The 60,948-nt window shown below is 42.8% G+C and overlaps 3 protein-coding genes across 5 annotated transcripts; 1 reads left to right on the plus strand and 2 right to left on the minus strand.

Moving 5' to 3' along the window:
- Positions 1–2,993: 2,993 nt before the first annotated feature.
- supt7l (SPT7 like, STAGA complex subunit gamma) lies at positions 2,994–12,347 on the minus strand. Of its 2 annotated transcripts, none has more exons than XM_004082802.5 (5): positions 12,115–12,347; positions 8,570–9,044; positions 8,154–8,478; positions 5,779–6,016; positions 2,994–3,432 (listed from the first exon to the last, which is right to left on the minus strand). In XM_004082802.5, exons 2-5 carry the CDS (start codon positions 8,998–9,000, stop codon positions 3,140–3,142), a joined length of 1,287 nt encoding a protein of 428 aa, XP_004082850.1. In that variant the 5' UTR covers positions 9,001–9,044; positions 12,115–12,347; the 3' UTR covers positions 2,994–3,139. The 2 variants fall into 2 exon arrangements, with proteins under 2 accessions (XP_004082850.1, XP_078796664.1); XM_078940538.1 differs by lacking the exon at positions 12,115–12,347 and adding an exon at positions 10,625–10,748.
- Positions 12,348–12,535: 188 nt separating this feature from the next.
- On the plus strand, positions 12,536–21,169 carry slc4a1ap (solute carrier family 4 member 1 adaptor protein). The gene is made up of 14 exons (XM_011490799.4): positions 12,536–13,360; positions 14,441–14,639; positions 14,722–14,850; positions 14,928–14,988; positions 15,053–15,192; positions 15,268–15,428; positions 17,145–17,214; positions 17,282–17,471; positions 17,582–17,678; positions 17,748–17,961; positions 18,153–18,239; positions 18,896–18,972; positions 19,055–19,151; positions 20,400–21,169. Exons 1-14 carry the CDS (start codon positions 12,572–12,574, stop codon positions 20,447–20,449), a joined length of 2,361 nt encoding a protein of 786 aa, XP_011489101.1. The 5' UTR covers positions 12,536–12,571; the 3' UTR covers positions 20,450–21,169.
- A 2,943-nt stretch (positions 21,170–24,112) lies between these two features.
- si:dkey-16j16.4 (uncharacterized) lies at positions 24,113–60,633 on the minus strand. Of its 2 annotated transcripts, XM_011490801.4 has the most exons (6): positions 60,091–60,632; positions 40,185–40,263; positions 39,862–40,030; positions 39,516–39,774; positions 33,436–33,489; positions 24,113–25,113 (listed from the first exon to the last, which is right to left on the minus strand). In XM_011490801.4, the coding sequence occupies exons 1-6, from the start codon at positions 60,157–60,159 to the stop codon at positions 24,988–24,990; spliced, it is 756 nt and encodes a 251-aa protein (XP_011489103.1). In that variant the 5' UTR covers positions 60,160–60,632; the 3' UTR covers positions 24,113–24,987. The 2 variants fall into 2 exon arrangements, with proteins under 2 accessions (XP_011489103.1, XP_011489102.1); XM_011490800.4 differs by having other exon boundaries at positions 39,516–40,030; positions 60,091–60,633.
- Positions 60,634–60,948: the final 315 nt, after the last annotated feature.

The raw sequence follows: 60,948 nt of genomic DNA on the forward strand, positions 1-60,948 counted from the left end.
AAGTTAACACCGTAAAGTATGTAGTGTAAAAGTGGAACATTCCCTCTCAGCACAGCTGGACAGATTTAGTTTCATGTTATATAAATTGCTTTGAAACTTGGCAGGTAATGAATCCTTTGTCAGTCCCTTTCTTTAGCTCCCACTCAGAGACACCTTATAAAAAAAAAACATCTTGACATTTTTGTAATTACACTTTTTCTTTGCAACTCAAAGCAACCTCGAGAGCTGTTTACAAACGGAGGGGGTGGGGGCACTCTGCTTCAGAATAGATGGAAAAACGTTCATTTTACTCTCACCGGTTACCACACTCACTCATGAATGTGCTTGTGTTACTTTTGGTATAATGTCAGTGGCTGTTGTTTCTATGAAAAGACCCCCAGACCATGTCTGCTGTTCCACTGCAAGGAGCACTGAAAGCAAATCCTAAAATCTGAGGGTGTATTCAGACTTCAAAAATCCTTTGGTCCAAACCAAATCCACCCAATCTGAACCTTGTGTTTGATCTGTAGTCAGGCAGCAGTGAAGTGGACCTTCCTGTTCGGACCAAAGCTTGTGAGCAAAAACCATGTGACTAAAGATCTCTTCACTGATTGGTCAGGAAGGAATGAGGGCGGGAAAAGCAACAAGAGGCAAAAATTATGGGCGTCTTCCACTTTGCAGTCTTTGTCGGCACAGTTCACTTATCTAAATTTTATACTTCACTGACCGATTTTGAGTCTTTTTATTACCGTCAGGCTCAACACTTTTTACTTGCTTCTTCTGTACGCTGGAGGCCTTCTGCAGGACGGTTACTGGAAAGAAGATAGGCTGAATAAGTGTTTGTTGTTTCTGACATAAACAGTCAGGACCATAAATATTTGGGCAGGGACACATTCTTTATAATTTAGTTTCTGTACATTACCAGTGGGAATTTGAACCCTTGTGCCATCTTAGATGACCCCACCCACGTTAATGAGCCTGCATTCATCCAATCACATTTGACTGAGTTGCTGTGTCTCATAGTTTTGGCGTTCTGGTACAATAAACGTTCAAATAAATAAACAGTTGGAGCCTTTTTTCTGTTTGATAATACGACAACCCTAGCTTTACATTTTTCTCATCTTTTGCTACATTCCTTATCTGTTTACATTATGTGACCATTGGCTACGGTGGCTGTTCTGGTTCAGTAGTTCCGCTCCGGGAACGGATTGCCTTTAGACTGAGGAATCTCAAAGAGAACCGAAGCTCAGTCCGATTGGAAACTAACCAAGACCACCCCCAAAGATGGGTCCATGAGCAGTTCCAGCAGACCAGGGTCCGCTAGGGCGTATTCAGACTATAAATTTGTTCCAGATTAGCACGAAGCGAAGTCTGGTTCACTTTACGCGAGCAAAAAATGTCCAGTCTGAATACAAATCTAGAAATCAAAGAGATTCTTACTCTTCGGTTACGAAACTCCTCATTTTTTTCTGTGCAGGAAACTGAAGGGAACGAACCAGCCTAATTTCATTATCTTACAGTCCTGTTTAGAATTTGTTTATTTATTATTATTATTTATTTATTATTATATGTATTTATTTGTTTAGAAGTTTTCTAATCACTCCTAACATTTTTTCTAATTTACATTTGGTGGAACATACAAAATGTCAGGAAAAACTATTTGTTTTCTTAGTGAAAGTGTTGTCTTCAGTCCAGTTCATTCCAAAGCAGCTCAACTGCAGGTCACTCCCCTTCAGGTAGTTCTATCATAGTCTTGATTTATGTTAACTGAACTGAGGGACTCCTCCCCTTCGCGTTCCAAACAGGAAGTACCTGCTGGTTCCAAAATTCCGTGGACTTCTATAGAGAAATAAACAGCTGTTACTCAGTGATTCGGTGGTCAGAAGAACCATTCTTGATACTTTTTTCTAAACATGTTCCTGATCATTCTAAGTTGTTTTTTTTCTTCCAAAGTCCAACTTATTTAAGTTATAAACTGACCAATCAGATGCCTCGATTACAAAAGTATGTGGTGCCCAGTGGACCCCATGTCCAAAGACTAACATGTTTGATTGACAGGTCACCCGCTTTCAGGTGGTAGGGGTGTGTCCTTCTTCCTTGACTGGAGAGAGCGGTTGCCACAGAAAAGATGACTCGGACCAATCACTGCTTACTGACATCATCTGGCTCCAACATGACGACATCTGGATCGCGAAAACTTGGCAACTGAATTGACTTCATATGGTTGGAGCCACGGACGTCCAGTTCTCCAATACCCTTTGTGCTATCTTGTGGGGTCCAGACGACCCCACTATCCACCGTGGTGGGTAGTGGGGTCGTCTGGACCCCACAAGATAGCACAAATGGATACAATTATTGGTGAGGATGTAGCACTCTCAAACCTGCACCCTTTAGTGCTGAAAACACTAAAACCATAAAAATCTTGTGAGACTATTTTTCTAGAAAAATTTGGTACATTCTTTCTAATCTAGATTGAGAATAACACTGTGGTATTGTGAGCCCCCCCAATCTGTGTGTTCCATTGGGAAGTCTTTATGAAAACAACATGCACCCCCCAACAGGTTCTGAGTGTAGTTATGCATTCATTTGCCCTTTCAGGTGGATTGATGTCGTCCTGGCCATGCAGACGGCAGCGGCGGCGGCGTGATTGCCTCTAGTGCTGCTCTGGCTAATTACTGAAGCAGCTGCTCATTTGCTGGAGCAGCTCCAGCCTGGCAGGTGTGGGGACGGTTCCTCTGTAGAGCAACACGCATGAGACTGAGGAGCACAGAGATGACGGAAATCTATCATGGAAAACATATTAAACTTTGTGATGAACCGTTTTTAATGATAATGAAGAAATGGATTTATGAGCAGCTACTGGATTATTAGCTTAGGAAAAAAATGAACTATGAGGATTTTTAAAGGATTTGTTTATGGACCTTTTGGCTTTCCTGTTTAATTTATTAGGCTAACGTTACCATGAGCTTTTTAAAATAAAAAACTAAATAAAAACCAACAGTGCTTTAACTTATTTTATTTTTTATTTTTAACAAATAAACACTGAATAGAAAACCTATCTGAGAGAAAATTCCTCCAAACCCCATTTTCCTGCCGTCTGTCAGTCCTGGCTGCTCTCATTCTTCTGTCTTTCAGTCGAGTCCTTGCGTCACTCCCAGCTTCACATCTTCTTGGCTCTTTTCTTGGGTCTCTGGTTGAAAACCGGCGAGGTTCCCATCAGGGAGTCGGGAGAGTGTGACCCGTAGCTGCCATCAGATGCTCCCCCCACTGGGGAGGAGGCCATCGCTCCTCCTGACTCACTCATGGTGGACATCGGCTCCCCTTCCTCAAACACGTCTCCGCCCAGGACGCCGTGGTGATGAGGGTGATGGTGACCGGGGCCGTGCACTTCCTCGTCCTGCGGCTCCATTTTCACGTGGGACCACAGGGGGGAGCTGCTGGCTGCACCCGCGCCTTCCAAGAGAGTGAGGGGGGGGTCGAGTTTGAGGGGCAAAAGCAGAAAATTAGAGTCGATCCAACTGTGGAGAAAGCAGCGCCTAACTACTGAATCCATTTAACTCAAACCTTCAATATACTAGTGAAACAAAAATGAAACTTTTAATATGAATAAATTAAAAACTAACTTTTATGACTGAAAAAAAAGAATGTTTGCTTTTCCGGAGTAAAGATCAATGTAATAATGAATTTTTATAATATGAGATCAGCTGAAACTATGGAAGGTGAACCAAAAAAAAAATCAAATTGATTTACTTTAACCATTTAAAACAAAAAACACTTAAGACACACCACTCACACTAATCAGCCAATCCCATGGCAGCAACTCTTAGACTGCATTTCCACTGCATGGTTCTCATGTGGCTCAGATCGATTATGACCGGTGAACGTGTGAGCAGGAAAAAAGCGAATGGATTACGATTTTCTCAGATCGTATTCAAGCCTCATTCATATGTGGAAACAAATCGGATACGTGCATTTGCGTGTGCCATGTAAGCAGACAAATCGGACATTCCCCAGTAAATGCGAGTCGTACGTCAGTGACGTCAACTCAGGACACCACCAACTGAGATCACATGACTTATTAAAGTGCTTTTGTGCGCTGATGTTGCTGTCAGCGTGTTACCTTTCAGCCTCAGGCTCCAGACCGTAGTCAGAAACCGCTGTTATTCCCGGTCTGGTCCCGGTCTGGTCCCGGTCGGGACGCAAACGGTAACTAATGAAGCTGGACATCGTTGCTCTGGAACAGGCTAGAAGCCGTTTATTTCTTTGCATTCCTCATTCAAAACTCAGAGAGAGCACAGAAGCCGGCCGAGGAGCCCTCCTCTCCTCTCCCGTGCATCACCTCTCATGCGCCAGCCTCATCCAGGAGCGCCCAAGGCCACGCCTCCTTCCGTCGCTGCGTTGCCTCCATGACAACCGCAGTCACAACAACTGATAGGGGGGGGGGGGGGGGGGGGGTTCGCCATCCTAAACGTTTGCCGTTTGGACCAACACACATCTTCTAAATGTGCTTTTATTACTGTCATGCTTATCATTAAGGCCCTGCTCGCACATCATTTTTTAAATCAGTGCGGTCAGTGCTCAATGCTGCTACGTTACGTAGTCCTCAGAACGTCTATGTTTGATGGTTTCAGCATTGTATAGTGTAAATGCAAAAATGGCATACGGGTCACTTTTAAAAGATGATGTAAGCGGGTCATCAAAAAAATCGGATATAGTCAGAAAATCGGATTTGGGCATCAAGACCTGCAGTGGAAATGCAGCCTTGGTCTGTGGAACGCTCTGCCTTCTCATGTCAGAACAGCGCCCTCTGTGGAGCGTTTTAAGTCCCGTCTAAAAAAAACATTTTTGTTCTCTGGCTTTTAACACATCAGTTGTCTGGTCCTTTGTGTTTTTATTTTATTTTTTTTATTCATTTTACTGTTACATTTTGCTTGTTTTTATCTTGTTTCATAATTTTTATTTAATTTTAGTGTCTGTACAGCACTTTAGAAACAGTTTCTTTGGGAAATGTGCTCTATAAATAAAGTGGAGTGGATAGGATCGGATAGACATGGTCCAGACGACCTGCTGCAGTTCAAACTGAGCATCAGTTGAGGTAGAAAAGTGACTGCTGGGATTTTCATCCACAACCATCTCTAGGGTCTAAACAGAGAATGGTCCAAAATAGAGAAAATATCCAGTGAGCAGCAGTGCTGTGGGCAGAAATGCTTTGTTGATGTCAGAGGAGAATGACCAGACTGGTTCCAGCTGATAGAAAGACAACAGGAACTGAAAGAACCACTGGTTCCAACCGAGGTCTGCAGAGGAGCATCTCTGAATCTGACACTCGTTAATCAATGCTGCGCCTGAAAACACGCGATGGTGTTGGTGGATCAGCTTCCAATAGTGACGGCTGACAGGGATACCTCCTTCCACCACATGCAGTGCAGACGTTCACAGTAACACGGGATGGTCCGCTGCACTGTCAGGGTTTATGACATGAATGATGACAGAAGATGTTTAACTGGGACGTGATGACAGAAGACTCTGATCCTGCTTATCCTGATGAAGCTGCTGGATGACAGAGCAGCTGCTGCCACATCCTAATTGTCCTCCAACTTGAACATTATCAACCACCAGCTGCAGTTCAGTTCAGCATCTCTCCATCTCTGACTGAGACGCCATTCCTCTACGTTTTTGTTTGTTTGGAGCAAAGCAGGAGAGACTTGACTCACCAGGACAGAAACGTGATAATGGAGCATCAAACACACAATTCCTTTCGTTTCAAGGGTTTCTCCTGCCTGCCTTTGTGCCACTCACCTGATGTACGGGGGGAGTGGTCAGCATCCAGGCCTGAAGCCAGCCGGTCGGTGTGGGCTCCAAGAACTCCCATGGGCAAGGCCTGGTCCCCAGAGGCCAGATCAGCTTCAGGCTCCTCGCTTTCAGGAAAGGGGATGTCACTCATGGGCTCTTCCTTGATATTCAGAGGCTTTGAGTCCTCTAGAGCTTTCTCTGGATTCACCAGCCGCTCGTATTCCTCTGACAGATCCTTACTGACCTGGAAGAAGAAAAACTGTTGGACGTGTTTTTCCGCTGCACTGAATGTAAGACAGGAACCTGGATCACAACCCAACAATAATTGATCATTTTTCTGCAAGTGTACCAATCCCCAGCTAAATGAGTCTGGAATGATTGATTGTGGAAGTGAAATGTTTTGCACTGTTTGTGTTTTCTCTTTTCTAAAATGCAGTCTTCCTCTATTCCATCCATTATTTACAGCTCATCTATGGCAGCAGTCTCAGAACTGAAGCCTGGTCATCCCGTGCAGCATCCTCTTCCAGGTTTTCAGGAAACCTAGACGCTCCCAGGCCAGCTCAGAGATATCATCCCCCCAACATGTCCTGGGTCCTCCTGATTAAACATGCAAGTAACGACACCTTCTGAAGGCACCCAGGGGAGCCAGACCACCACAGCTCCCTTTGTCCTGTCTCCAAAGGAGGCGCCAACAACCCTATGAAGGAAACTCTTTACTGCCATCCATCTCTGTGAATCCTCACTGTTTACATCCCAAAGCTCACTGCCTAATGTGAAGGTAAACGGAGAGCTTTGTCTTCCGACTCCTCTTCACCAAAAGCAGCCGGTGTGAAGTCTACATCACTGCAGATGCCGGACCAATTCCTCACTCAATCTCAAGCTGCGTTCTCAGGCGTTTAAACGACCACTTCTGCCTTCACGTTTAAAACTCTCACATGCAAGTTAGACTTGGTCAAACTTTGGTAGTACCACCATAGCATGAAAGCCCCTCCCTGCATGTCCAGTGTGAACACCCAGGGCGCTCGTCAAATGCCTGATGAGAAGGTAGCTTCACTTCAGACCCGCTCTGATGTTCTCATGACATTTGTCTGTTACTGGAGGACATGTACAAAGAAAATTAAGCTCCAGATTTCATTCTGAGTTTGTCTTTATTCACATTAGGCCTACACAATAAATCACGATATCTAGATGTGCAATATGCATATTGCAAAAGACGGCAAAAATTGCAATAAATGGTTTTTCACGAATCAAATATATGCCTTTACATCATTGACCAATCGGATGGACGCCATTATGTTGTTGACCAATGGGGCAGAGCTCTTTTATGTTAGATGTTGGCCTCCAATGTAGACTAAGGTTGACTCTTACTTGAATTAAACTGTTGCAGTGAAATGGAAATTATGTTTTTGGTTGTTTTGCTATTTTTTCATGTATTGCAAGTTATAGCGTCATCGCAATACTGATCACTAATATCGCAAATCGCGAGCTTCCCTCATATCGTGCAGCCATAAGTCCCATCTTTGTAAATCAAGAGCAGACGGAAAAGAATCTCATTAGTGTCACAGAAAAGAAGCTGCCCGTTCAGATGCCTCCACATGCAGAAAACAGATCCATGAATGTCTGAGTCAAAACTGCACGGCTCTGCTCCAACAATCCACCCACAAAAAAACTATGAGGCAAATTTCTAAAGAACCCCTGCTGCTCTGCAGAAACTATGTCCTAGAAAATGACACAGGTTTTTGTTTATTTTGGCTCAAAACAGCATAAACATAGTAAAAAAGACCACTGGAAACAATTTTACAATAGATCAAAACTAATTAGAGTGGGCTTTTCAACCTTTTTCTTACTTCTGAACAGACTTAAACCTTTCCAGCTGGGAAAGTGACTCCTTATTACTAAGCTAAAGGGGACCTTCAAGGCTTTGGAGGTGCTGGTTTCCATCCAAGCTGAGAAAATAACCCCCTGAATGATTACTTTACAGTGGTGGAGTCCAAATAATCCCCAGAACTACACTATGTCATCAGGCAACTAGCTGCTAGCAAAGTCTCCAAAGGCAATAAATGTCCACCCTGTGAACTGGACGTACCAGGATGCTGATGTGGCTCCAGGCTTGGGGGAGGGGCCTATGGGACAGCGCTTGCTAGACGGACCTTCACCTGAGGGCTCTGGTTAAACTAAGCCTGAATGAACTACATAGATCTGCACCTCTGAATCCCCTGGATGGACACACAGGAGGGTCCTGGACTTCAGGTACATTGGGGTCTGGCAGCTGGTAGAGACCTTGGCGTTCTGAGCTTTGCCTTCTAAAATTGTCTCAGTTATCTAATAAAGTTTCAGGAAAATTGAACCTCAACCAGAACTTTAGACAGTTTCAGACGTACCCGCAGCATGTAGCTGTGATAGTCCTTGATCCTCACTTGCCAGAAGCGCTGTAGGGCCAACATGCTGCCAATGCCCATCTCGTGGAAGACCTGTTCCACCACGTCTGCAAAAGGACTGGATCCCAGACGGGCCTCTCGATCTACTGCTGTCCTCAGCAGGAAGGTGAGGCGTAAATAGTGCTCATGAACCAAATCGGTTAGGGTCTCCAGCACGCTCTCCTGGGCCGACTCAAAGCCAGCGTGAGCCAGAACCGTGGCGACTGACTGATAGAGGAGCTGCCTGCAGGAGGGCCAACTCAGCTCTGTGACAGGTTCACCTTCACCCCTTTTCACAAAACAGACAGAAGTGGGGGGAAAAGGAGTTCAACTAAACATGCAAACCGATGTTGCAAATGAAGTTGTAAGAGCAAACTTACTTATAGAAGTTGCTCTCAGGATCACTATGGCGAAGCTGAAAGGGCTGACGGGGGGCTTTGCTATCTGCTGGCAACAAATCGTCTGGCATAACGGGTGGGGTTGGAGGGCGGAGCGGCAGATTGGCGTCAGCCTCTTCTAGCCGGTTGCAACCCTCAGACGGGGTGGAGCTCGGACCTTGAGCCTGGGCCGCTGCCAGAAGAGCGCGGAGGCGACGGATGTGCTGGCACAGCTGCACGGTGTGGATGGTGAGGCTGCACGGCTCGGAGGGGATGTCCAGCATGGTTGTGGGCCGGGGACGCTGGGCAGAGGGCTGGTGCAGGGGGGGGTCCTGCATTTCCACTGAGCGAAACTCTCGCTGCAGCAACTCAAAGGAGCTGCGGCTGGGGGGGGCCCCAGCGGGCCCAGGAATCTCACCCCAGTAATGCGTCATAAATACTGATGAGGGGCTCAGAATAGAATGATCAGGATCTAACGCTGCAACACAAAAAGTGGGGGGGCGTTAAGATAACTTAAAGCAAACTCCATGTTACCTTTCCCTACAGAAAATTTGAAGATATATGTACGTTTAATCAACCTGGCAACAGGATTGAGTTACAAGAAAATCAAACTTATTTGAGTAATCTTTTCGCAAACAGTAAATATGCTTTTTTGTATTATTACCTTCTTGCTAACTCATTTCAAACAGTTAAAATAAAACATCCAATCCTAATAATTAATGGAAAAAAACTTCATTCATAAAGAACGTATAAAATAAAGTGTGAATGTCATTAGGAAAGAAAGGAAAAAAACATATGCGAACTACATACAGCCACAGTGCAGGAGCATCACAAAACCAAATCAAAAGTTTACAATAAGCTACAGTGTTTTTATGAAAAAATTACATTTCTCCCAAAAATAAAATGATTCGTGTTATTAAAATAAAAATTCCGGTCCATGTTGTGAGATTATAACAGCCAAAAATGATGTCTTTCACTGAAAGGTGGATTATTTAAACAGTTTTATGACTAATATAATTTTAAAACAATAATCCCAAAATATGTTCGTATATTTACAATTCAGAAAAAAAAAGATGAATAGCCTGATCTTGTGAACTAATTATTAACTGACAACGTGTCCTGTGAAAAGACGACTTTTTGTTTTTTATTGTGTCTCGTTGCCCTGAACTTTTTGCTGGGCTGCACAGACCCAGATGACGGGTTAAGGTTAGGATTAGGGTTCAAGCTCAGGGCTCGACATAGCCATTTGTCCGCTGGCCCGGTGTGGGTACCGGATGTTCTCGGGTTGCCGGATGTTCTCGGGGTCCTTCGGGGTCCTTCGACCAATGATGACGTCACACTATTTGATTGGCTGTAAGTTGCCACGACCAATGAGTTAACGTCGCTAAGTTTTTTAAAAAACTTTATTGACAATTGCGGTATCATACATTAACAATGACATTAACGTTAACAACGAACAATTACGATGTAATCAATATTGCCTCGAAGATCAGTCACCATTGCCAAATATAAAATAATGACATAGAAAATAAAGAATAGAGGGGAAAAAAAGAAACAATGAACATAACACACAAATAAATAAAAACATAAGTAAAATAAAATAAAGGAACATAGAAATAAATCTAAGTAGTCTAATACTAGTTAAGTTAGGGGTACTCGTGAAGTTTGTATTTCTGAACAAAACTAAGCAATTTCAAGCCATTCTTCTTTTTCATATAATGAAGTGATTGAAAGCAAAAACAGAGCTCTTTATTAAATGTTATAAAAGTGATTTGGTCTTCAAAACTTGACCTCACCAAGATGGCGGTGCTCTCCTCCCATGAGGAACCACGTGATGTCTCCTCTAGTGATATAACTCATTTGAAGGACCCTGAAGGACCCCGAGAACATCCGGCAACCCGAGAACATCCGGTACCTACACCGGTCCTGTTTTTCGAGCAGTACGGACCACAAGACTTTATTTTTTATTTGTCCGCTCGGGCCACTAAAATATCTAACAATTAATACATTTTTCACCTTTTACAATAAAGTATATTTTGCGAAAACGTGTAGATTTACCTCGTCTTTATAATTCACTTTTTCTGCTAGTCCTGTGTTCAGACTTCAAGGGTTTCTATGGGAAACCTTTTATCACTCTTCTCCTCTCCCGCCTGCGCGCGCGGCTGTCACTGCCGAGCACCACGCGGCACGCGCTCACTGAATTTTTTTTTCAAACTTTATTGAATGTAACAATTCAATACTAAACAATGTTAAACAGCAACAACGAAGGAACAAGCCAGTGGGTTATTATTACATTTTAGGCAGATATATTTAAACTGACACACATATCAGCGCGCGCCCCCTGGTGGTTTTTCACCGCGATGATCATAAATCCAACACCGTCACTGAAGAGACACTGAAGCATGTCAGAGATGTGGAAGACATGGCAGGAATAGATAGGAATATGTTAGATGGAGTAATGGGTGGAATTAGTAGCAAGATATTTAATGAATGCATTGAAGATGAAACTGTATCCACTAAGCTTTAAGCTGAATGTCAAAGAATCAAAGACAACTCCAAATAGCTGAATCTCAGACTCAAATGGAGTATAAGGTCAAACTACTTAATTTTGTTTTTCTTTACAACACTGTAAGCAGTAAGTATTTCTAGTTAGCTGAATGATCTCAGTAATTTAATTGTATTTAATCTTTCAATTATTTAATTTAATTAGGTAACTAAAGTAACTAAAAAGTAAATGTAACTTTGCAACAGTAACAAAAAGCAGAACCTTAAGGCAGTCAGAGCAGGAAAGTAAATAAAACTTCTTAACTATTGATTAGGAACAAATGTGAAATAGCAGTGATTAGAAGCAGCATGAAAACTTCTTAACTAGTGTTACCTACTACACTGCAGTGCTCTCTTCAAAACATCTGAAACAGACTAGAGCAGATTTAAGTTTGATTTGCTCTGTTTTCAGTCATTGAAAAGTGTATAAATAAGTGCTAGATGTCACCAGAATGCACCAAATTGCAAATTGCACCATATTAAAATTTTCCGGGGGGGCATGCCCCCGGACCCCCCTAAAGTTGCAAGCACCTGCGGAGCGGCGGGTCTCGCTGTGCGCGGAGTCGGGCCAGTAATTTTCAAAAACTACTGGCCCTGTGGGCCAGTGCAAATTTCTGGGCTATGTCAACCCCTGAAACTCCAAATGAGTTTCTGAGTTTCTGCAGCTCACAGCTCCTGCAGGGGATGATCAAACCTGGAGAACATCTCACACAAGGACGGAGCGAGACAACTAATCAGACTTTACCTTTAAAAACAACAAAATGTAACCTTGGACGCACTTAAAATAGGCGCAGGCCTATGCCCAATTGTGCATAATGTGTGCATCTGCACATATTACGTGTGGCCAACATGAATTTCCATCACTTTTTGTGCTAGAAAAGTTTAAAAAATATTTGTTTTTAATATATGCCAAATAATATAGATGTTTTTAAAGGGCAAATATTTGTTCTTATTTAGTGGCGAATGCAATCAATATTTATCAAAAATGATAGAAAAACACTCACGAGAATCTTTCTCTACTTCTGGTGCTTCGCGAGTCAACAAACGACGACGTCACAAAATTGCTAGCAAAAGGACGGCAAAACAACAAACTCGCTATATAACTTCCCAGTGAGCACATTTAAATAGTAAAACAAACGTGTTGCTTCAGAAAAATGGCATTATATAGGTAATAATTCAGGAGAAGAATCAAATTCTTTGGTTTCCTGCATTTGAAGGAAGTGGGCTTTTCGTTGTTGTCCTTTGGGAGAAAAATCTCGTGTAACAAACAAAGACGATTATTTGTTCCGCTTTGAAATTTTGTTAGCCTCAATAAATGTGCGATTAAATAATCAACATTATTAAAAACATGTTTCATTTATTTTACTATTTTTTTAAGCTGTGGTTTAACATAATATTCCCAAATTAATATTTGAAAGGCTCAGAAAATCAGGGCACTTTTTACTGTTGCACCAAATAAAGATGGCAGCCCCATCACCACCAGACGCGAGCCAGCAAAATACAGACGAAGAAAATCAGTCTGCAGAGAAAGCCAGCGGGAGTTCAGCCACAGATAACGGAAGCAAAAGCGACAAGGAGAGTCCGGCGACCACTGACCCAGAAACCGAGGACCCATTTAAGAGACCGGCGGCTTTGACGGCGCCTACCATAACCAGCAAACGCGTTAGCGTCGCTGCTCCAACCCGAGCTAAAGCAGCAGAAACCAGAAGCGGGGACGACAAAGAAGCGCTTTCTGACGCTGTGTGTGAAAACCAAACGTCTGAGGGAGGCAACGAAACGCAACTTGACGACCAGAATGACGGCAGCAATCCTAAACCAGAGTCCAAAGCGAAAGTGCGTCCTGCCAAAGGGCCCCCCGCTGGAAAGTTCCCCCCTATCCCCTACACAGAGCCGCTGTGGGGGGGCTCCCCATCAGACGCGCAGTACGCGCTGGAAATCCTCAAGAACGGCGCCATAGTGGACACGGTGCCGCTCAGCCACAGCAGCTTCTTCGTGGTGGGGCGGCTGCCGGTGTGCGACGTTTCCCTGGAGCACCCGTCCATCTCCCGGTACCACGCGGTGATCCAGTACCGCAGCCAGGCCGGCCAGGAGGGCTGCGTGGGGGAGGAGAGGGGCTTCTACATCCACGACCTGGGGAGCACGCACGGCACGGTGGTGAACAAGAACAAGATCCCCCCGAAGACCTACATCCGGCTGCGCGTGGGGCACGTGCTGAAGTTTGGTGGGAGCACGCGGCTGTTTGTTCTGCAGGTAAACACGGGAGCAGCCTGCAGGTCTGACCTTTAGTGAAGCAGAAAGTCCAACGACTTACAGTCAGCACTGCTGATGTTCACAACTGTGCTCTAGAATGTACCTGTGTCCAGGTGAGAGAACAACTGGAGTCTAATCCATATAAGTCCAACCAGATGTGGATGAGGCCAGCTGTTCATCCATTAGAGCTATACGACTAGAACATTGCTGCAAGATGAAATAAATTGACTAGAATCTATACTGGAAAAGCAAAAACTGAATCACCATCTCTTCAGTACAAACAATGTGTGGATAAAACACAATAATGTTCTCTTTGGGTTATTTTGATGTGGAAAAACAACAGTGGGCTGAACTTTAGGAGACTAGAATGTGAATGAATTTGCACATTAATTCCTGTTTGTTTGTACACACATTTAATCTACATTTGATCATTTTGTAAGAAATACAAGGAACCTGGAAAATTCACCTGATGTTCTGGATCCATTTCAGGTTATTATTTTATTTGAATATTTGTTTAACCATAAAACCAATGGTGACATCAGTGTAACACAAGCATTCTGTGGTCCACTTGGTTTGTGGTAAAATACACAATTTAAGTTTTTAAGAAAAACTGGATTCTGGGTTCTTCGTCACTGAGATATTGATCAGCAGGTCTTCTCCTTATCGCTCAGCCCTGATGCCTGACATGAATGAAGTCATTCTTTATGTTAAAATGGGAGCACCAGAGTACACAGCAGCTCCATGAAGGCTCCCCAGTGAGGGAACCAAACCAACGAGGTGCAGAACGCACGGCTTACGGCGAGGCGTCACTCACTTTTTATGGAGCTCGCCTGTGAAACGGAGCAAAAGCTGTTTGGACCTCAGCTACTTTCAGCAAGGAAGAGGGTTGATCTGAAAGGGGAGGAGCTTATTTGTCCAACTTGTACATCAAACCTGTTTGGAGGTTGAAAGTTCTGCGAATCTGGAAGCACCTGAGATTTGGCCTCCACCCCAGCAGGAACGGATGCTTCAGATGTCATCCATGCTGCCTAACATTACAACATGTTCATGAGCAACCTTAACGTTTTCATGTCTTTAAAGGGTCCGGAATTTGACGAAGAGGAGGAGTCTGAGCTAACTGTGACGGAGCTGAAGGAGCGAGCCGCCAGACAGAAAGCTGAGCTGGAGAAGAGGATGATGGGAGACTTCTCTGATGGGGAGGAAGAGGAGGAAGTGGGTCAAAGCAGCACGGCTGAGGAAAAAGCGTCTAAGCAGGATCTGGGTTGTACCTGGGGGATGGGTGAGGACAGAGTTTTGATGGAAGAAGCTGACTTCTGTTGTTGTTTTTTTTAACAAATCTAATTCCTAAATCCCTGATTCAGATGAGGAAGCAGCTCCAGAGGAGGATGAGAGCGAGGAAAACCCCTTTTCAACAGAATTTCATGAAGATCAGGAAGCGGCTTACCTCAAAGATCCGAAGAAGGCCTTGCAGGGATTCTTTGACAGAGAGGGTTGGACTCTAACACAGAGAGCGCTTAGGGTTTCACTGTGACCCGCCGCCGTCTGACCCGGTTGTTTTTGATCTTAGGAGAAGAGCTGGAGTTCGAGTATGAGGACAAAAGCCACGGCTCCTGGCTGTGCAGGATAAAGTAAGCTCTGGAAAAGCCCGTCTTCGATGTGTTGAGTGCCGAGCTCATGCTCGCTCTTCTCCAGGCTGCCGGTGGACGACGCTTTGGGCCGCCAGCTGGTGGCTGAGGCGACTGTCACGGGAAAGAAGAAAGAAGCGGCCGTGCAGTGCTGCCTGGAGGCCTGCCGCATGCTGGAGGCCAGGGGGCTGCTGCGGCAGGAAGCAGGTGAGCGCCAGAAAGGGCGTCAAGGGGGACGGACAGCGGTTGGGACGTCTGTGACAAGTCTGGCTTTGTCTACAGTGTCACGCAAACGCAAGAAGAAGAACTGGGAAGACGAGGACTACTACGACAGCGACGATGACACCTTCCTGGACCGGACGGGGACGGTGGAAAAGAAGAGACAAAAACGGATGAAGAAGGCGGGAAAAGTCGCCGAGCGGCCAGAGACCTACGAGTCGTTGGTAAACATCTGCTGGGGCTTAGCTAAAGCACAGGAGTCAGAGGAAAACAACAGCTCTTCTCTGAGTAGAAAAGAGATTTTTTATATTTCACCCGATATGAAAATGACTGAAGCTCACAGAGATCAGACAGAAATCTTCCAACGACAAAACTAAAGTTCACTGTGGAGGAAAATGGATACAACTCAAGGATGGTGGTTGGAAAACAGCAAAGGCCTTTTCAGCTCACTTGCATATTGTTCAGCATCTGCAGTACGTAGGTGTTAAGTGTTACCTCATCTTGGGGCGGCCGTGGGGCAGTGGTCGACCTCTGATCGGAAAATTACTGGTTCAATTCCCGCCCATGTGTCGAAGTGTCCTTGGCCAAGACGCTTAAGCCCACCTTGCCTCTGGTGGAAGGTTGGCGCCAGTGTTCGGTAGTGGAGCCGCCACCAGTGTGTGAATGGGTCAGAAAACAAAAGTGTTACCTCATCTCACCTGGTACCAGCATGACTCAGCGCTTTACCGAAGCCTTAGTCACATGCGGTTGATCCATTCGGGTGTTTTGGGTTGTCCGGGCCCGTAGGGGGTCGTGGGGGTGACAGACAGGAGTGGCCACATCTGAAGAGCAGTACAGAAGTGTCTTGCTGTTCCCTTGAGGGTCATTAGACCACCTCAATGGACCCCAAGAAAATGGATCGTACCATTGTCGAGCATGTGATAAGTGTATCATGCAGAATTCATAAAGCGAATTCACAGCGGGCATTAATGCACGTTCAAGAACACGCTAAGTGCAGGTTAGCCTGTGCTGTTCACACTGGAAAAGCAGGGAGGGGCTTCCTCCTCTTTTTCCACTCTTTACCAGCGCATGTCCTCCACCTGCAGATGGAAGAAGCTTGGGCCAAATGTTGCAGCGGTGCAAATCTGGGGAATGTTGCTCCAGGCTTTTCTTTCACAGGCCGACTCTAATATATGGAAGACTTGATGTCATAGATCTGTCCGGACACAAACTATTGATTAACTATTGATGATCAGTTTACAGATGATTGACAGGTCCATGAATCAAAGGGGGTGGCCTCCATACGCTGCCACCAAATCCAAGTCCCTGATTGGTCAAAGTTTGATCTGGTTTAACTTCCAATGCATGTTATGTACTACGGTGTGAATGCTGCTTAACCCTTGTGCTCTCATGTGGGGTCCAGATGACCCCACTCCCAATGTTAACGTTGGGAGTGGGGTCATCTGGACCCCACAAGAGAGCACAAGGGTTAAGGCTACACACAGGTTGTGCAGGTGATATGTCACACACATGATATGAACACACAAACTACACTCTTGTCTGATTTCCTTAACAGTCAGACTGCACACGCTGAGAGCACCGCCCTTATGCAGTCTGCAGGGTTAAAAGAAAAATGAGAAATCTTTACAACACGCATGTGTCTCACCCCGACTTACCTTTACATGTGTCAGTGTTCACTAAGACCTGCAGCACGCCCTTAGAAAAAAATGAGCCTGATCAAGTTGACTGTACGAGCTCAGAGTTGTGTTTACATGTTTCACTTGCAGACAGCTGTGTCCAGCTGCCAGGCTTAAAGCTTAGGTCTTCTCACAGGTATCTAGTGATGAAAGGCTTAGTTTGGGTTTCCTGATTGTCACACAGGTTGGGTTGCAGAGCCTGTCATGTCTCCCACAGTTCAGCCTGAGAATTGCTTAGTGACTCTGGTGTTTGCCGTTCTGCAGATGGCCAAGCTGTCAGAGGTGGAGAGGGAGCTGAGTGAGACTCAGATAAGGCTCAACGCTGGCAAAAAAAGTGAGCTGCCGCCACCTGCTAACACCAGCATCAAGGGCTGCCCTCTGACCTCCGTCTCTGCCTGCAGATGCTTCGGCCTCCTCAGGGGAGGACTCCCTGGAGGCCTTCATGAGCGCAGTCAGAAGTGAGGCGTCTATGGACGCCGTGGAGCGCAGGAAGCTTCACCTGCACATGGCCGACCTGCGCAGAGAGGCCCAGAATCTGCGGAAGCTGGTGGACCTGACGCGGCCGGCTCAGATGCCTGCACTGCTGCCGAGGTTTGAAGGCGCCAAAGACACCAGAAGCATTTCACCGTGGCTTTGCCGTGTTGTAATCACCACAAAAAGGGAGGGTTCCTCTCTGAAAGCTCTGCTGATCTTTGTGACAGCGGCAGCCTGGACCCAGAGAAGCCCAAGAAGACCTTACCGCTGTTTGGAGCCATGAAGGGAGGAAGGAAGCTCAAGCTGAAGACGGGGACCATCGGGGTCGGTGCTCGCACGTCTGCCCCAACCCCCCCCAGCTGCTGTCTGCTCACACTCTCCTCTGCTGCGCAGACGCTACCCCCGAAGAGGCCGATCCTGCCCGCCGAGCTTTTTGACATGAAGGCACTTCCGCCTGGTGTCGAGGAAGAGGAGGAGGAGGAAGAAGAGCAGGAGGCAGACAAAAATGAGGAAGATGAAGCTAAGACTACACCCGCTTCTGAGGAGTCTTCATCAAAGGAGGATGCTCTCCTGAGGAAGACAAAAGACCAGAGCAGGGAGGTGTCAGGTACTTCTCCATTCAACACGGGGGCTTTTATTCGACTTGCATAGGCAAAATGTTCTGCATGTTGCCACTAGGGGGCAGCATACATTTCACACAAACCCAACAGCTTTTTGGAAACGGTCATGTTTGGAGCAAAGGGAGAAGTTTTGTTCATGAAACCTGCTTTAAGCTGGTCTCTTCCTGCATGTCTGAAGATCAAAGCCAGAAGACCAGGAGGAGTGGAGGAGCAGATCAGCAGGATGTGGAGTCCAGCAGTGAGGCTGCAGCCCCCCCAAAGCCAGGCAAGCTGGGCTTTTCTATCCAGATAGATTATTGCTACCACCTCTGCTTTCACAATCAAACTCCCTGATCTCATGAATCAGCAGGGATCAGTTGTCAGTGGGAGAGGTTTTTGTCCATGCGGGGTACAGATCTGCTCAGCAGCAGTTTGTTTAAACATCTCCCATCATCTGTTGTCAAAGCATTTCCAGTGGTCTTTTAATGATGATTTTGCAGTTTTTAGCTCAAATCAAGAAACTTGTTGTTTTCTTGGACATCATTTCTGCAGGAGTGCGTTAGAAATTCCCCTCTGAGTTGTGGGCGGGACCGTTGCAGCGGGCTTCCCAGCGGATTTTCTGTCACAAATGCTGTCTTTTTCAAACGCCGTTTTTTTCATCTGCTCCTGATTCACAACAATGTGAATTTAAAAATACCCAGAAATGCAATTTTAAGCTTCATTTTCTTCATCTAAAAATGCCACAGGAACATGTTAAAAACACTCTTTTCCTCTGAGTGGGTGTGCAAACAAATGTGACTCATGTTTTTTTAATGCTGCTGTGGAAAAGAAAGAACATTAAAGTTAAACACCAAATGAGCCTGGAATGCCCCAGTGTTTCTAAATGTTACTTTTTAGTAACACAATAGTCCACTTTCCCAAAGTCTCCTTCTGCCTCCACAGCATCCGGGGCTGAGGGCGAATCCGGGCCAGCAGCAGGACCCGGTCCTAAAAAGAAGAGAGTGATGGGCCCCAGCAGGGTCAGGCAGCACAAACACCCATCATGCACTTTGCTCCTAGAAAGTTCCAGAGAAATCTTTTTATTCTTCTTTTGCGGTGCAGCCTCCAGGATCCCGTTCAAAAGGCGACCCAGGAGTGCAGCTCTCAGGATCGTATCCAGAAGATGACCCGGATTATTCAGTGTGGATCCCTCCTGCAGGTAAACTGCTGACTCACTGCTGAGGAACCACAATCACAGTACAGTAAACCCTTGTTTTTAGCGGGGGTTACGTTCCAAAAAGAACCCGTGATAGGCAAAATCCGTGAAGTAGAAACCTTTATTTTTTAACTATTATTATACAATTAAATTCTCTATTATACATTGAAAAGAAAGAACAAACCATTTTACAGGCTCAAGCACTTGTTTCACAAATCAAAGTACTTTAGAAAAGTTTTTTCAACAAATAACTTCTGTACTGTCAAATAATAATTTTAATCATCGATGTGAACAGAAGGCTTCAAAATGCGGAGATTAGCCCCGCCCACCACAACCCGAGTAATTGAATTACACGGGAGAAAATTTAAAATGATTATGAATTAAGTACAAAGTACAGTGGGACAAATAGTGACTCAGGTGTATTTCACTGCTCTTCAGACTGAGCTGCTGCATCCTGACTCCGCTCTGCAGTGTTTTCTCCTTTTGAAGCCCGCGGTGCAGCTGTGTTTGTTCAGGAGAAGAACATAGAGATAGGCAGTTGTTGTCGCTCTTTTTTCTGGTTTGCAAAAAGATCCTTACACACCGACCTGCCACCATCAAGAGAATTTGCACGAGCTGATTAGCTGATTTACATACGTGTACATATTAAACTGCAGCGTTATTGACGCACAGGTGGAGAAGAAGCAGAGGGACTTTTTAGCCAATCAGAATGCAGAACATCGTGCATGATGCAAATCCGTGAAGTAGCGAAACCGTGAAAAGTAAACCGTTTTATAGCGAGGGGTCACTGTAAAAGAAATGACTGCAGCTCTGGGATGCGTAACTCTGAAGCTACAGACACACTGACATGTTCAAGAACAAACTGTAATGCAGTCCCTGATTGGTCAAAGTTCAACCTGGTTTTTACCTGCAATGTGCGTTCAACGGCAACGCATTTGGTATGTAGAGCCCTAAAGCAGCAGCAGAAACGTGTGCAGCTACGCATGAACACGGATTTCTGTACGTTTATGTCGACCTTTCATTGAGCGTGACCGCTTGAACGCACATCGCTGAGCGAAACGTAAACGGAGATTCATCGAGTTGGAAGCCTTCCTGCTTGGAGAGGAATCAATGTTTTTATGATGCAACTGTTTGCTTGAGTGCTGCTGAGACTGAAAAGAAAAGGCTGAGTCATGCTCATCCTCTGATGACCAGATTCTTGCACATGCTCAGTTCACATCCTGACGTGAAACCCTCTTCTGCGTCCTGCAGGTCAAACGGGCGACGGCCGAACTCACCTCAACGACAAATACGGCTACTGAGACTGAGCCCCCCCCCCCATCCACCTGCTTTATTTCAGCAGGCAGACCCCCACCAGCACAAAGCCTCCTCAGCCCTGACGGTTGACCCCCTTCATCTTCCTCAGCCCCTGTTCTTCATCTCAAGGATCAAGCTGGGGAAATGGCGCTCCTTCTTCACACGCCTCGAACCTCAGCCCACACCTGGGGGGGTGACCCCCCCCCACACACACACAGAAAATGTGTGCTTTGAAATCTTGCATCACCTGGGCAGAAAGGGAGGGGGCATCTCCGGAGCTTTCCAGTTTTAGCTGTCAGGACCTGACGTCCATTCCATCCCGGCTCAGTTTGGTGCAACCGTCCTGTTTTTTCTCCAAAGGAGGGACTGTGTGTGGCGGGGAGGGAGGGAGGGAGCAGCTTTTCTGGCCATCTGGACACTTGGATGGATTACTGGATGAAACGTAAGCTGATAATGACTCAAACTAAGTGGGGGGTGTGTGTGTGTGTGTGTCTGTATCTACACACACCAGCAGCACAACCTCTTCAAAGTTATCATTTTAACAAGATTGTCTTAACGAGAGAGGAAGAGTGAGCGCGTGGAGCAGCACTAGTCCCTCCAAACTCCAGCTTGGTGTTCTGTGGCTCTGCTGCCACATTTCCCACGCTCTCCCTCCTCACAACACACATGAAACTGTTGGATATTGTTACATACGTGTAGAATAAAAGTGTCTGTACAGAACTGAACATCTGCTCAGTTTACTGACTTTTCCAAACAGTACTGCCGACATTTCACTCCTAAACATATTTAGTCTCAGTCGTGCACACAAAGACTTTGTTGTTGATCCAACTTGGCCCAAACGGACCTGTAAGCAAACTTCCAGGACGCTTTCTTTCCCCGTTTGAATCCCCCCCGAGGTTCCGTACCAACAAGAACTTATATACGAGAACGTTTGCCATTTTTTCACACGCCATGTTGGACCCAGATGTCGTCAGTAAGCAGTGATTGGCCCACTTGAAAGCTGTTGACACTAAATTTGTCAAATGTTGAGACCATTGACTATGTGAAAACTGGAAAGAGTGACCCTAACCCCCAAACAGGAAGTGTCCGCTGGCTCCAAGAAGCCAAAATCCCATAGACTTCTACAGAGAACTTAACAGCGGTTACCCAGTCATTCTATTGGTCAGTTTAGCCCTTGTGCTATCCTATGGGGTCAAGATGACCATTGACGTGTTCTCCCTACCATGACAAAGGTGGATAAAGGTGGAAAGATTTCATGTAATCCATGGACACCAGTGAAGATCACAAATCATTGAAGAAAAAAGGTTCAGAGCACTGTCTAGTGGGTCTAGATGACCCAACTCCCAATGTTACAGTGCCAAGGATAACACAAGGGTTACTGCCAAAAAAGTGTGACTAAATTGTCTTCATTTGATTGAGTCTCTACGGGTGACGTCACTCTCTCAGTTCAGTTCAGTCAATGTTTGGACCAGATGGCCAGCGGGTTCTACAGTCTGGGATTCTGGCTTCTTGGAGCCAGTGGGTACTTCCTATGTCGGATATCACTCAGTCCAGTCCTTATAGGTGAATGAATAATTTTCAGGGATTTGTTTATAGATGAACTTGTAGGAAAATGAAGCATTTGAGCTAAAGTTACCTGATTAAAATCTATTTACAAGCTGCAAGTGCCGCTTGGTTCACTGAAGTGTTAGTTTACTTCGCACTGACTTGGTAGAAGGTTGGACTGATGGCTAGAGAGAGAAAAAATGAATAACAAAATGTAAAAAAAAAAAGATTTCTGTGATATGGAAAGGGCTGTAAACATGAATTTAACTAAGGCTGGAGATAATCTGGTAACACCGGAGGTTTAAGCTCGTGGTTCTGAGGACACCTGACATTTCATTCAACTTCACTTTATTTTTTAAAACTGTTTTTAAAAAAAAGGGTTTTAAGTAGGGACGTAAACGGTACAGATATGCATAAATAACAAACTGTTGAAGACTACAGATACAAACAGGATTATGTTGGTAAAAAAATCTCAATCTGGAAATAATCAGTTTGTCAAACTGTCAGTTTCTCTTCCTGTTGTGTCTCTACTGTCTGTCTTTATGTAGATGTGATGCAAACAAAAAGACCTTCAATCACAGTTTGGCTTCTTAGTCGAGTCAGTTAATTGGCTGAAAGTGAACCAGAGTGAGAATGGTTTTTCTTTGTGAACATGTAACCCACAGCACTTTGAACAACACCTGAATAAATGAAGGACACTTTTAACCACAAAAAACAAAATGCAGGTTTTTAAGTTTGGAAGCTGTTATATTATTTAGACATTTAGTTTTTGTTAGCTAAAAAAATAAAAAGTGTCAGAAAGATATTAAAGAGTTTCTCTGTTAAAAGGTATTTACTAAATATCTAGTTTGTATTCATTTAGGTCAATGAATGGGACTTTGTGCGTCTTTTCCTTTCACATGATTCAGTACACAGCCTAAAAAATGAATAGAACTGTTATAAGCGACAATAAAATAGAAGTTGCTTTTATCTTTTTATTCCTCGCGTTTTTAGGTACTTCCTGTTAAAAATATGAAGGTGGAGAAGAAGAACGGGGATGTCTCTTGGTCCGGTCCAAACAGCAGCCCAGCTTTTCTTAAGGCCGTGCCACACAGCCTCCACCTCAGTTTGAGCACATTGAACGGATACAATTTGGTCAAACGTAAATATGTCAGAAAAAGAAACAGTCGTGTTCTTTTCCAAAGTGCAAATAAACAACACAAAGAACACGTAAATCACCATGCAACATGAATAGTGCGCAATCATGTAATTCATTAGTAATTTGTGCGTCAATGACGTAATTTGGTGATATAAAAGTTATACATTGGAGGTACATGTGTGAAAAGTCAGTAAGACATACGTGGAACAGTTGTGGAAAGCCACAAATTTGCACATGCAGCTCACCAAAAAAAAAAAGAAAATCTCCCAATTGTGTAAGAATTATGTACTTTTCCTCCTTACGCCAAATAGGCGTACACTGCGTAATTCTCAACCGACCAAAGATTTTGAACAGCTCAAAACCAAATTCCCATCTAGACCCACCGGCCAAAACCCTTGATGGACATCTGCACACAATGATGAATGACCAATGCAATAAACATCTATGTATTAACTCTATCAAGCATGTATCATGAAAGACCAAAATTTCGTACGTGGAAAATGCGCAACATGTATGTAGTGGCTGTGTGATCTTTTATCTGCTCATTGTAATTGGGATAATGAGGGAATAACACACACCTGGCCAAGGAACAGCTGAGAAGTCGATTGGCCCATTACTTTTGGTTCTTTAACAAGTGGGAGGCACACATGCAAACTGTTGTAATTCCTACACCACTCTGAATGGAAATACCCTGAAACTAAGGCTGACCGTCTGCAGTTAACGCACATCATGTTTGTTTCATTTCAAATCCATTGTGGTGTTGTATAGAGTCAGAAATGTTGGAATGTTGTCACTGTCCCATTACTTATGGACCTGACTGTAGCCGTTTATTTCTCTATAGAAGTCTATGGGATTTTGGCTTCCTCAAGCAGGTACTTCTTGTTTGGAAAGCCAGGGGGGAGGGGCCGCTCAGTCCAGTTCTCATATACAGTCAAAGGATAAATATCAGAAACCTCATCTGAAAAACAATGACAAACATCCCCCCTTAAAAGAGGCCACTGGACTTTATTCATTCATTTTTGTTCAGCAGTGGACAGAGACGTCACAATGTTACATAAACTCAAGAAAAACCTTAAGTTTCCTTCATCACAACAGGAATGTCGGGCCAAGGCATTGAGAGATCTTTACAAACTCTTGGAGATCAGCAACAAGTGGTCCTCTTCCAGCTGGAAAGTACTGAGGTTCTATATTGGAGAACAGAAATGGCACACTACATGTACGCTATAGGTAGGCTATGCAGAATACATGATGGTCAAGAGGAAGGTGCAGTCAACTATACGTAAACTTTACAGAGCTGTCTTTCTGCAAAACAGCCAAAGTCATGCAAGAAGACAGGAGAGCAGTAAAGCTTTCATTAAGAAACAAACATCACTGCAGTTTGACTCTTCAGCTATAGCCACAGTTTACCTTACCTGGAGCACCCACACAAGGTGTTCTTAAGAAATGTTAGCAGTGTCTGGTGTCAACAACCGACAATGCAGCAAACCTTTGCTTTGATAGGAAGCTGGTAAGAATCTTACACAGGAAGAACCCTTGGAGCCTTTTGATTGTCTAACATGCATCACTCATTCTAACTGAGACTGAGGTTTCAGGGGGAGTGGCTCAACATTTGCTTCAGGATGTGCTGTTTGCAGGAGCCACCACACATCTGTGATGTTCCATTAGGCCACTGTGTTGTTCAGATGTTCCTGCTGCCCGTCAGCAACAGTTCCAGTGACAGAAGGGATTACCTGAGAGAGAGGCAGTTCTACCAGCGCTTCGTTTCCCTCATGACGCTGAAGCCACAACAAAGAGCAGTTGGCCGGGGGTAAAGAGGAGCGGGGCGGTGTCAGCTGGTGTCTGGCAGGAGGACAGACCGGCTTATGAAAACGGAGCATCGTCCGATGGCGTCATGGGGCTGCGGGGGGGCACTGTGCTCAGGGACCGGAAGGCGAAGATGGCTGGGTCATTGGTGTACCTGGGCGGAGGACGACTGCTGGTCAAATTCTGAGGACAGAAGAAAAGAGGTGGAGCAGGCGTCAGTGGGAGGAGCTAAAGTTTGCTAATACTTTAACCACAGGTGTACGGGGGGGTTAGCCCATACAGCTGCTGTGGGTTTTGGGGTTGCCCCGGCCTGTAGAGGGTTGTAGGACAGGTGCGTAGATGGGGGATGTAGGTGTGTCTTGCTGCCACCTCAAAGGACATCATGAAAATGGAACGTACCATTGTTGTGCGTGTGGTAAGTGTGTCGCAAAGTATTTGTAGGAATAAGGTAAGTTACACACACTTATGACGTACAGCTGTTGTTTGGGGTCCTTACACCGCACTCAGTTGTTGGTAAGGTGTGGGTCCTGGCTCCTTACGGAACGTGTGCAAATGCTGCAGGTGGTGCGTACATGTGTAGGATGAACACACAAACTACATTTGAATTGTCTCATTTCCTCCAAACCTGTAGGATATGGCTGTGTGTCAATCGCTTCACCCTTATTTGCCTTTACGTGTTGTATAGGCGCTCACTAAACCCTCTCAGCCAGTAGAAAAGTGTGCAGGAACATTTTGGCTCATTCAGGTTTGCCTTTTTTCTGCCTGCAGAAGTTCCGCGTCCACCCGTAAAGGCCGTTGGGACTAAGGCATAAGCTGCGAGTGTCTCAGCTCAGCCAGGGTTCAGACAAACTCCAAAGATGCATTTTCACTTTCTTTGAGTGTCAAAAGGCTGTGAAAGAATGGACGCGGTTTTTACACTCACTTTGTTTCATTCTCACGGCAGGTTTGGGTACAAATGTTTTTCCATTTGCAGAAACTCCTCTCATCCACCCCTGAGGGGGTGTAAAACATCTCAACACCGCCTCAGTGCGTTTCCTCCCCACGGGAAACGGCAGGAAATCACTTTGTTGGGTTTGGCAGCGGGGAAGCCTTTCCTGCAGACGTCTGAGAAGGTGCAGCGAGCCGACTCCATGCGGCGCTGCAGCTGACTGCTTCCATGTGTGAGGAGGCCACAGGTGTGGAGGTGACTGGAGCCGACGTCTTCAGGGAGAGCTACAGTAACTCGGCAACAATTCCCAAAACCATGTAGGCCAAGGCGTGAAGAAGAGTCAGACTGCTGACAAAAGCTACAGCAACATGAAAGACCCTTTCTGCTACGTTCTTTAGCTGACAGCTTCATGTCAGCCCAACTCTGAGTGACTCACCTTTACTCAGTTCCATCTACTTGATTCTTTTTATTTGACTCAAGTAGATTTCAGCAGGCCTACTACTCAGCAACAGGTGGCTGTTTTAATTGAGTTACTTGATTTTCTCAGTAAAAAATATGTTTATTTTATGCTGATGAGGCACAATATAAGATAATTGCATAAAGCGGTCAACATTGGAACAACAAAGTTGAACATGCAGCAGTGATGCACAGCAGGGATGTTCTATCAGTGAAAGCTTCTGTTTGTTGTTACAGACAGTAAACAAGTGGATCTTATGGTTTCATAAAATGGCTCATTTTTTAACATTAGAATTTACACTTTGATTACTGACTGAATATATTTTCATATATGATTAACTTTTTTTTTAACCATTTTTTGACTTTTAACCCTTGACTCTTTTTTTCAAGTTCTTCCCCTTTCAGCATCTCCCCTCCGGGGTCGCTCCAGTAAATCAGCTTCCACTGAGTCGTGATTCCCTTCCTGACACAACCCTGTATTTGATCCAGGCTGGGGACCGGCGCAGGAAAACCCAGCTTTGGGCCTCCATTAGGCAGAAGCGGGAAAGGTCTTGCCTGAGGACCCACACTGTTGCGACCCCTGGGAATCGGAACCTGAAGTCCACGCTCCAGTCCTACATGCAGTCACTAAAGACAACTCAAGAAAAGACCAGCGCTCAAAATCTTTAGTTTTTGACAAAAGAGGGATAAAGTTTGCTTTGAATAAGTCTTGTGGTTTTTTTGTCACTCAAGATGTAAAAAGCTGTCATTTGCCAATTTAAAAGGGAAATTTTGCAGGGAAGATGCATTAATACGCGAGTTCAGGGGGAAAATTTCACTTTTGCTCAAATTAAGTTTATATCCTGATAACTTCCTAAAATCAGATAGCAGACTTAATATCACAGGTATTGACCGGTTGATGTCAGAGACATCGAGAAGTAGGTCATCTGCATAAAACGAGACCTTTGCCTCCACACCATATCGATGCACTCCTCTAATGTTCAAGTTATCCGGAATAGCAATAGCCAAGGGTTCTATCGCTACAGCAAACAAAAGTGGACTTAGAGGACAGCCCTGTCTGGTTGAACGATGCAGTGAAAAGTAAGTGGACTGAGTGCTATTGGTTCTAACGGCAGCCAATAGATTAGCATATAAAAGTTTGTTCCAGCATAAGAAGTAATCTCCCAAACCAAATCTCCTAACTGTATGAAATAGATAAGCCCACTCTACTCTATCAAAAGCCTTTTCAGCGTCTAATGATATTATGGCTTCCTGTGTATTGCTGTTTAAGTTATTATACATTATATTAAAGAGTCTCCTCAAGTTGGAGAAAGAATGTCTATTTCGGATAAACCCAGTCTGATCAGGGTTGATGATTTTAGGTAAGATTGTTTCCAGTCGGATGGAAAGGATTTTTGATAAGATTTTGAAGTCCACATTTAGCAGGCTTATGGGTCGGTAGGAGGAGCAAGAGAGGGGGTCTTTTTCCTTCTTCAAAATCAAAGAAATAATGGCTTGGTTAAGTGTCTGAGGTAGCATCCCCTCAGAGAATGCCTCATTGTACATGTCTAATAACAGCGGAGCTAACTTATTCATGAACTTCTTATAAAACTCTGAAGGATAACCATCAGGGCCTGGACATTTACCTGCTTGGAGAGACATAACTGCTGTACTAATTTCTGACAATGAAATGGTCCTGTCCAAATTATTGGCATCTTCCTGATCGACGGTATTAATTTTCAATGTTCAAAAAAAAATAGTCAAGGTCCCCATCTGTTGGTGTAGCTTCAGACGTCTATAATGTTTCATAAAATTCTTTAAAGGTTTGGTTAATCTGACAGGGCTCTGTAGTAACACCCCAAGGGGTCTGAATTTTTGAAATTTGCCGCAAGGCTGAGACCTGTCTAATTTGGTGTGCCAAAAGTTTGCTTGCTTTATCTCCATGTTCAAAAAACTGGGTACTGGACTGAAGCATTAGCTCAGTAGTACGATATGTCACAATGGTGTCAAATTCAGCTTGAAGAGAGAGACGCTCTTTATAAATATTTGGAGAAGGCGAGACTGCATACATAGCATCCAGCTGTAATATTTGCTGTCTCAAGTTATTCATTTTGTCACGCCTCAATTTTTGTTCATAGTGAATATAAGAGATCATCTCCCCTCTAATAAAGCCTTGAGGGATTCTCAGAGGAGAGAGGCAGAGACCCCCGGAGTTCGGTTGGCACCCAGAGACAAAAATGACAAAATTTTCATTGGCCAATAGACGAACAATTAGCCGCCATGGTGGACGTTCTGAATTTAGGGTGCTAAATTGTATATCTATTAAAAGGGGGGAATGATCAGACAAAACAATAGCATCATACCTACACCTAGATATTAACGGAAGCAATCTGGGATGGATTTCCATCCAATAAATATGAGTAGCCCCAACTCAAAATAAATTCTTCCATGTCATGAAATATAATTGAGTTAGTCAAACTCAATTTTATCTCAAAAAGCCAAACAGAAAGAAATCCATTAACTTAATGAAACTTACTTACTGCAAAAGAAGGCAAGGCAAAAGACATTGTGTGACGCTAGTCTTGAACCAAAAACTCTACATGCAGACGCCATTGACTGATCCACTGAGCGAACTGTTCTGTGGCCATAAAAACCTGCCAGTATGAACACAGAGAATCCTTTTCTCTATAAATGAGGTTCCTCGTGTATCGTCTTGTTGGGAGAAACTGAGTTGAAACGATTCCAAGCCACAGTATGTTTTTCATGTGGAAAAACACAAACGAAAGTTTTCTCTCCTCGAAAAGTCGAAGGATTTGAAGGACCAAAAGTCATAGCAGGTATTAGACGAAAGAGCTGAACATTGTAATAGTTGAATGGTTAAAATAGGTGAAAAATTGTAGCCGAAAAACGGCAGCTTTCTACTTTCTAAAAGAAAAGTCTCATTTTTTCTTTTCTGATTCTTTGACTGGTTAATAACTAATCAATGTTTAGATTAGTTAACAGCTGAAAGTGCTCAAAGCACCAATCAATCAATTTATCGTCTTCCAAACTCATGTCGTAGTTATGAAGGTAAATTCTCATTAATGCACCCTGATCTGGGTGTTCAACATTTGCACATAGACCTGTCCATAGTAGAAGTTCTCATACTTCTGTTGGTGTAATAACGATAAAGTAGTAAAGATGTTTTCAATCGGTGCTTAAAAGTTTGTTTTTATGAGCAAATCTACTTTTCCAGCCCACTCTGGAAATGTTTCTGATCAGTCTGCTGCTGTGAATCTCCTCTCCTCAGGCTTTAGCAGCACCAGCTTCAGTGTTTCCCCCGCTTCCACATGACCTCTCCCTCTTAAAAACAAACACACTGGAGAGCCGTCGACCTCCTTGACCCCGGCAACCACTTCCACGCTTGAAGAACTGAAAGCAGGGCCCCACTGGATCCAGACGCTCCTCTGGTTGAAGGCCAGAAAACAGAGGGTTAGTTAGAGGAGAGAGCAGCGCACACTACTGTGGGGGAGCAGACGCACAGATTCAAAGAGCCTCACTGGAACAAACCCAGGGTCTGCAGATGTCCCTGACAGCGACCGCGGCCTGACCAGCTCCTCCACAGACGACACAACACGACCAGAATGTATGGTTCAGAGGAGCTACAGGAACCGCACTCAGCCAGGCTATAAATGGAAAATTACTCCATCCTTGGAAATGCACCACAAGGGAACCACATACACTCTTCCTCCTCCTCCTCCTCAGCGCCGCTCAGACACCATCCTGACACTCCACACATTTGTACTCATCGCACAAACCTTAATGGATACGCTCTGCTGCTACAGTTGGTGTGTGTGTATGTGTGCGTATACATAGGGAAGGGTGTGTTAAGGTTCCACTGACACTATCCCACACAACGTGATAATGACGTCACTTCTCTCACCACACTGTGCAACCTTCTGGAGTGTGTTGCTCTCTGCCAAGACGCTGAGCCTCATGTTCTCCAGCTAGCCTTCCTCCAACCGTCACCATGCACTCAGCTCATCACTGAGCCGCTGAGGATCTGATCCACCCAGACGCAGCTTTTTAGGAAAACTTGGTGCACTTACAGCTCCTTCAGTAGGACTTCTGGAAGTCTGACAGTAGGGCAACATTGAACAAACTGAAAAAGCACATCTTTCTGTTGCATCTCAGTTATCACTACTGCTGTTTTTGAAATACTGAAAGAAAAAGAAACTAAAGTCTTTTCTAACTTTTAAAGACCAACTACAATGAAAATGGATGTTTGCGTGTTTTTAACATGTTTTTTTCTGATGATGGAGAACATAAAAGGAGGCATGTCTAAGTATTTCGTTGTTCAAATCGTTGTGAAACAGTAGCAGAAGAAAAAATTCTGTTTTAAAAAGAACATGTGACGTAGAACATATGCTGCTTTGGGCCATAAGCTCTCTGCTCTGCTCCATTCCCATCATCCACCTGCAGACTAACAGATCTGTGTACGTCCTCAATTTCCTCATCTGAGCTGGAATCTGGATCCAGACTGAACAGCTGAATAGCTCCAATACTGGTCGCCATTTTTGTTGCACTGGTAATGTTAGGTTGGGGGTGTGAGGGGCTGTAAGCTTCCGGGAAGGCTCTCAATAATGGGGAGGGGTAGGGGGGCGGGTTGCTCTGTGCCAGCAGTCCCGCCTACAACCCAGAGGTGAATCTGTAATGAACTCCTGCTGCTCTGCAGAAACTACATCCAAGAAAGCAACACAGGTTTTTTGATTTTGGTTAAAAACGCCAATCATCATTAACAGACCGCTGGGAAGGCTGGGAAACAGATCAGAAGATGAGCAGAGAGGGCCTTTGAGGATGTGAGGTATAGCTCTGCAACTAGTAGAGTTTGGAAACAAACACTGAGGCCAGATGCTGCCCCAGTGTGGGCTTGGAGAGAGACCAAGGTCCTGGCAGCAAGACACGCCTCGTTGTTCACAGGGCAACCAAACAACGCTGCTATAATGGACACCCTGATTGCTTACTGCATCACAGTCTTCCTGTGCAGCAGCTGTGTGTCACAGTCACCAACAACAACCATTACACTTCCATGCTTGCAAAAGGAAAAGAAAAAAAGGAAAATGTTAAACACAATGCTCTGATGATAGTAGACCCAGAAAGTCCAGAGAAAACAAGAAAAGCCAGAAATTAATTCGTATTTCTTTAATTGAGGAAAACAAAAGAACTTATTTTTCAACAGAATTTGTCTCTGACTGCATGACGAGTCTGGTGTCTGTTACACAACAACCATAAACTTTTACTTTAGTACTCCTATTTATTTTAAATTCTACAACTATTCTAAAATGCTTTTCATTGCTTGCCATAGTGAAGAAAAGGCTTCCCAGGAAAGAGCTAAATGTGTGTTAATGTTTAAGTTATTTGTGGACAAAACATTTGAGCAAACACCAACATTTCTATCCTATAGCAGATGTCAAATCTTTATCTAATGTCTGTTCCCTTTAAGGGTCTCCACAGTGACTCATCAGCCCCTCCTCATCCCTTTTCACTCACACCATCCACCCTCATGTCCTCCACTTCTACATCCATGATCTTCCTCCTTGATCTCCTCTTTCCTGCTAGTTCCAACCTCAGCATCCTTTTACCAACAACATCCCTCTTCCTGTTCTCAACATGTCCAACCCATCTCCATCTGCTTCACCGGAACATCTGATCTGTTCCTCAACATCTCCATCTCTGCTGCCTCGCGTCTCTGCATCAGAGTCTCTAAACCAACAACATGGCTGCTCTCACCACGTCTACACCTTTCCTTTCATTCTTGCTGACACTCTTTGGTCACACATCACACATGAAACCTTTAAAGTTGCTACTCTTAAGTCCCTCAATCTGTCCACAAACACAATTTCCACCTCTCCTTTCACTAACAGTTGTCCAATTTTCAAAGACACCCTGTAGGTCAACAGCACTGGTGGGGGTCTTTGTTCACCCGAGCCACGATTGACCCGAAATGAAAGTTCTGTTTGTGATTCGCATGATTGATTTGGGTTTACGTGGATGTCCTTTCTGACAACCCTCTGCATGTACCTAAACTTATCCCAAAGCTCTGGATGTGGAAAAACAACAGTGGGTTGAATTTTAGAAAACTAAAATGTGAATAGATTTGCAATTACTTCTTGTTTACTTCTTTGTTTGTATACATTTACTTTACACTTGATTGTATGGCAAGAAATACAAGGAATGTGGAAAGCTTCACCTGCACTGTTCAGTATGTATCTATGAGTCACACCGGTTGAATTTTTGGCTAAAGGTCAGTGAATCGGATTAAATCGCATTGTTTAAAATGAACAAAAATCAAATATAGTCGAATCAGCAACCACAAATATCAAACTAAATCAAACTGTTGTTAAAATGAATCGTTACACCCCCACTAATTACAGATTGGACAATAGGAGATTGGAAAAACTGTGTCTGCTCAGATGAGTCTCCATTTCTGCTGCTACATTCAGACGGTCGGGCCAGAATTTGGAGTCAGCAACATGATCCAGGATCCATCCTGTCTTGAATCAATGGTTCAGGCTGGTGGTGGGGATGTAGAGGATATTTTCTGGACACTTTAGTAACAACTGAGCATGGATCCAACGCCACAGCCTACCTGAGCATTGTTGCTGACCATGTCCATCCCTTTATGACCACATTCTACCATCTTCTGATGGTTACTTCCAGCAGGAGGTACAGTGTCCTAAAGCCTGAATCATCTCAGACTGCTTTCTTGAACATGACAATGAGTTCACTGGACTCAAACGGCCTCCAGTCACCAGATCTAAACCCATTAGATCACCTTTGGTATGTGGTGGAACAGGAAATTGGCATCATGGATGTACAGCCGACAAACCTGCAGCAACTGTGATGCTGTCATGTCAATATGGATCAAACTCTCTGAGGAATGTTTCCAGTATCTTGTATTCAACGAATCTATGCCACCAAGGATTAATGCAGTTCTCAAGGCAAAAGGGGGGGTCCAACCCGGTGGTAACAAGGTGTACCTTGTGAAGTGGCCGGTGAGTGTGTTACACAACAATACCAAACTTCCTTTATTTTGAAAAAATTCCAAAACCAATGAAGCTCAGGAGATAATTTGAGAGCTGGCTAATTTGAAGTGAACTCACCCGAATCTTTATGGTCCGCGTCTTTCCTCCGCACTTCTTTTTCAGCAGCATTTTCTGTGAAGGACAATAGTGGTCAATTTCAGCTGAGAAAGGCCAAACAGCTGCTTTCTCCAGACAATAAAAGCTATACACCATCGCCCTGAAACTACAACAGACACTCTGAAAAACTGAAAAGCTGCATACTTATGTCGTTTACAGATCATCTTTGAGTTTTTTTCTCAGCCTTTAGTTCATGTTGACCTTGATTTAAATAACTGCAATGCCTCTATCATTTCTAACAGTCAAGAGGTTTTCTAAAACATTAGCTGTGACAGCAAAGAGGGAGTATTGTGGTTCAATAGGATTTATAATCATAATAATCCACTCTATTGTTATTAATATATGTGAAATACATTTTATGAATAAGGGCTATAACTAGCTATAACTACCTTTTGAAAAAAACCACAAATGTCTTTCAAACTGATAGAAAAATGTTTTTCCCTCTTTTTCTTTTTCTTTGAGATGAATCTTTTTTTCTTACGTTTTCTTCACTAAAACATTTGAGATATCTTCAAAAATGAGCACTGAAAGCATCTGTTTCAAAAGTTTCTTTATAAGTGACCTCAGATAAAAGACATTCATTCTCAGTGCTGATTTCATGTGATCTGCTGTGGCTGCAGAAGACAGAAAACTTTCTCAGATTACAGAAGACATGCAGAGCCTTATAAAGTCACATCCGTCTGACAGAGTCGTGCTAGTTCAAGCAAAAAGCCAGAGCAGGTGTTTGAGGTTCTACTGGCTTCTGGGTCAAGTTGTATGGACAAAGACAAATGGGGAGTACAGTGTGGGAACTGGAGGATTTCATCTCTGCTTTTGGCAGATAATGCTGTTCTGCTGGCTTCATCAAACAGAGTGTACAGACAGAGGAGGTTGAGTTTCTGTATCCCTTGTTCTATCCTAGGAACTTTAACATTGGGAGTTGGGTCATCTAGACCCACCAGACAGTGCTCTGAACCTTTTTTCTTCAATGATTTGTGATCTTCACCGGTGTCCATGGATTACATGAAATCTATCCACCTTTATCCACCTTTGTCATGGTAGGGAGAACATGTCAATGGAAGGGGGGGGGGGGGGGGGTCATCTAAGAATTTTCTAAGAAGTTTCAGTGGAGTGGAAGGTCTGGGCATCTCTGCTGCCCCCCCAATCCAGCTCTTCATAAAGAAGGGAAAGATTGATGGAAGCAACAGATTTTTTATGTTTATAGATTCTCGTTCACTGCCTCTCCACCAACATTTTTGTATGTCTTTTGTCTAACATGAACGTGTTTTCATTGTATTTTGGAACCGGTCCTGAATGTGTGGTCTATAAATTCATCCACGCTGTGATCCAACGCTGAATCAGAACGGTCAAGGACGTCAAAGAACAGTCTCACTAAACAGTGGGAGAAAGAGGCTTATGCAACATCCTGTTTCCCACTCCAGCCCATGCAGCTCTGCTACTCTATCAGAATAAAAGGACAGAAAAAGCCCGCTGAGGGTGGAGGGGCCACATAGTTATCAAATTGTCTGAATTTGGAGAGACACGTTCTAAGGAGCATGAGGACTGAAAATGTGACTGCTGCTGCAGTTCAGAGGCCCTTCTGATCACACCCTGCCTTCGTATTCAATGCAGAAAACATTTGTTTGTTAGTGCCATCAATCATTAAAGGGTTTCTCTACAGAAACACTAACACAATAGGTTGTAGCTTCTCTTTCACTAACACGATGTTTAACATGTCACCCTTTTCTGGAATGATGCAGATTTTTAAAAGGTTATGCAAGTAGAGATGATTTATCTGATAAATGTCTTAAAATTATATAATCAAAACTATTTCATTTGAGATGAGGAAACTTTGTACTGAACACTCCTTCTGTGTATATGTATAAATACACAGACAGCCCACTTTACATGGAATAGTCAAATCCAGCAGCTCTTTCAGTGATTTTTTACTTCTACAGAGTTCAAACCAGCGTACAAATCAGGCACTGGCATATTGCGGTTTGTTTTATGTTCAAATCTTTTTTTTTTACTGAGTTCATTTAGTAAAATCTGAGTGACAGAAAGAGTCTACCAGAAAAGAAAAAACTAAAAAAAATGTAAAAGCTACGTTATTAATAAAAAAAATGTCCTAATGGTCTCAAAAAAGTGTATTTTTATAAAAAGAGTAGTGAGATTCTGCGGCTCTCACTCAGTTTTGTCTTAAAATACGGGACTAAAGAGGTTGCAGACCCCTGGTTTAGCTGTTGGATTAAGAACATTTTTCAAAGTACACATACACTCTTCATACATGCACACCGTATATAGACTTTAACATGCTCAGAGATGCGTGAATGGAGTAAAGTAACGCTTTGGGGTTGTTTTTTGTGAGGAATTAACAATGTAACACACTTAAAAGCTCAAAAAAATTAGATTTTGCATGACATAGACCCTCTAAAATACTTATTTTTTTTAAATATTTTGTTGATTTGTAAATGCAAGACTTTTACATTTAATATAAGAATATAACTCGCTTAGATTGTTTCTTTTCTGAATCTTAAAATCATAACTAAGGAAATCCATGCGACCCCTTTTTGCTAAAGGTTTAACATGAAGGTCTGGCTTCCCTCATGCATAAGAGGGTCTGCCTGCTACCTCTGCACGACCCCTTTGTATCCTCTACAACAGCGGCCCCCAACCTCTGGGCCACAGGCCAGCACCCGGACATGGGTCACTTAGCACTGGGCTACACACAAAGAATGTATAGCCTACACTTCATTGATCTGATTCTGAACAATGTTTTATTTAGAAAAAACTACCAGATTGTCTCTCCGGCATCTCGTCTCAGTCACATGTACATCTGTGACCTTCTTTAAGGGGCTGCTCTGATCAGAAACAAAACACATGAAACCACCAAGTTAGCAAAGTTGCCCAAAACAAACGCCTTTGGACAGTTTCTTAGTGCAGAGTGGAAAAGTGAGGAAACAGACGAAGAGTGTCTACATTTTAAGAAAAGAAAGCTGAATTTAATGGAAAAAAACAGGAGTCCCACTGAAATATGGATTTATTCCAAAAGCTTATTATTACCACACAGAAAACCTGCTTTGCATAATATGTTAGGATTGGCTCTCAAAGTTTACAATTCCTTTTATTATTACATTTAGAAAATAAAAGCTTTTATATGGGTCAAATAATTTTATTTTGTTGTTTTTAATCAGCCACGGCTAATATTTTCACACTACGACCATATTGATGATTTTAAACCAAGACGTTTGGGGCTGTCGACACACAATACACACACACAGACACACACACAGCTTTTTTTCTTCCCTCCCTTTCATTGCTGCCTGCTGTCTCTCATCATCTGCTCTCTTCTTCTAAAACTTCGTGGACATATGGAGCCCTGAAACCTGCAGTGACATGCACGCTCTCCCACACTTTTCCCTTCTCCTTCCGCAAAGTGGCCTGACAGATCCACTGGATTTCTACAGTGGATCAGCTTCCTCATTAGCGGCTGTGGTTGTCTGTTGTTTATTTAATCCTCTCCTGACTCCACCCCCTCATTCACAAGCTTTTGAAACAAATCACAGCCCACATCTGCCATCCGTGCCTCCCTCTACTTATGCTTCTCCAGCCAGACCACCATGGTGGCAAACATTTGACTATGAAAACGAGGACAAAGACTTTGTTTGTTTTGAGTGAAGGAGCACAGTTTGTGTAACCAAATGTGTTGAAGTTTGGAAGGAAGTCATTGTAGCTTTGTTTCAAACCCCCAATCCAAAATTTGAAGCTCGCTTTGGGATAAGCGTTGATCTGATGTGTGGCTACAGAGAACAATAGTAACAGTAATTTCAAAGTCAGGTAATACTGAATGGATATTTATGAAGAGAACTACTTGCAATTTAGATTTTTGACTATTTTCAAGAAGAACATTGATCTGTTTGTTTAACGCTTTGACACCGGAGCTTTAGAGACTACCGTAACGTTTCAGCCGTTTAAGCAATTAATGTTATTCTAGTAGATTTTACAGCGGAGAAAAGCAGCTTTGGGCTGATATGCACCAATTAACAGTAGCGATGTTCTTACGCCAACCGTTATGCGGTGCAAAACTGTTAAGATTTGCAGCTTTTCTCCCCAACAGAAGCAGCTATTTTGTGTCGGTTCCCTAAACGGACGAAAAGTTACGAAATCTCAAAGAGAGTTTGGCGACATCTCTGGTTTTAAAGGGTTGATGAATACAATTCATAATCTTATTCCTCAATGTGTCGTGTACAAGACAGCACTATGTCTTCCTCTGATTAGTCATGATCCAAATTGTGGTATCTTTTTATGTCAAAGAACCTGAGGTACGTGGACGACTCAAGAATCAACTCCAGCAATACAAAGTGTCCAAAAAACTGTTTTCTTTCCACTCTTTCTCTAAAACAGAAAAAATGAGGACGCTTCCTTGGAGTTTGTGAGATCAGAGTTTGTGACGTCACGGTGGATCCAAAACAGCTGCCGAAACAGAGGAAACTGCCAACAAAGATGCCAAAATGTTGTAGTTCCTCAGCTATACACTAGATCCTCGTGCAAAGCCAGATTCCACTAGATCCAACACACTGTGCTAAAATTATTATTATTATTATTAAAAAATACCAAAGAATCATCACTAGATGCTGAATATAAGATGCAACTTAGTACTTGTTCCATAGAAAAAAAGAAGAATTCTTTCACCTGTATTCTGCTCACATTTGAATGTATCATAGGCTCCACTTGATGTTCATTCTTTCAGCAATGACTGCTCCTGTCTAAAACCGCTGACTGGTTCTTTTTAACCACTACAACAACTGGACTGCAGTTCTTCTGAAGCCTCTGCATTTTGTCCACTTTAGGACTAAACCCACACCTACACGAGCACAGGTTCCATGTTTGACTCATGAGCAAAACTCTCAGACATCAATCCCACTTAACCAGCAAGAATAAAAAGCTGCAATCCCAGAATTTACTGAACAACCAAATAAACACACTGACAAACCAATGAGTCAAACGTTTCTCCATCAGCAGAATTTCACCTCAACGTGACGTTTTCCACACAGGCAGTTTAGCAGGTGTTACTGTGCTGGACATGAACAGATGTGAACGCCCTGGTAATTATTAAAATACACACCCGTCAGGTGATACCAGTAAACCCCAAATATGGCTGACTGTACGTCGATGATTACAATATCTGTTTGTAGCTTGATGTTTGGGCTGAGCACTGCAGCAAGAATATAAAACAATATGAAGTTTTGAACTCAGATCATTAAAAGGCATGGTCAAATAAAGGATTGCAACTTTTTCACAGCCGTATGTTGAACCACTGCAGAGTGAAGTATTACCAATGGTTTCCTTAGTTACTGTGGTCCCAGCTGGTTGGACATCATCAACTAACTCCTGCCGTGTTTACGCCGATTTCTCACTGTTCTCATGATCATGGAAACCCCACCAGGTGAGATCTTGTTTGGAGCCCCGGACCAATAGATGGATTGATGGTCATGTTCTTGTATTTTGGCACAATTGCACCAAAAGTTGCCCCTTTAACCCCCAGCTTTTTGCTGATGGTTTTGTAGTCCATTTCAGTCTAGTGCTTTCTAGGTGATTAGTTCAATTCAGGTAGATCACTTGGAGCTGGACATTTCAAAAGTACTGTACATGGGGCGGCTGTGGGGCAGCAGTAGGGCGGTCAACCTTTGATCGACAGATTGCATGTTCAATACCCGCCTTGCCCACCCATGTGTCGAAGTAAGACGATGAACCCTACATTGTCTCTTGTGGTTACAGGTTGGCACCAGTATTGGGCAGTGGAGCCGTAATCAATGCTGATTTTCTACAAATACAGAAATTGACAGATGCCGTGGATAGAAGACTTTTCTGGAGCCCTATATTTGTTACTGATTTATTTTTTTATCAGTAGAAATACTAATTATAATTCAATTTCTTTTTATTATATTACTTTTTTTTATTTCTAAAGATATGCAAAGACTTGTGTGATGGGGACTAATGCCCTAAAACCTGTGCACACTGTAAAAATCAATGCAAACAAACCAACAAAAAGAACAACTGACCTGTTGCATTTTTTCCAGATCCAGGCTCGGTCTTCCTGGCTCTCCACCGTAGCTGTGCCGATACCTTCTATAAGGTGCTGTCTGGTCAAAATGGGTCAGAATAATCGGTCGTGCAACCGGCTTTACTACTTGAAGCTGAAATCTCATTGGGGGTGGCTTCAGGCTATGTGGCGGGCTGGAACTAAAGAGTACGGGGCTGGGAGTGGCAGCACAACAGGCACTGGACTCCACCAGAGGTCTGGAAGGAGCAGGCGGTGACCTGCAACAACAGAGGTTTCGCACCTCCTCATCACTGGAAGCGCTACTGTGGTAGTCCCCGTGGCACTGTGGGAGAGAGGACACCCACTTTCTGTTTTCCCCACGACTGATTCGTTCAAGCTCTTCCTCTGAAGAATCCCGATCCAAATTGGCGTCTAAAAGAAGGCGGAGACGTCGTAACCGAGCGGGTGAAACAGGATCCTGGTTGTGCTGCTGACTGGTGGCCAAAGGCGTGAGGCCACAATTTCTTCTTCTCTCTAGAAGAGTTAAAGAACAGGAAATGTCAAAGTAAACATGTAGCATAAACTTCAAACAGAATTAATGCGGTTGTCTGCAAGCGCATGATGCTTAAACATGCAGTTTCAATTTATTGTAAGATGAATAATCTGTCGGGTGGCACTGTGCACTCACCACGGTCAATCTGTGCCAGCTCCTGGTTCTCGCCTTCAGAATCATCACTCTCTCCTTCTCCACTTCCATTATAAGAAATCTGACAATAAAACACAATCAATAAAATGGTATTTAAAATAATTATTAGTTGAAATATTGAATATGACGAAAGAGTTAACTAATGTAATTCCAGCTAATTCTGAAGTGGAGAAACGTAACCTTGAGCTGATATGCAACACTGTACAGTAGGGAAGCGCTTACGTATTCACTGTAAATCAGCTGATTTACGTTGACCGTGTTAACGTTCAAAGAGTATGTCAAAAAGCGTGTTTGTTTAGCTGTCGCTGGCGACATCTCCATTATTAAGGGATTATGGTAAATGGTGTATACTTCTATAGCGCTTTTCTACTTTCTACTTTCCTTTAAAGCGCTTTACAGCCACAGTCCCATTCACACACACATTCACACACTGATGGAGGCTCCGCTGCCAAACACTGGCGCCAACCATGATGTTAGGCAAGGTGGGGTTCAGTGTCTTGCCCAAGGACACTACCACACATGGGAGAGGCGGGAATCAAACCCGCAATGTATGATTGGAGGTTGACCGCCCCTCCACTGCAGCACGGCCGCCTTTAATGAAGTTGGAGTTTTTTTATATTTAGTTTGGATTTTTGGATTTCTTTCTCACTTCTATGTTTTTTTTTTTAATGCAGTTGACGTTTAACTAATTTTCTCATATTTTCAAGAGAGCCCTTCTAGGTGGTTACATGTGAAGATCTCTGGTAGAGGTCACAGCAGATCTGAAGCTGCTTCTGACTGCAGATACACTGTTGTTTGGTCACTGTCTTATAAAGAGAATTTTGTCTTACGTGTTTTATCAAACTTTGCGAGTGTAAAACATGACAACTTGACTGAAGGATGGAAAAATGGCATCTGTTTATTTTCAAGCTTTATTATAAAGGCTTGGTCTCACTGACAGCAGTTCACATATTGACATAGCGTAGTCTTAAAACAATATTAGACATTCAGAAATAGCAGAAGTTGTTTAATCTGCTCGAATATATATGTATTACTATACAGTACTATTTAGAAGCTGTTTTATTTAGAAAATCAAATTTGTGGTATCATGTAAAAGAACTGCTCATCATTCCTGTTGTCCTCTCTTGCATTTGCTGTGTTTTGCTCTGCTGATTTTTTTTAGTCTATAAAAATCTGTATGTTAGAAAGGTTTTTCTTTAAAAAGTGTTAACAGTTGGTCAGTGTAGATTGACATTTTTGGGTAGACGCATCCATAAATTTTTTTTTTAAATAAATAAAGTTAAGACTCACATACAAAAGGGGTTTATACAAATATAGACCTTGTGTGTCAAAAGATTTATAACCCCCTATTGTAAAAGTAAATTATGTCCAATACAAGATGCCTTTGGCTCTTTTTTTTTCTCACCTGTTGGACAGCACAAGTTAGAGGAACAAAAAGGGAGCACAGATGTGTCTTGCTCCCGTCTTAAAGAATGTCATACAAATGGAACGTAGGATTGTCAATCATGTCGAAACTACAATAGGGCAAGTTCTCTTACTCAAAAAGATTAGAAGCTCCTGTAATTTTCATCATAGCTATACCTCAACTATCAGAGACAAAATGAGAAAAAAAAAAACAGAAAATCCCATTGTATGATTTTTAAAACATTTATTAGTAAATTATGGTATTTGATCAACTACAAACAATCAAGAGTTCTGTCTCTCACAGACCTGCAACTTCTTCCCTAGAGGATCCTCTGTCCTCCACTCCTTACCTGCATTAATAGCACCTGTTTGAACTGGTTATCTATAGAAAGACACCTGTCCACAACCTCAAACAGTCACACTCCAAACTCCACTTTGGAGACCAAAGAGCTGTCTAAGGACACCAGAAACCAGATTGTTGACCTGCACCAGGCTGGAAGACTGAAACTGCAACAGGAAAGCTGCTTGGTGTGAAGAAATCAACTGAGGGAGTAAATATTAGGAAATGGAAGACATACAAGACCACTGAGAATCTCCCTCCATCTGGGGCTCTCTGCAAGATCTCACTCCATGGGGTCAAAATGATCAGCAAGGGGGAGCAAAAATCCCAGAACCCCACGGGGGATCTAGTGAACGATCTTGGACCAAAGTAACAAAGGTTACTACCATCAGTAACACATTATGACGCCTGGGAATCAAATCCTGCAGAGCAGACGTGTCTCCCTGCTAAAGCCCGTAGATGTACAGGCCGTCTAAAGTTTGCTAGAGAGCATTTGGATGGTCCAGAAGGGGGTTGGGAGAATGTCCTATGGTCAGGTGAAACCAAAATATAACTTTTTTCTACTCGTCGTGTTTGGAGGAGAAAGAATGCTGAGCTGCATCCAAAGAACACCAAACCTACTGTAAAGCATGGGGGTGGAAACATCATGCTTTGTGGCTGTTTTTCAGCAAAGGGAGCAGCACGACTGATTCGTGTAAAGGACAGAATGAATGGGGCCATGTATGGTCAGATTCTGAGTGAAAATCTCCTTCCCTCAGCTAGGGCATTGAAGATGAAATGTGGCTGGATCTTTCAGCAGGACAACGACCCCAAACACACTGTCCGGGTAATGAAGGTTCCATACAACACACTCTCACCTACTTTCTGAGTCTCTAAAAGGAATCTTTTGGTGTGTTTTACTTCTACAGTGCCCTTGAGAGTCCTGAAAGGTGCTTTTTAAATAAAATGAATTGTAATTATTATTATTATTACTTCACTCATGTTTGCCCTAACGTGTTGTATAAGTGTTAACTACAACCTGTTGTTCACAGCATGCCCATAGAAAACAAGTATGAACACTTTAGTTCTAGGGGCTCACCAAGTGGTCTACAAACATGATAATTCCTGCAGGCCACATGTGTCTGTGCAGGTTAGGCCGTTTTATGCCGCAGAAAGCCGATATCCACCCATAAAGGCACTTGTGGCTAAAACTAAACCAGCAAAATGTAACTCCAGGCCTTGAAGAGACCTGCTGATTTTTTTGTTTTTCATTCATTAAAGCTTTTGTTGTTTCTGATTGGCCTGGACAAATCTAATCCCTAGAGACATGAAGTCGCTTATTGCTGCTACAGATCATAGCCACACAACAAATTCAGAACTTTTTTGAGTTTCTTTTTTTACCTTTTCTTATACTTATTCTGTCACAGACAAAATTCGGGATAAAATCTGGAACAATAAAATATCTGTAAATCTGCCAATAAAATAACCAGCCTAAAAGTAAAATGGAATATAAATAAATGTATTCTAAAACTGCTATTTATATTACAAGAAAACCAAATAAAGAGAAAAATAGTTAATCTTATTCAAACTTTGATGCTTTGCTGATATTTCAGGAAAGTTTTAAAGTTGTTAGAAACCACTTGGTTTCCCCATAGAACTCCATAAAACTGCATAAATCATGAATCCAAATGGATTATTTGTCATTTTTCTCCAACAAACAGAAACAAAAACTAAGATGTGATTTACTGTCATCAAATCACACTTTTATTCCAAAGACCTATACCAGCCCGTCTCTTCCAAATCAATTCCTCCTTTAAAGCAGCAGGAATGCAGACATCCTGCTGACTGCAATGCTAAGAGTTAAATAATGCGCCAAACACACAGTAATTACCGCTCAGAGGCTTCACTGAGCAGCTGCCATCTGTGCTTCTGCATGTGTGTGTATGTCTGCACATTTGCGTACACAAAGTGTCCTCCCTTCCGCACACCCACACATACACCTTTTCTTCTCTCTGAAGCTCTACGAAATGTGTGAAAAATAGGGGAAATAAGCCAGGGTTCCAAATCCCAATGAGCCAAAAGATGGCATCCTAATCGTTTTAAGAGGAAATGTCCCTGGAAGTTTCACAAGCAACATGCTATTTTAATCAGACTGCTCCATGATTCCCCTGGATGGCCGTTCCTGTGACCAAATCATGACAAACGCATGATAAGGTTCAGCTCATCCTGTTTGTTCCAATGTAAATCTTTTTTATTATAAAAACAGTTTAAAGAAATAGAAGCTGTTCACTTAAACTATAAATCAATAATATAATTTCACTACTGAAGTCTGTATGAGCTTTGAGGAAAAAGACTCACTCCAATGAAAATGGTGTTTATTTGGAGTTTTTAACATATTGTAGCATTTTTCTGATGATGGAAGACATTAAAATTGTATTGCGGAGTATTTCTTTATTCAAATTGTTGTGAATCAGAAGTAGACAAAAATTGCTGTAAAAAACATAGAAAATACATTAGGTGGGCTGCAAGCTCCCTGCTCTGCTCTATTCTGATGCATCCACTGCTAGACGACTGGATCCATCTACATCTTGGTTTTCCTTGTTTGTGTTGGCGTCTGGCTCAAAACGGTACGGCTGGATAGCTCTGATACTCCTCGCCTTGTTAGGTTGGAGGTGTGAGAGGCTGTAAACTAGCAGGAGAAAGTGTAAACAGAACGCTCTCAGCAATGGGGTGGGGGGGAATCGGGTTAGGGTCCTGCCCAAACCTCAGAGACCAATTTCTTTGATACTACAATGCTGCGGCTCTCCAGCAACTAAAGAAAATGACAGACTTTTTGATATTCCCTAGAAATGACAATCATTAAACGACCACAGGGAACGTTTTAAAAATACATCAAAATATGATGGAGTGGCACTTTAAGGAGGTCAGGGGTAGAACTTTTAACAAATAGAGCAACAAGTGGAAGGCATTTTATAATCTGAAGGATATTTGTAAACTGTCTTCCCTTTTGGTATGAGCTGCAGAGCATTTCATTAAATTAAAGAGTCTGTATTTAAAGAACAGCAGACTCATACTGGACTGTGTCACTCCATGAACACAGCAGGAAAAATCCACAGAGAAATAACTGCTTTGGGAAAAGCTGCAGCCGCATTAGAAGACGTACAAAATGATGAAGATATAGATACCTAACAGCAGACCACTAACGGATAGATGAAGCTTGTAAATAATTACAAACTTATCATTTCAATTGTTTGCAGTCTGAGACACATTATAAAGTGGAGGTTGACTGATCCGTGAGATCACTAGAGTTTACCCAGTTGTTCTATTTATTTTATCATTTGAGACAACAATCAGCAGCTTCTGCAGTGAGTCATCTTTGACCTCACTGTGTGGTAGTTCAACAGCAGCATGTTAGTTTAACTCACAGCAAAAACTGCTGCCTCCTTTCCCTAAAGGAACACCTCATGCTGTAATCTTGGAGAGAAAAAAAACTTTTAAGATTGTGTCTTCATAATTATGCGTTTTAGAGCCAGTACTTATATTGATATATTTGGGGCTTTGTATAAATGGAAGGGAAATAAGAGTTTTTCCTGGTAAATCACATTGAATGATCTTCTGTTTTGGCATGCTTTGCTAAAACAAACTGTTTTTGCCATACTTCCACCAACCACATGGTTTAATCAGATGACTGAAGTCTCAATTCAAGAACAAGGTTTACCATAAAGCCGTTCTTTTAGGCCTTTTTCCAAATTCATTCACCAGGAAATCGTCTGCACTTTTTTCTGCAGCCGTCTTTTCAATATCACCCATCGGCTTGTGCCGTTCTCCGATACGTGTAGGGGTGTGATGATAACCGCATCACCACACGTTTTTATTTTATTTTTGGAAAGTTCTGTATACGGTGATGAAAGTCAGGCAAGGAAAAAATCCCTGAACTTTTCTTTGAGCGATATGGCGGGCACAGAGCGAAATTTTGGAAAAATACGTGGTCTTAGATGCATTCTGGTGCATTCTGGCAACTAGTTATTCACTTCTTTATCAAGAAACTAAGACTAATTAGAGCATCATGATTTGTCATTCAAACCCCTAGTTTGACTCTCCATTAAGGACTTGCTGGTCCTAAAAAAGAATTTGGAAAATTGCTCAAAGTAACACAATCCTACAATCTACGCTTTTCCTTAAAGCTGCAAAACATACAATTGCTAAAATATAGTAACATCAAAGCCCCAAATGGCAAAAAGAACACCAGTAACTATGATATTCTATGAAAATACCTCAGTTATTTATACATTATTTCTGCTTTAGAAATGACTGATGTACAACATCCACTTGCACTGTTTTCTCAAACTATAATTACATCAAAATATGGGATCTGCTTTAAACTATAATTCTATAACATAATACATCAATTCTTTAACACCAATACTAAGTAATCTGGGAAATATCAAAACAAACATACAAACTAAACTAAACATTGTAAACATTTTTTTAAGGGAGTGCGGGTCCAAACCATCAAATACTTATAATTAATGTTAACTATACTGAACTAAATCATGGTAATTAGGAAATACAAATAAATTAGATAGAGAAATGTATTCAAAATAAAAACTGAAACTCAAAACTAAAATTGAAATTATTTCAAAATGTGGTTTTGAGATTATTTTAAACAAAAAAGTATTTGACCTACACTACCTTAAAAATCTTTTTTTTTTTTCCAGCCAAGACCACTTCAATTTGTTTTTTATCGTCTTCTCACAACTGAGGTCGTGACCACGCTCAATAATGACGATGCCTGCCATTATTTTAACACAAATTTGATCGCAAACTCTTCAGATGTGTTTGTGAAAGTTTAGCGTGGGTCCGCCAGTTTTGGTCTCTAGGGAAGCAAGTCACGCTGACCACGTGGTGCAGACAGAGCCAATCAGACCCGTCGACGCATCCGAAAGCAACTAAAACGTCCCGTCATTGGTCAATTAGGCCGGGAAGACGAAAGATGGCCACGACCATAGAGGAAGCGATCTGCGGAGAAATATAGAAAATAAAGCTAAAATTAGCTGATTTCAGACCATTTTCTAATCCGGAAAGCGATTTGTCCGTAGAGATCAGGTCTTTATTTCCCGGAAAGTACGTTCGGTTTGCTCAAAAACCCGGATTTCCGGGAATTCCCGGAAGACTTTCATCACTGTGTATATGGTGCGTGATTGGAACTATAATAAACACATTAAAAACATTCATCTTTGCTGATAATTTACTTTTTCTGCTAGTCCTGTGTTCAGACTTCAAGGGTGTCTGGGGGAAACCTTTTATTACTGTTCTCCTTCACTCCCTGCACCGCAGCTCTCTCTCCCTCTTCTTACACATATTGGGGGGGGGGGGGGGGGGGGATTGGGAGGGTTATTACTGTTCTCCTTCACTCTGTAACGCCAAAAATGAGCGCGCACTGTTAGATTCCCATGAATTTCACTACATGTTTTGTTTAGGAACTATTTTGTGCAGCGCAAAGTTACGTGTCTGTATAAATAAAGGTGGAGCCTCCTGCCCCACCTTCTTCATGGGTGTCAGGCTTCATGGCTACCAGAAAGGTGACAAAGTGCCTGCAGTCTGTTTATTACTGGGTAATATATAATATTCTGAGAAGATGTCTGTACCAGAGAGCACAGGTGAAACCTCGCGTGCAATTAGAGAGCGTCCACTGCAGAAGAATCAACACGCACAGCGGTGATCAAAAATCCCACACCGTCACAGCTCTATGTGGGGGGGTGCAAATGATGATGATGATGACTATCTTCATAGATACCAGCGTCTAAAGTAACGAACATCTGTTAGTCCCTGTATTTATTGGCGTCCATTACAGTCCAGCAACGTTTGGAAAGTAAGTACACAGTAACTCCCAAATTATTTGTGATTTAAAAGCAGTAAAAAATAAAAAACAAAATCCTTTAAAAATGTGTTTGTTGACACCTATAAACCACTGACTGTACAAGAGAACTAGGTTGTGTGAGTGATGTCACCTAAAGAAAATGGTTTAGTTATTTTTCCTGTTAAATTTAGAATAGATTTTGATTTTAGTTTTTAGAGTCTTGCACGGACAAACCCGGATCTATATTTCTGACCTTTTAACTCTCTACACTCCAGCACGTTCCTTGAGGTTCACTGATAAAAATCTTCTATGTGTTCCAAAAACTCATTTTAAAACTAGGGGAGCCCTCGCCTTTCAGGCAGTCGCTCCCCCACTTTGAAATGAGCAGAGATGCCCAGACTTCCCTCGCCCCGGCCACTTCCTCCAGCTCCTCTGAGGGGACCCCGAGGTGTTCCCAGGCCAGCCGAGCAACGTAGTCTCTCCAGCGTGTTCTTGGTCTTCCCTAAGGCCTTCGCCCAGTGGGACATGCCCAAAACACCTCCCCAGGGAGGTGTCCAGGAGGCATCCGAACCAGATGCCCAAGTCACCTCAAGTCTCCTCTTGATGTGGAGGAGCAGCGGCTCCACTCCGAGCTCTCTCCAGGTGACAAACCTTGTCCTCTCATTTTGAGGGAGCGCCCAGCCACCCTCATGAAGAAACTCATTTCAGCCGCTTGTATTCAGGACCTCGTTCTTTCAGTCATGAACCAGAGCTCATGACCAAAGGTGAGTACTGGAACGAAGATCGACCAGGAAATTGAGAGCTTTCTTTCTGGCTCAGCTCTCCCTTCACCACAACGGACCGATACAGCGTCCGCATAATGCGGCCGCACCAATCCGCCTGTTGGTCTTCCCTCACTCGCAAACAAGAACCCAAAATTTTTAAACTCCTCCACCTGGGGCAGGAGCACTCCACCCACCTTAAATAAATTGCACAATGGAAAGAATAGGAAAGAAAATAAGCAACATGTTAAAAACATTGCAGAGCAAGAATAATAAAAACATGATCAAGGTGATGTCGTTTTGAATAAAATATTTGGGAGTCCCTTTAGTCACTGAGCAGCGTGCTAAGCTAATTTAATGGTGATGTCACAGCGAATGTTTACTCTGTTCATCTGACACACAAATCAACTCCCAAACCAACAGAACAATCAAGCCCCTTCTGTAAAAATGACTGGTTCTGCTCTCTCACACAACAGTGGATTCTGGTGGTTCACATCATAGTCAGCTTCTGCTGCACCACAGAAGACTTTTAGTGCAGTCTTAACCCTGATAAATAATCCTTCTGGACTCAGAGGACTTGAATCAAACCTGTGCTCCAGTTCAAAGCAAGATATGTGCAAACCAACTCCCAAAATAAACTGGGACCAGACTTTAAAATTGTGTACAACATTCATTGATTAAAAACAAAACAATCAAATGTTTTCATTTGTTAAAGTCTTGGTACATAACTTGTGGGGTGGTCTCTGTTATTTACAACCTCAATGGTAGAGCAGGGGTGCTCATTACGTCGATGTGAGGGTTGATCGCGGGCCATCAAATATAAATTGAAAAAAAAGTTTTTTTTTGTTTTTTTTAAATCAGTCAACAAATACTCCTATCATTATCGTGAAATCCGCCACTTGATTGAGATGCAGGACGTCCAATCAAACATCCTCTGAAACATACGTCAGTGTTTGACTACACTGAGTGCACGTTCCTCTTTCTTCCTGTCTTCTCCCGGCGCTGAGTTGGGCTTCTGCCAGCCCCGCTATGCGGAGAGTCCTCAGCGGAGGACCAATTCGGCCCACAGGTTTATTAAGCCCCGGCTGGCCTGTGTGTGTCCACGACTGAAATATTAGACATAAGTTAAATCAAGTTATTCCTATTATCAGCCCAGAACAGGCTGAAGCGGTAGAAATGGAGGCATCCATAGAAACCTCTGTAACATTAGACTGCTTCACTGCTGTAGATCAAGCTGAAATAACATCAATTATTACGTCCTCCAAATCCTCAACGTGTCTGTTAGACCCAATTCCCACTAGACTTTTTAAAGAAACTTTTCCCCTAATTAATGATCCCATATTAACAATGATAAATACCTCTCTGGAAACGGGTTACGTGCCACAGTCTTTTAAATATGCAGTTGTTAAACCTCTTCTGAAAAAGCCCAGTTTGGATCCTAGCATCTTGGCCAACTATAGACCGATATCAAACCTGCCCTTTATTTCTAAAATCCTAGAAAGAGTTGTAGTTAAGCAGCTTTACTGCCACCTACAGGACAACAGCCACTTTGAAGACTTTCAGTCGGGGTTTAGACCTCACCACAGTACGGAAACTGCACTAGTTAGAGTCTCTAATGACTTGTTATTGGCCTCAGAAAAGGGACTACTTTCTATTCTGGTCCTGTTGGACCTCAGTGCTGCCTTTGACACTATCGACCACGGTATTTTACTCCATAGATTAGAGCAGGACATAGGGATCAGAGGATCTGCTCTCCAGTGGTTTAAATCCTATCTGTCTGATAGGTATCAGTTCGTTAATGTAAATGGCCATTCCTCTCAGTGCACTCGAGTCAACTATGGAGTCCCACAGGGCTCAGTCTTGGGACCGATCCTGTTTACGCTTTATATGTTACCCCTAGGAAACATAATCAGGAAACACAGCATTAATTTTCATTGTTATGCCGACGATACGCAGTTGTATTTATCCATGAAGCCTGACCAGAATGACCAGATAGAGAAACTGAACGCCTGCATCAGTGACATCAAGACCTGGATGACAATTAATTACCTCCTCTTGAACCCAGAAAAAACTGAGGTCATTATACTTGGTCCTAAAAACCTCAGAGATGCTCTGTCTGCTCAGATAGTCTCCCTGGATGGTATAAGTATAACCCCCAATTCCACAGTTAGAAACCTTGGGGTTTTACTTGACCAGGATTTATCATTTAAGGCTCACATATCTCAGGCATGTAGAACTGCCTTTTTTCACCTGCGAAATATTGCTAAGATCAGAAATATACTTTCTAAGAGTGATGCTGAAAAACTCATCCATGCATTTGTTACGTCGAGGCTGGATTACTGTAACTCCTTGTTAGCAGCGTGTCCTAAGAGTTCCTTAAGAAGTCTCCAGCTTGTTCAGAACGCAGCTGCTAGATTGTTAGCTGGAACCAGCAGAAGAGATCACATCACTCCTGTGTTAGTTTCGCTCCATTGGCTCCCAGTTGATTCTAGAATTAAGTTCAAGATCCTCCTGTTAACCTATAAGGCCTTACATGGAATGGCCCCGTCCTATATTAAGGACCTCATAGTCCCTTACCAACCAATCAGAACACTTCGCTCGCAAAATGCAGGACTGCTTGTGGTTCCTAGAATTAGTAAAAGTACGGTTGGAGGTAGAGCGTTTAGCCACCAAGCCCCTGTCTTATGGAATAAACTCCCAGCTCATGTAAGAGAGGCCGACTCAGTTTCTACATTCAAAGCTAGACTGAAAACATTCCTCTTTGGACAGGCTTATTGTCAGACTAGTTAGTATTCAGAGATTATTTAACTTAATGTTAGTTTGTTTAAATTAAACTTAATAATAACTATTTCTTTTAAAAGGCTGCTAGAAGTTGAAGCTGGGGTAACTATGGTGCACTGGGGTTCTGTCCTCTTTCCTTTTTTACTTCTACCCTTCCTCTCCTCTATTCTTGATCATAATTTATCATTTAGTTCTCCATGCCTCTGTTTGGTGCAGTGCGATTCATGTATTGTCCCTCTTTTCCTCTCCCCTCCTGGGGAGTGGGAGTGCTTCCAGACTCCAGTTGGCTCATCCGTGCTCCAGTTCCTGACCGTTTACCTCGCCTTTGCTCCTGCTCCTACACCTGGCTGTGGATCCTGCCTCTGGCTCATCTCTGGCTCGTCTCTGCTCTGTACCTGACCGAGTACCTCGTCTCTGCTCCTGCTCCTACACCTGGCTGTGGTTCCTGTCTCCGGCTCGACTCGCGCCTTTGACTGTCCCCACAACCACGGCTGGATGAAGCTCGTCTGCTGGACTTTTATATATGTAGTTGTAGATTTAGATAAGTTAATTCTTCTCTAAGATTTCTGGTAAATCGCCTGTCCGTCCTGGGGGAGGATCCCTCCTTCATGTGGGCACCCCTGAGGTTTCTTCGTTTTTTCCGGAATCCGTTTTTTTTGGGAGTTTTTCCTTACCGCGAAGGGGGGTCTAAGGGCAGGGATGCCAGTATAGCTTAGTCAGTTTGTTAGTTCATTTTAGTATTTTTCTATTGAACTCTTTGTATTCGTGATCCTTTTGATTTCATGTTTTACTTCGAAGCCCATCGAGACGACTGTTGTTGTGATTTTGGGCTATACAAATAAAATTGAATTGAATTGAATTGAATTGACTGGAAGAGAGTCCGAGACGCTGCGGCTGACCCTGCTGACCTGCCACGGCGCCTGGCAGTGTCCAGAATCACGTGCTTCTCGAGCCCTGCCCACGGACCGGGGCCACCGTTTGCTCAACCGTGGTAAAGCCAGCCGCACTTTAGAAAATGCCATGTCCCCCCCCATAACATGGTTCACAGCAGAACGTGAAATGCAATCTTCGGTGCTCTCTGTTTAAAGAGTCATATTTGTTCTATTTATGTATCACCACAGAAGTAACATTCAGTACTCCTTCTGTGTAGTTTTTGAGTTATTAGTACATAAACATAGTATTTTTTACTGAAGATATAGTAGACGTTGTCAAATTTGATGGTGAATAAAGTGATTTTGAAGCATAATTCCAGGCCATGACTAGTATTGTTCTAAACAAAGCATACATGGAGCGCCACAACTAAGTGGCTGGAATAATATACAGGAACATGTGTGCAGAATATGAACTGGAAACCCCAAGGTCAAAATGGGAAACACCTCTGAAAGTGGCAGAGAATGAAAGGGCAAAGATCCTGTGGGACTTCCAGATCTAGACTGACAGGATGGTAAAGGTGAACCAACCAGACATACTGAATAACTAACAGAGGAAAGCCGTTGTGGTGGATGTGACAGTAGCAGGCGATGGCAACATCAAGAAGAAGAAGCTTGAGAAACTGAAGAAATACCAGGGTCTTAGGCAAGAACTGAAAAAGCATGGAAGGTCAAGGTGACAGTGGTGCTTGTGGTAATTGGAGCACTCGGGGCAGTAACCCCAAGCTTGCATTCCAAAAAAGTGTGGGCCCCGCTGTGGTGAAGTGTCCATGCTGAGGCTAGGAGGTTGTGGGTTCAAATCAATTGGTCAGGTCAAACTGTAGGCTATGAACTGGACCCAATACCTTCTTGCTTCACACTCAGCATGAAGGAGTTGAACTGGGGGGTTAACGGATGGGTCACATGCAGAGAACAAATTTTACACACCCAAGTGTGACAACTGATTGTACGTTTTTATTTCTTTCTGCCAAGTGGGTGCCAAGGGATGGAGGGTCTGAAAATGCTCCAGAACTTGATTCAATTAAATGTAAATTACACTTACTTTATATATAAATCAACTTCCATCAATTCAATTTTGAGGGTTCATAGCAGGGGTGTCAAACTCAATCAAACAGGGCGCCAAAATAAAGTAAACATTAAAATGAAAAACTTCAGATTTCTTTACTCGTTTGTCATTTTTTATTAAAAAAATAAACTCATAACTGTCCCAAAACATTTTGGTCTCCATAAAAATATATCCTGTCAAAATCATACAAATATGAACTTGCTGCAGAACAAAACAAACAAAGCCTGGAAATATCGATAAAATATCTGATTTTCAGAAGAATCAAATCAGATCTGTTTTCTTTACTTTCGTGTTGTCAGAGCTGGACTCCTGGCATTGTTTTTAGGACAGAGTTCATTTCTATTCGGTGTGTTTGATTAATTTTGTGCAACACCAACAGTAAAAATCCTCCAAAAAACGTCTATACATTCATAAACAAATGATCTATCATTTATTTATTACTGAAAAAGCGCCGCTGTTTTACCGCCTGCATCACCGTCTGTCTTTTCAGTGCAGCTTCATGTCAGATAAAAACACCAAAGAACGTAAAATAGATATTATAAGGAAATAAGACATGTATTAAAAATGTCTACAATGTATAAATAGTTCATAAAGAATTACATTATTATTATCATACGCTGAGCAAACTAAAGACCCGCGATGAACCAGTTTGTTAGGGATTGAGCAATCCAGGCTACACTCCGTGTGTTCTTTCACCTCGCAATCTGCAACGCAATTCGAAAGGAAACACGCAAAATACTGTGATTTTGAGGCTAAAATGATTACAAGTCATTGATATAAATTACATTTAGAGAACAGATTAGTGAACAAGTTTTTCTTTTATCATTAGTTCGATGGAGGATAGTTTACAGTTGAAGAGCTGGCTCACCTTAGTAGCTAAAATGTAGTGAATGTAACAGACACATTGGGATTGGGCCCTTCCCTTTGCCTGTCTAGGTGGATTGCGGTTAAAGTGTGGGTTTCTGTCTATGTGTTTTGTTGTCTGGCCGTTTTACTCTGCTTTGCCCTTAGTTATTTTATCCTGTTATGTTTATTTCTTTCTGCACCTTGAGTGAGAGGAGGGGAGAGGATGATGACATGTGACGTATAACATTGTGTGGTCCATACAGTACGCCAGACTTCCTGATTACTGATCTTTCAGCCTCCTTACTCCAACGTTACTATAATATTTTACCAGTGCCAAATGTCACCGGGCCATTTATGTTAATAATTAAGAATGACGTGGTGGGCCGGATATAATTACTTGGCGGGCCGGGCCTTGACTTTGACGCGCGGTTTATGGGAATGCTGTCAGGTGAAGGAGGGGTACGCCGTGGACAGTATGCCAGGGAAAACCAACCAAGATGTCTACATATGTGTATCAGGGACCGCTCAGGAAAACATCAGCTGATAAGAGCTTTCTCCTGGTGTGCTGTTTTTTGTTTCTCGTGACATTTCTACTGTAGACAGTCAGCTGTTTTATTATCGGGCTTCTGTCTCAAAATGTACAGATCTCATCTGTGCCATCACAATGGTACAGATGAGGTCAGAAAGGTCCTTGATCTGCTTTTCTGAGTCAGCAGTTGAGATTCAATCTTCATGAGGTTGTGAGGTTTCTTGACCCCCCCCCCCAAAAAAAGTGAACCAGTCTCCAAAAACAAAGATTTAAAACATGATTAGGACTTTTTTTTCTTATCAACACCTTTTAATCCAATATTCTTTTATGCTGTGCAAATCTATAAATGGTTAAGAATAAATCTGGATAAACTTCATTCAGACATGAAACTTTTCTGGACTTAGGAAAGACCTTTCCCACACTAAAAGAGTCCACAGGGTCTGGCAAATCCATTTCACAAATCTTTTCGTAGACAGATGCATTTTGTTGTTTACCGAACTAAAAAAGGATCATTTGAACTGTTTGTAGCTAAAAGTGCACAAGCCGAGGTCAGTGATAATATTATCTGGATATGTTTTTAGTCATTTTAGAGGAGTGTTACAAGACAGGACGCTTTGCTATGCCTTTTTGACTAAAATTAGTTTCTGCACATATGTGTGACTAATTAGGTAGAACATGGAGATGTAAGCCTGTTTTGTTTTTCTTTGCTTTCAAATAATGTCACAGAATTATTAAAAATTTATGTAAAACAAGTATAACTGTGTATACTGCCAACAAATATGAAGATATTAATGAAGAAAGACTCCAAACTAGAGATAATTGATTCAGAAACTTCTATTTTTATTTTTATCCGCGTAAATAAACTAGTTATTAATTTTAGTAAACACTGAGGAGCATTTAAAATTAAAGACATTAAAATAAGAAACATTTCTTTGGTATTTTGTAAACAGTTTTGTTGCATTATCTTCGTAGTAAAGCAGCTCGTTTTGACTTCACAGTACTAACACGCTATGCACAGTCTGCAAATGTAATGCTGCAGCTCCACAAACTGTGGTTAGGGTCAAGGATGTGTTCTCAACAGATCCAACGATGTCCCATATGCTTTTAACAAAGCTAAAATCCAACCTCTGCATTATATTTGTAATGGATTACAGCAACATAAGGGCAAACATAAAGACATTACTAATGAATTTTTTAATTTACTCTTTGTATGTTCCGTATCTCATGGGAAAACTGCCTTACATGTAAATGCTCAAAGTAGAGACCATACGGGGTTAACAGCTGAAAAAAGTACCATTAAACTTGTTTTGATCCCTTTACATCTTTTTTATTTCCACCTAAATCTTAGAGCAAAACGTCCTGTAACACTTCAAAGACCTTCCTGATAAATGTGATAAATAGGCACCGTATTTTCTCGACATACACATACAAAAGGCGCACCGGGTGTTAGGGTTCGGGCACGATAAAACATACCGGTAAAACATGCATGCTAGTGTTGAACCTTTCCTGCGATGACGTTTCTGACCGTGGTCGGAAGATGCAGGGGAGACCCTCTCCAGGGCCGAAGGCGGATCTTCCTTCGGGGTTCACGTCCCCGTTCGGACCCTCAGAGCCTCCAGAGCGGGTTAAAAAAAGAACCAGTCTATGTTCTTTTAGAGGAAACCTTTTTTTTATTGCTGTTCTCCGTAACTGAGTAACACAAACGGAATGCGCGCTAAATTTCTATCAAACACGCCAGGTTCCCTTTCGTCTAGGGCTGCACGATATGAGGAAAACTTGCGATATGCGATATTAGAGATTAATATTGCGATAACGATATAATTTGCGGTATATAAAGATATAGAAAAATGCCAAAAACATCTTTCCCATTTCATTGCAACAGTTTAAATTGCACTCCAAATGACCCTCATCGACATAGGTGACAAACATCTAACATAATAGGCCTCCATCTGATTGCTAAACAATGGGAAGGCGTCCATCTGATTGGTCAAAGCAAAAAGGGATTTATTTGATTCGTTAAATGCGTCAAGCTGCCATAAGATTGTTTTAACACAATTTGGGTTTACAATTTATTGCGATATTCGCAGTCTTTTGCGATATGCATATTGCAGAGCTGGATATTGCGATAACGATAAATTTGCGGTATATTGTGCAGGCCTACTTTCGTCATTGTCAGAGTCCGTCTCGTTGCCGTGTGGCTCCTCCTGAATGATGATACCGGCTTTTCGGCACTTTGAAAGCAGTGCAAGCAGACACGTTAGCCCAAGCTTCTACAATCTATTCACAAAGTGTGGCTAACTCGCCCGCCGCTGCCTCCCACAACAATAAAAGCCAACTTTTCCAGCCCCGTGGTGCGTATCCGTCCGCGCTGCTCTCATTCTTCTCAACATTGCTACTCACCGGGATGTTGAAAGTAAACGGCGCCTCGTCCATGTTGGTGATGTGTCTGGGCTGGAGGTGTTTGTCGGCGATCTTTTCACTGCAGTATGAGCGGAAGATGGACAGCTTTTCACTGTATCCGCTGGAAGTTGCTGCGGCACCATATTCCTCGCCCGGATGGAAAAATGACGGCAAGCGATCAAGCGAAAGTGGAACCGTTACTGCCCTCAGTCGAATGGTGACTGCAGAGAAGCTTCTCCAAGTTGATCGCTGATCATTAATCCATCACTCCAGTCGCCTTTTTCCCGCAGAACGGTGTCATCTTTACTTGTCGGAGTTCGTTTTCCAGCTTCCTCCACTTGTGAACTATGGATTCATTCATCTTGAATTTTCTGCAGCTGCTCCCATGTTCCTCCATGTAGCTGATAGCTTGCAGTTTAAACTGTGCTTCAGCCATGTTGTAAACAATGGTGTTCACGCCCACACCTTCCTCCTCCGTTCTCATGCAGTCTTCTTCTACGCCCCACAGCAACACATTAAGCGCACCGCCTCATAAGGCGCCCCCAACATAATACAGTTTTGAGAAAATTTAAGACTTTTAAAAGCGCCTTATGGTCGTTAAAATACAGTAAAAGCTTTCGACTAACCTATCTGAATTCCTGAAATACTTACTATATAGGCCACTCACTGTTTTATCAGGGAGTCCAAATAAACAATTCCGAAATCCAATGTCCTGGAAATTTCCCAGATGTCTCTGCAAAATACTTCAACAATGCTCACTAGAATGCTGAAAATAGACCACCATGCACTGCATTTGAACGATTCGTCTAGTTCAGGGGTCGGCAACCGGTACCACTCAAAGAGCCAACTGGATCAGTTTCCCACAGAAATGAAAGCACAGGGAGCCGCAAAACTAGGGGTGTGAGAAAAAAAAAACATTTTGCCGCTATATCGCGATAGTTCATTTGGCGATACTTGTATTGATTCAAAATGCTGTCAGGATATTTATTTAATTATTTATTTTAATTATTTCTGAGCTTGATGTTTCTTTTGATCTTTTGTCCATTTTCCACAACCTTGAATAGACTTTTATGTATTTAGCCACGGTTACATGGGCAAAATATCTTGATCGGATCAATGGTCGGATTAGAATTCAACCGTGTACATGGGATCAGAAAAACCTTTTTACGATTAGAACAAACGTTCACATGGTCTCACTTTCAGTCAGAATAACTCATTTGGGCATGTGCAGTAGTGTTGAAAATACTGGAAGAGGAAATGAGTCCCACAGTAAACAAAGTGAGCTGCCATATACATTTATGCAGCAGCTCGGAAGCCTTCCCCCCCGGACCGCGCACGTAACAAAGCACCACCCCCCTGTCCGCAAACACAAATCTATAACTCCGGCTGCTCCGCTCACAGACATGGTTCAGTCGTGCGGAGCAGCCGGTTGGTCCTGTTTGAGCTCCAAAGCTTTCTCTGGAGCACCACACCGTCTATCCGTGACGTTAAACCAGAGAAGTAGTGACACACGATCGGAATAAACTGTTTACATGCAACACGATCGGATAGACAATCGGCATAACCCACCCATCTTGATTGGAAAGAGATTTTGATCCGAACGAGTCTGATCGGGGCAGACTATTCCGAACGGCGTTTTTACATGACACATTTTTCTTCCAATCAGGCGTTCTTTCCGATTAATTTTTTCCATGTAAACGCAGCTTTTGTTGGGGGGGGTCTAAGCCCCTCCCCCGCCTTTCTACCTGTTCACATCCTCAGCTACAAGTTGTTTTCCCCTGCGTGCAACCCCCCCCATGAAACCTTTTCAGGATTTGTTTTTGAATGATCCACTTGTGTTTTATTCACTGCAGAAGTTGAGAACTTTATAGCGACAAATATAATTTCCTTATTTCAAATCTTTGCATTTTTATCCGTTTTGTTTTGTTGATTCTGATCTCCTGTTCTAAATAAAGTTCTAAATGATGTTCAACATGTTTTTTACATTTTCATTCATCCAATTAAAAAACAGACATTAAGCAACTATTCAAACCTAAAATAGTGAATAGTAAGAATCGTGGTTGGATGTGTGAATTGTTGAATTGGTTCGTGAGTCAAACTGTATCGCCACCTCAGTGACGATCCACAGCCTTCTTTATTATCTAAAGTGTTTTTAGTCCAATGCATTATTTCTGTCAGTGTAAATCCTCGAAGGCTGAATCTTGTGATGATTCCACAGCAGACTGGATGTTCTGATGTTCCTAAGGAAACACCTCAACCACTTCTGCAACGCGGCGCCGCTTTCATGGAACTCCTCTGACCATGCAGGACGCAATCAGTCCCAGCTGACGGCTCCTTCTTTCCACGACCACCTACAGGAGAACGCATCTGCCTGTCTCATGAACTCTGAGCAGGCCAACACGCCTCCCCTGCACTGGACACCGGGCTTTTAAACAGGCACAAAATGGCTGCCATATCACTGACTACCATTAAAACTGTTGCAGATGGAGCAAAGCTACTGACCCATGCAGGGGACACGTCTAGTCTCCAAAGGGAGACGCTGTGGAAACCAAGCGGACAATAAGATTGCAGGATTTGGGAGAGAATTGATTAAAGCAGCAGACAAATTATAGTTTTTGTTTGTTTGTTTTACTTAATTCAATGGGCTACAGCTCCAATTATGTTTGTTTTCAAACACAGAACTAAAAAAAAAAGTCACATTTACATTTTTTTAGTTCTGTGTACGAAAACAAACATAAAAAATAAAAAATGTATGAACTTAAGTGCACTTTTAACATCTATAATTACTCTGCAAGTCTTTCAAATGACAAAATATGCCACCCAGACATGAGGACTATGGCTCAAAGCTACAAACTAACAACAGTACTGACAGAAATACTACGAAGGAGCCAAAGTATGTGCAGTGTGTACATGATGTAAACCTGCACTCAATGGTTGCTTTTCACAGCCGTAGTGACGATTCTGTACTTTAACAGCAACTAAGTCCGACTTACCTTGACTTGGAACGGGTGTATCTCATTCAGCGAATGTCTTCTTAGCTTCTTCGTCAGCGTCTTTAGCATCTTATAGCTGATTAGCTTATGGTTTGTCCTCTGTCCAATTATTTCCCTTTCATTCGCCGTCTCTTAAAGGACGGTTGTAACTTCATTAGCTTCACATAAGCGACATAGAAAAATCCCTTTTTGTCCTCAAACTCTTCCACGCATTCAAAAAAATGTTTACAAACCGTAAAGCGAGTTAGCCGGTGTCAACAAATATAATACAATAAAGCAAATTTCGTCAAACTGCGTATGTCGCTTTTTTCGCGACGCAAAGTTGTTCATAAGAGTTTTTTACTTGAAGCTATTTTTCCTCCTTTTTTACGTCACCTTGCTTAAAAACGTCCCGTGTTCGCAACTGGACCAAAAAGATGCTGGTTGTAATGAAAGGTTCTATCAACTTGGCTGCATACAGGCACGCACGCGCGCGCGCTCATACACATCCGAAGTACACCGGAGTGCGCAGCAGCAGCAGCCACACAAACAGTTTTTCCTTCAGCCGCAGCGATCTGCGCAGCGATTGGCTGAGCCGCGGCTACGTCATCGCTCCCTGGAGAAGGAGGGTAGAGAATTAAAGTCACACTGTGGTTTCTGCTAAATCCCTTCAAGTCTTAAAACGTTTACACTTAATGTCATTTTTCTGTCGATTTCAATGAACCTCAGAGAAAATGTATCTAATTAAAAAAACAAAAATAACAACGACATAAACCAAAAAACAGGGTTTTTCCTTACGACTCTGAAAGGCGAACAGCAACATTTTATTAGGGGTGTAACAATTAATCAATTAATCGATTACTATTCTTAGGATCGAAC

Source organism: Oryzias latipes, chromosome 22, assembly GCF_053564925.1.
Source record: "Oryzias latipes strain Hd-rR chromosome 22, Olatipes_Hd-rR_3.1".
NCBI lineage: Eukaryota > Metazoa > Chordata > Actinopteri > Beloniformes > Adrianichthyidae > Oryzias > Oryzias latipes.

Coding starts and splice junctions, on each gene's coding strand:
- supt7l (XM_004082802.5), bottom strand. CDS start 9,000: ATGACGCATTACTGGGGTGAGATTCCTGGGCCCGCTGGGGCCCCCCCC. Junction 8,479..8,569: donor CCTGAGAGCAACTTCTATAA/GTAAGTTTGCTC, acceptor TTTTGTGAAAAG/GGGTGAAGGTGAACCTGTCA. Junction 6,017..8,153: donor ATCACAGCTACATGCTGCGG/GTACGTCTGAAA, acceptor TTCTTCTTCCAG/GTCAGTAAGGATCTGTCAGA.
- slc4a1ap (XM_011490799.4), top strand. CDS start 12,572: ATGGCAGCCCCATCACCACCAGACGCGAGCCAGCAAAATACAGACGAA. Junction 13,361..14,440: donor CGCGGCTGTTTGTTCTGCAG/GTAAACACGGGA, acceptor ATGTCTTTAAAG/GGTCCGGAATTTGACGAAGA. Junction 18,973..19,054: donor GAGTGATGGGCCCCAGCAGG/GTCAGGCAGCAC, acceptor TTTGCGGTGCAG/CCTCCAGGATCCCGTTCAAA.
- si:dkey-16j16.4 (XM_011490800.4), bottom strand. CDS start 60,159: ATGCTAAAGACGCTGACGAAGAAGCTAAGAAGACATTCGCTGAATGAG. Junction 40,031..40,184: donor GCTGGCACAGATTGACCGTG/GTGAGTGCACAG, acceptor TAACTCTTCTAG/AGAGAAGAAGAAATTGTGGC. Junction 25,114..33,435: donor CGCGGACCATAAAGATTCGG/GTGAGTTCACTT, acceptor TTCTGTCCTCAG/AATTTGACCAGCAGTCGTCC.